This window comes from Suncus etruscus, chromosome 9 (genome assembly GCF_024139225.1).
Source record: "Suncus etruscus isolate mSunEtr1 chromosome 9, mSunEtr1.pri.cur, whole genome shotgun sequence".
Lineage (NCBI taxonomy): Eukaryota > Metazoa > Chordata > Mammalia > Eulipotyphla > Soricidae > Suncus > Suncus etruscus.
Genome location: NC_064856.1, coordinates 82850611 through 82922699, shown reverse-complemented (window position 1 = coordinate 82922699; position 72089 = coordinate 82850611). Strand labels below are relative to the sequence as shown.

At 40.3% G+C, this 72089-nt stretch overlaps 1 protein-coding gene across 2 annotated transcripts; it reads right to left on the bottom strand.

Moving 5' to 3' along the window:
- Positions 1–12884: 12884 nt before the first annotated feature.
- On the bottom strand, positions 12885–59360 carry QSER1 (glutamine and serine rich 1). 2 transcript variants are annotated; one of them, XM_049780111.1, is made up of 11 exons: positions 59241–59360; positions 48843–52520; positions 32007–32323; positions 30249–30365; positions 29150–29283; positions 28841–29058; positions 24359–24496; positions 20535–20632; positions 17984–18136; positions 15814–15909; positions 12885–13752 (listed from the first exon to the last, which is right to left on the bottom strand). In XM_049780111.1, exons 1-11 carry the CDS (start codon positions 59335–59337, stop codon positions 13612–13614), a joined length of 5187 nt encoding a protein of 1728 aa, XP_049636068.1. In that variant the 5' UTR covers positions 59338–59360; the 3' UTR covers positions 12885–13611. The 2 variants fall into 2 exon arrangements, with proteins under 2 accessions (XP_049636068.1, XP_049636069.1); XM_049780112.1 differs by having other exon boundaries at positions 32007–32317.
- Between the last annotated feature and the right edge of the window lie 12729 nt (positions 59361–72089).

Here is a 72089-nt window from a genome sequence, read left to right as displayed (position 1 = left end):
AACTAAGCTAGTTTAATAAAAAGTAACCATTTAAAACTAATTTAAACATAAATTAGGACTCAGACAACTCTGGATTGAAAATTTAATTTTACTTCTTTGATTAATCTTGTTTTCTGGCATCAGAGAAGTGAAGCTTCCATATAATGTGATTCTTCATAATTCAATGAACCATTACTGGAAGTGCTTCCAGAATGATAGAGCAAAGACATTTTAAAAGCCTTTTACTCCATAAAATAATATTACTGTGCAGTAATTGTGTAGCTCGTTGTTTTTGTTTTGTTTTGTTTTTGAGAATTCTGGAAAAGTAATTAAAGTCTTTTAATGAAGTAAGGTTTTGTTTGTTTTTTCAGCCATACCCGGTGATGCTCAGGGGTTACTCCTGGCTATGTGCTCAGAAATTGCTCCTGGCTTGGGGGACCATATGGGACACTGGGGGAATCGAACTATGGTCTGTCCTAGGCTAGTGCTGGCAAGACAGATGCCTTAAGGTGTGTCTATTTTTTAATCTAATTTTTTGGTTTTTGGGTCACACCTGATTTTCAGGGGTTACTCCTGTTTCTACACTCAGGAATCATTCCTGGCAGGTTCAGGGGACCATATAGGATGCCAGAGACTGAACCTGGTTTGGCCACTTGCAAGGCATTCCTGGTATCGCTCCAACCCCAAGGGTTATTTTTTTAACCCTCCTCCCTACTACCCATTTCATTGTTGCTGTTGCTTTTGTTGTGATGACAGGAAAGTTTATACACACAGCTGTTGATGCTCACACATTTTTAGTTGTGATACTCTCCAGAAGTCACACCTTTGGTTATGATATTCACACTTTTAGCAGTGGTGCTTGTTGAGGCATCTGTTCCTTTTCCTGTGGTGCTTGCCCCGGAGAGTACTTTTACTTGAAAGTCTCAGATTATAGTTATGGGGCTTGATGTGGTACGCACACATGTGCTTGCTAGAGGTTGCAATTCCTGGTTGAGGTGCAGATTATCTTTTCAGTTGTGGTACTAATTGGAGTTCTTTTTTTGTGCAGCTAGACTGCTGGGCACAGTCAGAAATTAGGAGGGCTGCTATGGGGTCACAAAAAACTCAAACAGCAAAGTTGCCAGGATTGCACTTCCTGGTTGAGGTGCAGATTATCTTTTCAGTTGTGGGGAGTATTGCCATTTTAATGATGTTAATCCTGCCAATCCATGAGCAGGGTATGTGCTTCCATTTCCGCGTGTCCTCTCTTATTTCTTGCAGCAGAGTTTTATAGTTTTCTTTGTATAGGTCCTTCACATTTTTAGTCAAGTTGATTCCAAGATATTTGAGTTTGTGTGGCACTATTGTGAATGGGGTTGTTTTCTTTTTTTTTTTTTTTTTTTTTTTTTTTTTTGTGGTTTTTGGGTCACACCCGGCAGTGCTCAGAGGTTATTCCTGGCTCCAGGCTCAGAAATTGCTCCTGGCAGGCACGGGGGACCATATGGGGCGCCGGGATTCAAACCGATGACCTCCTGCATGAAAGGCAAACGCCTTACCTCCATGCTATCTCTCCGGCCCCTTTTTTTTTTGGGGGGGGGGTTGTTTTCTTAATGTCCATTTCTTCCTTATTTCTATTGGTGTATAGGAAGGCCATTGATTTTTGTGTGTTAATTTTGTAGCCTGCCACCTTGCTATATGAGTCTATTGTTTCTAGAAGCTTTTTCGCAGATTGTATTCTTAGCATTCAATATAGTCCCCAAAGCACCTTCAGGAGTGATCCTTGAATGAAGAGCCAAAAATAACCTGAGTATTGCTGCATGTGACCCAAAGACAAACAAAAACTGTGTGTGTGTGTGTGTGTGTGTGTGTGTGTGTGTGTGTGTGTGTGTGACTCAGTCTTAGAGCTAACTCTAGATTCTGGAATTTTTAGATATCTCTCCCTCCTGCCTCTTCCCCTCATTGCTTGCACGATAGAGTCGTGCACATGCCTAGTTATAGTACTTATTTTTAGCTATGGTGCTTATTAGAGGTCACATAATAGGCTGTGAAACTTGCACACTTCAGGATGGTGCTCAACAAAGTTGGCTTTTCCTACACACATGCTCCCTGAGAATTGCACTCCTCATGAAGAAATACAAGTTATGGTGATGGTGCTTCTCAGGGGTCACACCTCAGGGGTCACACTTCCTAGCTATGGATCTCAAACATCTTTTGCATTTGTGGTGTATTCTGAGGGTCTGATTCCTTTACCCACCCCAATTTTTTTTTTTTGGAATGCTGGGTACTGAAGCCAGATTTTACATATGCAAGGCAATTCATGCTCTGCAACTGAGGGATATCTCAATTTTTGCACACCTTTTTGTAGTGCTGGGAATGTCAGAGAGCAGAGTTGCTAGAATTATGCTAGACAGGCTAAGGGGGAACCAATTAAAGGGCAAAAGGGATAGCAACCTACAAAAGTATTTGAGGAGGTCTTTGAGGCACTGGGCTTTCCCAAGAAGTGACCCTTTTGCTGTGACCTAACAGAAAAGATAAAAAGGGAAGAGAAATCACAGCTCAGAGGTTACCTCAGCAATTGTGGTAGCTGATGGTACTATTGGCCACTAAAATGACAGTGGGAGACAAAAAGGAGTAAAGTTTAGATTTTTCTTTTGTCTTTTTTTTTTTTTTTTTAATTGGGCCACACCAAGCAACCCCTCAGAGGTTACTCCTGTCTTTGCATTCAGAAATCACTTCTGGCAGGGTTGGGGGGACCATATGGGAAGCATGGGGATCGAACCTGGGTCAGCTATGTGCAAGTCAAATGCCCTACCTGCTGTGTTATCGCTTCAGCCTAAGTTAAGGCTTTCTTAGGAAATTACAAGACATTTGCAGTTTGTTGGTGCTGGAGAAATAGAGTAGGTAGGATTCTTGACTTGCATGCAGCCAACCTGGGCTTAACTTCTGGCACTCCATATGGTACCCCAAGCCTAGCCAGCACTAATCCCTAAACAAAAAGACAAGAGTGAGCCTTGAGTGCCACCAAGTGTAGCCCTCAAACAAAAAAAATTATTCTTTTGTAAAATTTAAAGACTAACAAAACTCTGACCCATAAGAATAAACCTCTAAAAATCCAATAGCAGAAAAGAAGGGTGTATATAAACTGTGGTCTTGCTTTTAAATATTGTGTGTGTGTGTGTGTGTGTGTGTGTGTGTGTGTGTGTGTGTGTTTAGGAAATAAACCCCTGGGCTTTCCACAGTCAAGATAACTGTTTTAGGGCCCGGAGAGATAGCACAGCGGCGTTTGCCTTGCAAGCAGCAGATCCAGGACCAAAGGTGGTTGGTTTGAATCCCGGTGTCCCATATGGTCCCCCGTGCCTGCCAGAAGCTATTTCTGAGCAGACAGCCAGGAGTAACGCCTGAGCACCGCCGGGTGTGGCCCAAAAACAAAAACAAAAAAAAGAAAGATAACTGTTTTACCATTGAACTCTATTCCCATTCCAAAATCAAGGAAGAATTTTGCAGAGGTAATTTTTAGGCAAATATCTAAGACATATTTGCAAGACTGGCTTGTAATTTGTTGTTGTTTGTTTGATTTTTGAGCCACACCTTGCGATGCTCAGAGGTTACTTCTTTTTTTTTTTTTTTTTTTTTTTTGGTTTTTGGGTCACAACCGGCTGTGCTCAGGAGTTACTTCTGGCTGTCTGCTCAGAAATAGCTCCTGGCAGGCACGGGGGACCATATGGGACACCGGGATTCGAACCAACTACCTTTGGTCCTGGATCGGCTGCTTGCAAGGCAAACACCGCTGTGCTATCTCTCCAGGCCCAGAGGTTACTTCTGACTCTGTACTCAGATATCACTCCTGGCTGGCTCGGGGGACCATATGGAATACTGGGACTTGAACCCAGGTTCGTCCTGCATCAGCCATGTGAAAGGCAAATGCCCTACTGCTGTGCTATCTCTATGCCCCGGAATTATTTTTTTCTAAAGTCAAGTTCTGGATTGAAGATATAGCACAGTGGGCAGCGGGCTTTGCTTGCAGGTTCAATCCCTGGCACCTCATATAAGTGCAGAACCAGGAGCAAGTCTTGAGGTCCACCAAGGTGACTCAAAATAAAAAACCAAACAAAAACAAAAACAAAATGCCCACCAAGTTTTCCTTTTTAGAGTGGTGCTTTACTATATCTTTTTGATAGTGAATTGTTTGCAAGCTCCAGTGTTAATGTGTTTGTATTGGCCTCAGCTGTGGAAAAATTCCAGTTTCTGAATTCTACTTAAGTCAACTAATATTAGTTGGAAAGCCCTATTAATTGACCATTTAATAATTTGAAGTCACTGATGATATTTTAAGCCTTTTTAACATTGATAACAAGGTTTTCTAAACTTTATTTACTTATTTATTTATTTTGGCTTTTGATGCTCAGGGGTTACTCCTGGTTATGCACTCAGAAATCTCTCCCGGTTTGGGGGACCATATGGGATGCTAGGGGATCAAACCGCAGTCTGTCCTAGGTTAGTGCATGCACAAACTGCAGTCTGTCCTAAGTTAATGCATGCAAGGCAAACACCCTACCGCTTGCACCACCACTCCAGCCCCTTCTTTGCTTATTTATTGGTTGGTTGCTGGGCCACACTCAACGGTGCTCAGAAGTTACTCCTGGCTCTGCACTCAGAAATCGCCCCTGGCAGGCTGGGAGACCATCTGGGATATCGGGAATTGAACCGGATCCCTCCGGGTCAGCAGCATGCAAGGCAAACGCCCTACTGCTGTATTATCTCTCCAGACCCTGATAACAACAGTTTTAAGTCATTGATTTATGTCTATATAGACAAAGCCAATTAAAAAAAATCATTCAAGGGGCTGGAGAGATAATACAATAGGGGAGGCTTTTGTCTTGCATGTAGCCAGCCCATGTTTGATTCCTTCAATTCCCATATGGTCCACCAAGCACTTTCAGGAGTAATCTTTGAGTGAAGAGTTGGGAATAAAGCCCCTGGGGCTAGAGAGATGACACAATGGTAGGGCAAATGCCTTGCACGCAGCAAATCCAGGACAGATGGTGGTTTGAATCCTTGTATCCCAAATGGCCCCACTAGCTTGTCAGGAGCGATTTCTGAGTGCAGAGACAGGAGTGATCTTAGGGTATGAACCAAAACCCCCCCAAAGAAAGAAATAAGCACCTGAGAAAAACAAAGGCCAGAGTGATAGCACAAAGGTAGGGTGTTTGCCTCGCACGCTGCTGACCCAGACCGACCTGGGTTCCATCCCAAGCATTCCATGTTTTTCTCTGAGCCTGCCAATATCAATTTCTGAGTGCAGAGCCAGGAGTATCACCTGAGCACCACCAGAAGTGGCTCCAAAAAACAAACAACAAAAAGCAAATGAAAAAAAAAATTCATACTAAAGCAGGTTCTTTTTTTTTGGGGGGGGGTCCACACCCGGCAGCACTCAGGGGTTTCTCCTGGCTCTATGCTCAGATATCGCTCCTGGCAACCAAACTTCCTCTGGGACATTCTCAATACTGCTCTGACACCAACATGCGCCGATTTTGATGACATCCTCATAATAAGGAAATGGCAACAACTTGGTCTAAGCTTTGATTGGTACAAAAGCCAACTTCAATATCTATAGAAGACTGACTGTGATAACCATGACTGGGCAGAACTTACCCTGGGATTAAAAAAAAAAAAAAAAGACCCTAGTTTAGGCCTTGGTCTATGATCTATACAACAACCAAGATCTCTAACTCCAGAGGTCTGACTGAGACAACTGCAACTGAGCAGATCCTCTGGAACCATAAGGAAAGACTCTATCCTATGCTTCATCCTAGGATCAAGGCAAAAACTAAGACCATCAACTACAGAAGACTGATTAAAAGAACATTGATGGGGCCCAAAGAGATAACACAGTGGCGTTTGCCTTGCAAGCAGCCGATCCAGGATCAAAGGTAGTTGGTTCGAATCCCAGTGTCCCATATGGTCCCCCGTGCCTGCCAGGAGCTATTTCTGAGCAGACAGCCAGGAGTAACCCCTGAGCAATGCTGGGTGTGGCCCAAAAACCAAAAAAAAAAAAAAAAAAAGAAAAGAAAAAAGAAAAAAGAAATCGCTCCTGGCAGACTCAGAGGACCATATAGGATGCCGGGATTCAAACCACCATCCTTCTGCATGCAAGGCAAACACCCTACCTTCATGCTATCTCTCCAGTCCCCTAAAGTAGGTTCTTTGTGTTAGGCTGAGTTACAATGAGGAAAAAGACCATTGACCATTCCATGAGGAGCTCAGGGATCATTCTTGGGGATTCGGACCATAAGAGATGCTGGGTAGGAAATCTCGGATGGCTGCAAGCTAAGCAAGCACCCTACCTGCTGTACTAGTGCTTCATTCCTCTTTTGGTCTCCTGGACTGAACAAGTATTGCCTGGAATGTTCTCAGAGCACTGCTTGAAAGCAACTTCTTCAAAAATCTCTATTTGCCTTAAGTGAAAATTTACCATAGGCAAATTACATGGAAAATGTTGTTTTGCAATCAATTTATTGATTCCTGATTAGCATCACAATATAGATAAGGCTTAACAAGACTAATAGGTAATTGTATCTTCCTTTTACTTGAAACCAGTTAGCTATAAATTATGAATGCCAACCTAAGAACAGATATACCTAACCCATGAGCAGATATATACATAGCCTAAGATGATCAATAATTCAGATTATTCCTTCCACTTTGCAATATGATTTTTAGTTTTCATTTGAACTTGAGTACTTCTGAAATCTAGATATTTAGTCACACCAAAGACCAATCAGTAGTATTTAATGTTCTGATCCTTCCCATGTTGGAAACCGAAATTGTTTGAAGCTGATGTCAAATGTAGAGTATGGACTGGAGAAACAGTGCAGTGGCTGAGACTCCACTTTGCAAATATATGGTTGAATTCAAACCTCCCACATATATATGCTATGCATAGTCCCAGCAGCTTTTATTTTTTTTATTTTTGTACCACACCTGGTGACCCTCAGGGGTTACTCCAGGCTCAGGGACCATATGGAATGCCAGAAATTGAACACCAGGAATTGAACCCAGGTCTGTCCCAAGTCAGCAGTGTGCAAGGCAAATGCCCTACCACAGTGCTATTACTCTGGTCCCCAGCAGCAATTCTATGACAGTTCTACTGACTGTGGTCCTGGCACTACAAGCAGGTTCTAGGTGTATCACAGAGAGGAATATATAAACACCATAAAAGGGTACAATTCTGGCCAAACATCATAACCATTATTTGTGAGCCTCAATTACCAGGGTGTCCCAGAGAATCATGTAGAAGCATAAGGGGTGCAAACCTCATTGAGTACCAAGGCCAGGTATGTAAGAACTTGAAAACTGATAGGCAGTCCCCATGAGTACCACAGCTAAAAATTTCTGTGAGGACCACAGTCAGAAAACGGAGTTAATTCAGTTATCACACCAATGGCAATAACGCAAAACTCAGGGAAGAATACAAATCCAATTTAGTGGGGGCCGGGCGGTGGTGCTGGAGGTAAGGTGCCTGCCTTGCCTGCGCTAGCCTAGGACGGACCGCGGTTCGATCCCCCGGCGTCCCATATGGTCCCCCAAGAAGCCAGGAGCAACTTCTGAGCGCATAGCCAGGAGTAACCCCTGAGTGTCACAGGGTGTGGCCCAAAAACCAAAAAAAAAAAAAAAAAAAAAAAAAAAAAAAAAACCACACACACAAAAAAACAAACAAATGCAGTTTAGTTGAGGGGTGAGGGCAACAGCTCAAATGGTAAAGCAGATGCTCAGTCAGTTTGAGGTTCTAAGTTCAATTCCCTAGTTCTACATGAGCTGCACTTCCACTTCAAGTATTACTGGGATGGCCCTAAGAAACCCAGAGCACCAAAACAAAATGACAAAATAGCATCACACAACAGAGAATGGCATATATCAAAATGACTGGGAACAAACAATATTGGCAGGGAGCCCCTCTTTTGCGGGGGGTTGGGTCACACCTGGCAGCGCTTAGGGGTTACTCCTGGCTCTATGCTCAGAAATCACTCCTGGCAGGCTCGGGGGACTATATGGGATGCCGGGATTCAAATCACTGTCCTTCTGCATGCAAGGCAAACACCCTACCTACCTCCATGCTATCTCTCTGGCCCCTAAAAGAGCCCCTCTTTCATTGTTTGTTGGAATACTGTGTGGCTCAGCCTCTATGAAACAGTATGGAGACTTCTTTAAGAATTCAAAATTAGGGGCCGAGAGATAGCATGGAGGTAAGGTGTATGCCTTTCATGCAGAAGGTCGGTGGTTCAAATCCCTGCATCCCATATGGTCCCCTGAGCCTGCCAGGAGGAACCCCTGAGCGCTGCTGGGTGTGACCCAAAAACCAAAAAAAAAAAAAAAAAAAAAAAATCAAAATTAAGGCCAGAATAGTACAGTATCATTATACAATAGTACAATGAGCAGGGCATTTATGTTGAGTGTGGCCAACCTGGGGTTTAATTCTCAGAACGTTTGATTCTCCCAGAGTCCTGCCAAAAGTGATCCCTGAGTGAGGAGTCAAGAACAAGACCTGAGCACCATTGGGTGTCAACCAAAACCAAATAGCACCAAACAAAACCCTTCCAGAAAAAAACTAAGAACAGAGCTTTCATAGAGCCCAGCAATTCCACTTCTCTGAATCTATCTAAAGAATACAAAATCAGGGCCCAGAGAGATAGCACAGCGGCATTTGCCTTGCAAGCAGCCGATCCAGGACCAAAGGTGGTTGGTTCGAATCCCGGTGTCCCATATGGTGCCCCGTGCCTGTCAGGAGCTATTTCTGAGCAGACAGCCAGGAGTAACCCCTGAGCAACATCGGGTGTGGCCCAAAAACAAAAACAAACAAAAAAAACAAGAATACAAAACAATTAATTCGAAGAGATGTAGGCACAGCTCTGTTCATTGCAACGTTAAATATAATAGAATACTGAAAAAAAAAAAAAAAAGAATATTGAAACAACCCAAGCGTCCAATGACAGGTCAATAAAGACATGATGTACGTGTAAGTACATACACAGGAAATACTAAGTAGAAGTAAAAGAAAATAAATTCTGCACTTAAATGAAACTAGGATGGAATTGGTGGAACTTGGAGGAACTATCATTTTAAGTAAAACAAACCAGGAGAAAGATACTAGATAACCTCATTCATCTGTGGCATAATAGGAAACAAGAGAAAGGAACAGACAATATCAAATGGAGACAAATCCCAGATTTCTGATTGCAGAACTTAGGCCACTAAGCAGTGGGGGAGGTGTAGGGGAAGTGGGAAGGGATGGGGTGTGCCAGAGTTGACTTGGGGCAAGTGAGGGGGAAGGGAACTCATGCACTTCAGTGGTGAGGGCACTTTGTAAGTTCATGAAAAGTTAACAGTACTTCAATTATGTTACCTAAACTTCAAAACGGAAAAAAAAGAAACCAACAATCCTACAAAGACACAAACATGAATTGCTATAGAATTTAAAATATTTTGATACTGTTGATAAATTCTCAAACCATGTAAAATGACAAAACCGTACCAATATCATATATTGTTATTAAATGTTTTCTGATATCATCAGTAAGGCTGACTTAGTCATTTGACAAAATGATGGATGGAACCTACACCGTTTGTAACTAATAATTTTGTTTAGGATAATGTGAACATGATGTATATTGTGTTAGAAGTCTACATCATGATGGTTTTGGATACGCATTTTTCCATTTTTAAAAAGAAAACAAACCCTCAAACATTTTGATATTGTTGTTTAAAAATTGTTTTCATTTAATGATCTGAGTTAGTAACAAACAAATATACAAAATTGTCTTTCACATTTCCATACATCGGATTATGGACCACTTAAAAAATCTGGACTACAAATGCAAGTTTTTTTTTGTATCCTTAATTTCAATTATTTTCACTTATAAAGGTGATTTGTGAAAACATGCATTTGTGAACGAAGATGCCAAAGTTGCACCTGCAAGTTTATGCACAACCAATTGTACGTCGTTCATTTGTGCAGTTACATGCAGCAACTGACAAAACAGCAGCTGTCCGTGGGCATTTCAAACACTTGAAAAGCATTTCTTGAGAAACAGTATGGTTTAAAAAAAAAGGATATATTTTAAATATAATAAAAATCCACAGTGTGCACATCTGAAGCAACTTTTGGGACCCGAAGAAACTCAATAACCTTACTATATTGGTTTATGAGCATATCTTCAAAGACAAAGGTTGAATAATAGTTGATTCAATGAAAATAAATGTTATTAAAAGTGACACTTTTGTATTTTCATCTCTTTTGTTTGTTTTGATGTGACATTCCAGTGGTGCTCAGGGCTTACTTATAGCTTTGTGCTAGGGGGCTACACTTGGGCAATCATATGGTGCACCAGCGATTGAACTTGGGCAGCTATGTGCAAGGCAAGTACCTTTCCCAATCTACTATCTTGCCAGCTCCAGACTTTAAAAACATGAGCAAAGATTCTAACATAAGAATGGATGAGTCATCTGAAAATTTCTTTCCTGTTAGCCTCTGGGACACACCCTTTAGTGCTCAGGATTCACTTCTAGTGCTCCTTCCTACATGAAGAGCATATGCTTGAGTCCTTCAGGGTATCTCTGTGGCCTGTATATATTTCCATTTTAAGAAAAAAAAAACTGGAAAATTTTAAAGACTTTTGTTTTATTTAATTCTGGTTTATGGGTAGCACCCAGAGATGTTCAGAAATTGTTACTCCTGGCTCTGAGCACAAGAATCACTCTTGGGAGGACATGGTGGAACATATGGAATGTCAAAGATTGAACCCAGATTGGCCACATGAAAGGCAAGCAGCCTATGGCCATTTTATTTTTTGATTTTCCATTTTCTTAATGTTATTTGACACTGTAATTTAAAAAATGGAGCAATTTCTATTGTTGACTTCTTACTCAAGTATTCGTGATGTAAACACGAGAAGAAATAGGGAGGCAAGTTCTTCCAATAGTAAACTGAACAGTAAATAAACACCAACAAAAAAAATTTTTTTTCTCCTATTAGTTCCAGATATTTGCAGATAGGCATACCAATCTGTCTTAAAAATGTCTTCCTAGGTTGTGGCAATGCGCTTTACCTTTTTAACTCTAGCTACACTTTAAATATTTACTATAGTATAAAATGACCTGACAAGGAATGTGAATGCTAGCCAGCTAGGTATTTACTCAACTTTATACAAAAAAGGGATTCATATACAGCTGTTAAAACAAGAGTCTCACTTTTCTCTAAGGTCCACGTTTGATGGTGCCCTATTGGATGAGTCCAGTGAGGACAGTACAAAACAGTATTTCTCCTCCATAAATATCTATCACAGACTTGGCTTCTAATATTATAAAAAACACTATTTTGGCCAAAACAATAGTCGAAAAAAACTGATTATTTTGAACAGATTAACTTTAGGGAAATGTTTGCTTTCTGTGGGCCTTTTCATGAAGAAAATAGAGATAGTGAGTTCGAAATATACTTCAGAAGCTACCTAAAGGATGACTTTTAGAGATATTTAAACCATCATATTCAGGAAAGTAAGCTGAGAAGTAAAACCTCATTTGGAGATAACAGTTTTCTACTCAACTTTGGAAAGGAAAGAAACCAATTTTTATCCAAAATCAGATTTCTGAAAGAAATATAACTGCTTCCTTCTAGAATCTAATTCGGTTACTTTTTTTTTTTGTTTTTGTTTTGGTTTTTGGGTCACACCCGGCAGCTCTCAGGGTTTACTCCTAGCTCTACGCTCAAAAATCACCCCTGGCAGGCTCGGGGGACCATATGGGATGCCAGGATTCGAACCACCGTCCTTCTACATACAAGGCAAATGCCCTATCTTCATGCTATCTCTCCGGTCCCTAATTTGGTTACTTTTATCTATAAAATAAGCTGCCTAAACACTTTTTTAAAAAAGTAACTTTTTAAAAGAACTGAAACATTTAATACTTGAGAGGAAGCTATTATTGCGTATCTTGCCTGATCTAAGAAATTCTGAATTACTATTGTTGCTTTTAGTAAAATAACCAGAAATAGGCAAACTTAACTCAAATACTAATTTTTACCCAAGGTTTTTTATTCTCAAATCAAATCTAAAGTTACCTTCAATGTTTTTTTTTTTTTTTCTTTTCCTCTTCCAGTTTAAGTATCAGAAGTTGGTCTTTTAACTCAAAGTCAAGATAACAGTAAAATCTACACAAGCACATCTTATTTGGGCAATGAGCAGTACCACTGCTTGCTTGATAGGATTTAAGGCACTGAGTGGTTTTAAAATAAGCAAACATACGATGATCAATAACTTCTTTAGAATCCTAAAAAAGGAAGATCTTTTAAAAGTAAATCTTTTTCTCAAACAAATAAGGCATCCTGTTGGCAAACACAAATAAAATACCAGGTCAATTGAATACATTCACTGTCTCAGCTAATCTACTTGGAATAGCTATTAACTAAAGAAAGCTACAATAGTATGCAAGGTCTGAAAGGCACCAAAAGGGGCAGTCTACCACTTTCTGTTCTAAGATTCATGTAAGTTGTGTTTTACACTGCATGTACTTGGAATAGGAATTTCATGATTTCTTCAATATGTAAGTATAGCTAGACTTTTATTTCAACAGACTAATCCATCAAGTGCTAGCTTAATAAGATACTTACTTCCATGAATTGAAAAAGCCATGCAGTGTCTAACACAACCCCCATTTAGCAACACTAATTCTGGTAGAGAATGCATATGCTGGATAACACTGAAGCAAGTCTATATAAACAAAAATGGTTACTTCAGGATAGAATTCACAATAGAAATTCAATATATAACTAAATAAGATTTACTGGAAATAAGGAAAATATAGTAGAAATACATCAAACATAATTGTAACCACAATGTATCTTGTGTGAAAAATACAGCTAGCAGTGAAATAAAAAGTACAAGTGGAAAACTTTCCAAAGGAAAAACAGTATAAAGGAAAATACTTTTCTTTGAAATAGGTAAAATAGTATGTCATTGTTTTTTTATCACAATATAATTTGACACAAAAAAGCACTCACATAATTGCACCAAATCCATATTCAGTTTCCTGAACATGTTAAGAGTCAAAGGAGTTCATAAAGCAGAATGTTTCTGAATTTTATATTTTAAATTGATGCTATTCTCATACAGAATGCCACATAACACCAGATCCCTTTATCGAATGTACACCACGTTCATTTTTGTGGCCAGACACGACACCAACATGTGCTTTTTGCCACCTTTCTTTCATCCTGGTGTTTCGTCAGAGACAGGAAAAACCAAAAACCATGTTACTTAAGTGTTATCTCTCTAGCAATAAAAAAAAATTATATTTAGTGCATGCTTCATCATTTGTCAAAAAACATTTCTGAAAATAAAACTCACTTCCCCCATTGATTTACAAAGTAGAAAAATCATTCATTCGGATAAAAATGTGGTGGGATTTAGGTCCACTTCCGAAGGAGTGACTTCCTTGGCAGCAGCACTGTCCTTTAGCAGAGATCACAATGCAAGTTCCATGTTCGCAGCAGGTGTGCCTGCGGACTAGGCTGACCATTGATTATCTGTGGCCCCAGATCCTCTTGGACCACCCGCGCCGCCATTTTATTAGTGCTATCAAATAGGTGGGAGATTTGTGGAAATATTAGGAACATTTCTGCTGTACATGATTTAAAAGTTCCCCAAATTTTTCAAATAGGTCTTCCACCCATTTTACATTTTTCATACAAAGCTGAACAATTTCTTCCTGTCCTAAATCTTCATTTTTTTTCTGCACAGAAGAAATCTGAAAGCAAGAAAATGGCCACATTAGCTTATATTTATTACATTATCAACCCCTTGCAATGGCTGAATTACTATTTCTAAATCCTCATGGAAAGATTAATTCACCTATACAACCATAATGATCATTTATAAACAATTTTATTCAGGGAATAACCACATCCATCAGTGATATAAAGAGAAATAAAACGAGCAACAATGTCCAGCAAAGATAAAATATCTGGGTACAGAAATTGGTTATCTGGGGGCCAGTAAGGTGGCGCTAGAGGTAAGGTGTCTGCCTTGCAAATGCTAGGCAAGGATCAGGACCGCAGTTCGATCCCCCGGCGTCCCATATGGTCCCCTCAAGCCAGGGGCAATTTCTGAGCGCTTAGCCAGGAGTAAACCCTGAGCATCAAATGGGTGTGGCCCCCCAAAAACAAACAAACAAACAAACAAAAATAACAAAAAAAAGAAAGAAATTGGTTATTTGAGTTAAGAGAGTTTAAGCTCAAAGACTAATGATCGATGGTGAGGTTCTGGGACTCTGGTGGTGAGTGTGTTAATATTGACCCACCCTAAAATATATAAACATAAGCATTCATGTAAATTAATGCTACCTTAACAAAATTAATTTAAAATTTCACCCACAGAAAATGACTATCGTAAAATGATTATAGTCTAATCCTATGGTTTCTTTTCCCCCATGGGGACAAGAAGGAAAGTTTTAAAAGAAATGGCTCAAACTTTCCCTGTTCATTTTAATTTATTATAAAACTTAAATGACAAATTTTGGGGGTCAGTTATACATTTCATAGTGCTATACAGTGCACATATTTTATATAGCTATCTGTTCTTTTGCTATTACTAGAGGTAAATTTCATAAACATCTTTCTGTATCACATATCTTAGTTAAAGCTTTAAGCCAATTCATCTTTTTTAATTAAAAAGCTGACAGCACTGGTCCAACAAAGATAGTACTATCAATAATATTTGACATCCGAGGAAAAAAAATTGGGGGGGGGGGTCACACCTGGCGGTGCTCAGGGGTTACTCTTGGCTCTGTGCTCAGAAATCGCTCCTGGTAGGCTCAGGGGACCATATGGGATGGTCTGTCTGTGTAAAGCAAATGCCCTACTGCTGTGTTAGCTCTCTGGCTCCCACATCTGAAGAGATTAATACTTACTCTTTTTTTTGGGCCACACCCGTTTGATGCTCAGGGGTTACTCCTGGCTAAGTGCTCAGAAATTGCCCCTGGCTTGGGGGGACCATATGGGATGCTGGGGGATCGAACCGTGGTCCTTCCTTGGCTAGCGCTTACAAGGCAGACAACTTACCTCTAGCACCACTTTGCCCAATACTTATTCTTAAACCACAAAATGGAACTGCTGTTCTATGACTTGTGAGCAACTTAAAATGTGATACTTTAAAGTTAAAATTTTAACTATCATTTCTTCATGCCAGGGTGCAAACCTCCCATTTCTCTACAATTAAGTGGTAAAAACGTCATGGTGATATGGAAGACAGGGGATTATCAAATGCTATGACTAAAGTGAATTAAGGCAGGATTATTATACTTTATGGGAGGAAAACATTCAGTTAAGTAACATTATGATAATGTAAAGTAAATACCAACATATTAAAAACATTACCATACAGTTTCCCCATAGGTGTAAGCTATAGCTCAATCTGAGTATATCACATAAGAGCCCCAACAATTTATCTAATAGCTACTTACAGATTATAGACACACTGAAAAATTAATCTTTTTATTTATTTTTTATTTTTTTATTTTTTTGGCCCACACTTGGTGGTGCTCAGGGGTTACTCCTGGCTGTCTGCTCAGACATAGCTCCTGGCAGGCATGGAGGACCATATGGGACACTGGGATTCGAACCCACCACCTTTGGTCCTGGATCGGCTGCTTGCAAGGCAAACGCCGCTGTGCTATCTCTCCGGGCCCGAAAAATTAATCTTTTTAAACAGTAAAATAATCAATCTAGTTAGTGCCTGAATGTCTGAAAAAAACAAAACAAAACATACAAACATATATTATTATTATTTGAAATAATTAAAAAGGTATTACCTCATCTTTACATATAAGATAAACATGGTATTTATAATGATGGAGTGAATGATACAAAGAATACAACTGTATTTTCTCTGGATCAACAGCAAATTCCTATAAAAAGAAAAAAAAGACCACAGATATATGACCATAGATATGTATTTTTCTTAGAATATCTGACCTAAGAATACTTTTTTCTGGGGGGAAGATGGCTTCCCAACCGGTACTTAGAAGGTTTGGAGGTGCTGGTGAGATGTTTCTCAGCCAAGCAGGCCTGTGGCTCAATGCTCTATGCAGACCCTGTAGTGCCAGGAACTAGACTAGTGCTAGGAACGAGTTCTCCCAAGCAAAGCAGTGCTTTGGGTGAGGAGGCCATCTGGTGGTGCTGGAGATCAAGCTCAGGTCATACAGACCCAGAGTTTTTGTTGTTGCTGATGGGCTGGTGAGTAGTATGACTTGTAGGTCACTTCCAGGCCCTTTTTAAAATTCTGGGAATGCACTTTCAGCACTAGAGAACTTGTCACATATGTATGAGACTCAGTTCTAGTCCTGGGATTACATGCATTTTTTTTAAATGAAGAAACCAGTCTCAATATGAATACTTCAAATAACTTTTAAGAAAAAGAGAAATAGTGCAATGAACTAAAGCACATACTTTGCACATTGCAGACAGGGGTTGGGTCCCAGGGCACAGTATCAGTACCAATTCCTAAGTACTGAGTATAGCCCTCAAACAAAAAAATACAAAGAACACAGTTTTTTGTGATCAGAGTGATAGCTGCCTTGCATGCAGCTGACCAGGTTTGATCCCATATGGTCTCCTGAGACTTCCAGGAGTAATTTTTAACACAGAGCCAGGAGTAACCCTTGAGCACTTCCAGGGTTGTCTCAAAAACAAAAATACCATTTTTCCATTTAAAAAATTTTTTTGATTTTTGGGTCATACCCAATAATGCTTATTCCTTGCTTTTGTTTGTTTGTTTTTGTTTTTTGGATGACATCCAGCAATACTCAGGATTACTCCTGGCAGGCTCCGGGGACCATATGGGATGCTGGGAATCCAACCTGGGTCTGTCCCAGGTTGGCCAAGTGCAAGGCAAATGCCTACAGCTCTGCTATCATTTGGGCCCCCACCCTGGCTCTGTTCTAAGGATCACTCGAGGTGTGACTTGAGGGAATATATGCTAGGGATTGAATCTTAATTGGCATGTGCAAGGAAAGTGACCTACAAGTCATACTACTCACCAGCCCATCAGCAACAACAAAAACACTTTATATGGATTAGTAGACAATACTTTATATTAATATGAATAAGGCTTATTCAAAATACAAATTTAGGGAACAAGGAGCATTACAGCAGATAGATAGAATAGTGGCCTCTCAATAGAGGTCAACAGGCTCAGTTTAATGGCCAACACAACACATTCCTCCCCTGAACAGGTCAGGGGACCATATAGCATGCCAGGTACCTTACCTACTGGCCCCTGAATTTTTTTCCCATACATGCCAGTCTTCAGAGGATTTTTCCCAGGTGTTCAGGGGAACATATGATGGCTGGGATCAAATCCAGGCATCTGGCATATAAAGCATATACCCAGTCCTTTGAGCTGTCTTCTTAGCCATTAATGTTAAATGTTTCAAAGCTATGGAATCCTTATGGAATCTTCTAATGGGATGTGGGCAAGCTAACTATCTGTTATGCATCTGTAGCCAATGACAAAATTAACTATATGAGTATATTAGGTACGGGATGTAGCTCACTATAGAGTTCTATGTATTTAGGCTCTGGAACGATCCCTGGCAAACCCACCCACTTCCCAGTCCATAGCATGAACTAACTCTTAATAAGATTATAGAGAAAATTAAAAAACACCTATGTGGTGCTAAGAGACAGTACAGCTGCTAAGGCTCCTGTCTTGCACAAAGCCAATATGAGTTCTATTTCTGGTCCCCTAAGCACTGCCAAGGGTGATTCCAAAGTGCACGGCCAGGAGTAACCCCTGAGCATTGCCAACTCACTAAACAAAACAAGACAAACAAATAAACCCACACGTGAAGTAGTGTGGTAGACACTTGTAAAAATAAGACTGAGGTCATAGTTCTTGGGTCAGAGCTGTTCATTATGAAAAGATTTTCCATTTAACAACAATGGTAAAAGACATAATCCCATTAATTAATATATACATACCTGTGTAGATTTAGTGGTTGTTTTAGAAGTTCTCAGAGTTTTCTTATTATAAGTTTTACCATTCATTTTGATTTTAGAAACAGTTGATCCCCCACTTTTTGCCTTAGATTCTCGCGTAATTATTGTTAACTCAGGAAAGCTTTCCAAAGCATTCTTTAAAAAAAAAAATTACATCAAGAAAAAACGTCAATCTAAAATTTTCAGCTATTCTTCAAACATAAAAAGTATTTTTGAAAAATATACATATATATATACAAGTACTTATAAGGGAGTGCATACATGTGATAAATATAAGATTACAAAGTCATAATAATTAGAACAATATTGTTGTTGGAACAAAAATAGGCACCCTATGTAATAGAGCCTAAAAATAAACTAAAATGTATATACGGACATCTAATCTATGATAAAGAAGCTAAAATTAAATAATGGAGTTATATGACTCTTCAACAAATGGAACTGGGAAAATTGTCATTTACAAGTTTGAAGCTAAAACCCTCAAATTTCTAATATTTGTAAACCAATGCTAAATCAATAATAAACAACAGCAGCTCTATATCTAGAAACAATGGTCAATGACAATGAAAGGAGACCACCTTTTTTTTTTTTTTTTTTTTTTTGCCATACCCTGCGCTGCCCAGGTCTTACTCCTGGCTCTGTACTTAGGGATCACTTCTGGGTATGCTCAGAAAACCATATGGGGTGCTGAGGATTGAAACAAGTTGGCTAAGTAAGGCAAGTGCCTTATCACTGAACTATCTTATCTGGTCCCCCAAAGGAGAAAGCTTAAACCTTTCTAAAAGGACGCTATAGAGGACCAGAATTGCAGTAAGAAAAATAATATCATCAATTTCCTAAAGTTTGATGAGGAGGGCCATAGAAATAGTATAGGGGTAGGGTACTTGCCTTAAACACAGCTAACCTGGGCTTGAATTCCAGCATCCCATAGGTCCCCAAGTGCCACCAGGAGTGATCCCTGAGCATAGAGCCAGGAATTAATCATGAGCACTGAGAGTTAAGGCCCAAAACAAAACAAAGCAAAGATTTAAGCGAGGGCAGGGCTGGCGGAGGGGCGTAATATGCTTTTCTAGGAAGTGTAAGCTTTTTTGTTCAATGCATTCAAATACAGTGTTATGCTACAGGTCAAGAGCATCCTGACATTCCCACTGTCCCACTGGACCCATAACAGATAAAATGAAATAAAACACAGTGCACATGGGTTTGATCCCTGGCACCCTATGTGGTTCGATGTGTTCGCAAGGTTGTCTGAAATGATCTCTGAGTGCGGAGCTATACCTCTGGGTCCAAAACTGGAAAAACATTTTTTTTAGAGATCTGGAATGTAGTCTAATGGTAAAATACAAGTTTTGTGTTTGAGGCCCTGGATTTGATCCCTTAACAGACAGAAAAAGGGTTTTAGAGTCTTAAAATTACCAAGATAATTATGAAATGGTGCCAATCACTGCTAAAGTCAACAAAAATATTTTAGTATCAATTTGTAATGTGTTACACCAAATTAATCCTTTGTTTTAATTTAATTGCTGGCAACAACCTGGTGGTGTCAAGATAAATTAATAGATATGTCTTACCTGCTGTCCTGACACTTTGGCCCAGCAAAGGAAATTTTAATCACTATACTATAAGAAAACTAACTCTTTAAAAAACTTTCCCTTCTTTGCGGGCTGGAGAGATAGCACGGAGGTAAGGCATTTGCCTTGCGTGCAGAAGGAAGGTGGTTCGAATCCCAGCATCCCATATGGGTCCCCCGAGCCTGCCTGGAGTGATTTCTGAGCATAGAGCCAGGAGTAAACCCTGAGCGCCACTGGGTGTGACTCAAAACTAAAAACCAAAACCAAAACAAAACAAAAACAAACACCCCCCCCCAAAAAAAAAAAAAAAACCTTTTTCCTTGTACTGACCTATTTATTAACTTATAATAGTATTTTAGGAATACAGGAAAACCTCTCTATGTGTACTAGATGCAGTGCACCCACCAAGTTTCCAGTGCCATCCTACCATCCTTTCCTCTCAACCCCCTTTCTTTTAGAAACTGAAGTGGAAGCCTCATGTTCCAATCCTGAGGGATTGGAAAGTGTGGGTCTGGAAGCAAACACTGACACAGGAAATAATTCACACAAGTTGAAGAAATAAAACAGGTTTCAGGAAAATTCTACCGCAAGCTTTCCTTCCACTCACTAGCAAGAGATACCACCAGAAAATTAATTCTAACTAAACTAATAATAAATTTCTATTGGGTAAAAATTCTACACAATAACAATTACTTTCATAGATTTTTCCTTCATATTATACTTAAGAAAGACTAAGACTGTCATTAATTTTTGCTATTAAATCTAGGGGCCGGCGAGGTGGCGCTAGAGGTAAGGTGCCTGCCTTGCAAGCGCTAGCCAAAGAAGGACGGCGGTTTGATCCCCCCACGTGCCATATGGTCCCCCCAAACCAGGGGCAATTTCTGAGCGCTTAGCCAGGAGTAACCCCTGAGCATCAAATGGGTGTGGCCCCCCCAAAAAATTAAGAAATCTAAAGGAAATACCTTGAATGACTGATCCAAATGAAGATTCAAAAGAAGTCTTTTCCTGTTATCATTCAGCATACTATCTATTTTTTTCATATGAGGCAAAAGTAGCTCATCTAAAAGAAGATAAAAATGTATTATAATAGGATAATATGTCAACACATAAATTTGTTAAAAATTTATCTTTTTTCTCAAAACATTAACACAATAAACAAAACATAAAATCCATTAACTTATAAAACTTCTATACTATTTCTACAGATCAAACATAAAAATTATGATTTTTTTTGTCCTGTCTCACAGTGCTCGAGTTACTCAGTAATTTCTGCGCTTACAAATTACTCCTGGTATATGGGATGCTGGGGATTGAACTCAGGTCAGCCACATCCCTGCCCACTACGCTATCTCTCTGGTCCAAATTTTTGTGGTATTTTTAATTTGCAGTAGTGTAAGAATGAGAAAAGTGGGTGAAGAATCATAATCCACTGTCAAAAACAGAAGGGAAAAGTCAAAATAATTATTTTTAGAAAAAGGAAGAAGAGTAAAAAGTATGACAAAGATTCCTACTTCTGCTTCCTCTTTAATCCTTAAGCGTTAAGATTGTTTTTATTTTATTTTTTTGGTTTCTGGGCCATACCCAGTGATGCTCAGGAGTTACTTCTGGCTATGCACTCAGAAATTGCTCCTGGCTCAGGGGACCATATGGGATGCCGAGGATCAAACCCAGGTCCATCCTGGGTTAGCTGCGTGCAAGGCAAACACCCTACCACTGTGCTATCACTCTGGCCCAAGCTTGTTTTTATTTTAAAAAGTTTTCTGTGTTTGCTGCTGAAGTCTCTCTTGGCAATGCTCAGGAAGGTGGTCAGTGGGGGCAATACACCATTAGATAAGGAAAGTAAGACTTATCTTGTACATATAATGAATCTACATTAAGCTCTTTTTTGTTCGTTTTTGGGTCATACCTGACAGTGCTCAGGGGTTACTTCTAGCTCTGCAATCAGAAATCACTCTAGGCGGAGCCAGGGAGATAGTATGAAGGTAGAGTGTTTGCTTTGCATGCAGAAGGACAGTGGTTCGAATCCCGGTATCCCATATGGTCCCCTGAGCCTGCCAGGAGCGATTTCTGAGCAGAGAACCAAGAGTAACCCTTGAACGCTGCTGAGTGTGACCCAACCTCCACCCCCTCAAAATATGGGATCCAACCTGGGTTGGCCACATGCATGGCAAATGCCATCCCTGCCTATGTTAATCACTCCAGCCCTTTAATTACTCTTAGTGCTGTATTAAGTATTTTAGATTAGACTCTTAATTAAGCCAGTAACATTTTATTTATTTTGAATTGCTGGGGATACAAGGGCCTTATAGATTCAAAGCATACATTCTACCACTGATTTACACATGTCACCTTTATATGATACTAATTACCTTTCTGAAAATGTATGTATTGGGGCCGGGCGGTGGCGCTAAAGGTAAGGTTCCTGCCTTACCAGCGCTAGCCTAGGATGGACCGCGGTTCGATCCCCCGGCGTCCCATATGGTCCCCCAAGCCAGGAGCGACTTCTGAGCGCCTAGCCAGGAGTAACCCCTGAGCATCACCGGGTGTGGCCCAAAAACCAAAAAAAAAAAAAAAGAAAATGTATGTATTACACCAGAATCTGGTTAGTTATTTCAGGGTTGAAAAAAGTTATTATATATTGGGAGAAGAGCATAAAGACTGTGATTTGTGAAAGATCACACTTCTACCTAGAAAAATAAAGTCTTAGTGAGGCATATATTCTAAAGAGACTATAACATAACTGCAAATCTTGTGAGGTTTTGTTATTGGGGCTAAGAGGTACTAGATCCTAAGGTACTCTGGGTCCAGGCCACTACTCCTGGCCACTGTTGGGCAGTTATGTGGCACTTGTGATAGAACCTAGAGTTCTGCATACTCAAGACATGTGCTTTACCACTTGAGCCGCACACTTGCCTTTGTATTGTTTTTAGATAATCTGGTGCTACTGGGTTAGGGAGTGGTTGGTGGCTCCTGGCTCTGTGCTAATGGTAGCTTCAGCAGTGCTTGGGGGAAATCATGCTATGCCAAGGATTGAACTAGAACTTCTCACATGTATGTAAATCATATGCTCAGTCCAATAAACTATCTGATCACAGGCAATTAAAAATTTCTAGGGCCCGGAGAGATAGCACAGCGGTGTTTGCCTTGCAATCAGCCGATCCAGGACCTAAGGTGGTTGGTTCGAATCCCGGTGTCCTATATGGTCCTCCATGCCTGCCAGGAGCTATTTCTAAGCAGACAGGCAGGAGTAACCCCTGAGCACTGCTGGGTGTGGCCCAAACCACCCCCCCAAATTTCTAGTATATATTAAACTTTTTCAAATACTATAAAAATTTACATTCAACAAGAACATTCAAATATTTGTAAATTATTTTACTCACAAAGTATATCTTAATTCTAAATAAAAACCAGAAATCAGGGAGCCAGAGTGATAGCATAGCAGGTTAGGCATTTGCCTTGTCCATGGCTGACCCAAGGTTGATCCCTGGCATCCCATATAGTCCCTGAGCCTGCCAGGAGTAGCTCCCAAATAAAACAAAACAGTCAGATATTATAAGCAGATCCTGAAGACCATGGACCAACTGACTGACCGACCCGACCATCTATCCATCCATCCACCCCCACACACATCAGAAATGACCACTACTAAAAATTTGAGAGAAAATATTTAATTGAAAAAAAAAAGGGCCAATTTCCTATAGGCAATTAAAAAAAGAAACACCAAAACACCAAAATAAATAAATAAATAAATAAATAAATAAATAAATAAATAAATAAATAAAGTAATCCAACGTGGGAAACTAACTATTGAGTTTTGTTTGTTTTTTTTTTAGGACATACTCAGATATACTCAGGGGTTGGTTACTCCTGGTTCTGCACTCAGAAATCATTCCTGTCAGGTTTAAGGGTCCATATGGGATGCTGCAGATACAATATGGGTCCACTGTGTCCAAGGCAAATGCCCTACTCTCTGTGCTACTGCTCTGGCTATAACTACTGACTTTTTTAAATTTTACTCAACATTTTATAGGTTCTCCAATAATGGTGCTGGAGTGGGAAAAACAGGGACAATGCCCAGGGTGCTGACATGACACTGTGGACCTACAGATTTTGAACTGGAGCCCAGCTAATGTAGTGCTCTGTAACTTCAAGCTACTGCCCCACTTTAAATAACTGTGCTCAAATTGGGATTCTTTAAACATTAATTTGCTATACAACTTTAGGAAGCACATCAATTTCTTGGAATCTGTTATAAAATACTTTAGAAAAGCTTTATGACTACGATGAGTAATGTACATTCTTAGTTGCTTCTGGTGAATGCTATAATATTTAAAAAACATTGTATTAAAAATGATTGATTTCATCTTTTGAAGAAAAAAATTTAAAAAGAAAATAGACTATCAATGAGTATAATCCATAGATAGGCAATAGTCCATATATTGCTTTACCATTAATTAATTAGAGATTACTCATGATACATCTTTTACTAGACACAAATACATGATTTTAATCTTTACACTATTATCTCATTTAATCTTTCCAATAATTAAAAAACAACATATGAAGAACAGCAGAGGTTTTCATGTAATAACAGACTTTTTAAAGTATAATGAGGATGATAGAGATTCTAGGGTAGAGGAAACGAGTAGCTAGTGAACTAATTCATCATAATTAATAAAATTACATGTTTTCTCAATAAGGTGTACAGCAAATATGACACAAATCACAAATTAAACATGCAATAATAGACAGGAATTTTAAAATCCAGGAAATACTAAGTATGTACCATTGCTCTTCTCCAAAGCTTGCATTGTGTCAGGATCCAAAGCAATGCTAACAAGCAATTCCATGTAGCTCTTAAAGGTTTCCTTCATTGCTCTTGTATTCAAAAAACGAGTAACAAAGGGAGCTGGAGGATCAAATTCTGGGAGAAAGAAAAAAATGAAATAAGAAAATTTCCTTTACTGACAACTTTAAAAGCAGAAGACTATCAGTAAATACATGGTATATAGTTCTTCAAATTTAAGACTATCTTTCTCCTGGTTTGTATACTACAACCATTAGAGAATTAAATTAAATGTTATTTATATATTAAAAAAATGTGGGGGGGGGCACAACCAGTGGTGCTCAGGTTACTCTAGGCTAGTTTTTCACTCGAGAATCACTCCTGGCATTGATAACTGAGTTATCAAATACTTTCTCCTTTTCTAAATTATGTACACTATCTTCATGGACTTCAGCCAAAACGGTATGTTAACAATGAACTGGATGTAGAAGCAAATATGAAAATGCCAGTCTTCCTCTATGACCCTCTAAAGCGCTGCCAGGGTGTGAATCCCACTGCAAAGTGACCAAAAGTGTTTCAGAATTGCAGCAAATTTAATTATTATAAATTAGTCTTGAAACAAACAAAAACACCCACAAGTTTATAAATCTGCTTACAGGCAACTCTGTCTTTTTAAAAAATTCCCCTCACATCCAAAGTTATTTTCTTTTTTTTTTTTTTTTTTTTTTTGGTTTTTGGGTCACACCCAGTGGTGCTCAGGGGTTACTCCCGGCTGTCTGCTCAGAAATAGCTCCTGGCAGGCACGGGGGACCATGTGGGACACTGGGATTCAAACCAACCACCTTTGGTCCTGGATCGGCTGTTTGCAAGGCAAACGCCGCTGTGCTATCTCTCCGGGCCCAAGTTATTTTCTTTTTAAGCACAAACAATACTTATTAAACTATTAGTGACATCTAGTAGTAATTTAAGTTAGGAATAAAAAAATAATTCCTCTTGACTTGTCATTTGGAGAAACTGAATTGTAAATTCAGAACTCAAGTTTTTCTAAAGAGTAAATAGAAATTTCAGCTAAAACGTGTTTCATAAATATTTTATATATTATATCCAGGATATAATATATAATATATATTAAATCATATTATATCATGATATAATAATATATTATATATCTAAATATGTCTCCCTCCACCAGGGATCCTCAAACTATTTAAACAGAAGGCGAGTTCATTGTTCCTTAGACTGCCGGAGGGCCAGACTACAATGAAAAACCAGAAAACAAAAAACTATGAAGAACAGTAGCTTGGGGCCGTAGTTTAAGGACTCCTGACTAAAACAGAGAAGTAAGGGAGTCTAGTATGGAGCACATTCCATTCATTTACACCCTCCAAAGTAGTGTCTCTCCCCCCCACCCTCTTTCTAAACAGAACCACAAAGACTTTCATAACAAGACCAGATGAAGGGCCCGGAGAGATAGCACAGCTGCATTTGCCTTGCAAGCAGCCAATCCAGGACCAAAGGTGGTTGGTTTGAATCCCGGTGTCCCATATGGTCCATCATGCTGCCAGGAGCTATTTCTGAGCAGACAGCCAGGAGTGACCCCTGAGCACCGCCGGGTGTGGCCCCCCCCAAAAAAACAAAAACAAAAGACCAGATGAAGATTTATTTGCCTTTCCAGGACCTAATGGAACTGCTGCTCCTCCAGAAGACTGATGGTTTGAGCTGTCTTTTTCCTTTCCTCACATTTTCTGTGAATTTCTCTTATCACATTTTTTTTGGGTCAGGGTTGTTTTGTTTTTGGGCCACACTCAATGACACTCAGGGGTTATTCCTGGCTATGTTCTCAGAAATCTTTCCTGGCTTGGGGGACCATGAGATGCTGGGGGATAGAACCACAGTCCGTCCTAGGTCAGCTGCGTGCAAGGCAAACGCCCTACCACTGTATCACTGCTCTGGCCCCTCTATTATCAATTTTGTTGAAAATCTCTTCCTCAAGGCTGGATAATTGTACAGTGAGAACTTGTCCCACTGTGAGTACCGTATGCTGTCAGTAAGCACATGTAGTTCTTCACCAGGCTCTTTGTTGGATTGTAAACAACAGCAATGACCCTTGTTTCATTAAGTACAATGCCAGAGACCAGACCCTAATATGGAATCCAGTAGGACAAACCGGTCTTGTGTGGCCTGAGTACGTAACCTAAGGCATTGGCTAGCCCCAGAGCCCAAAGAAGTACCACAGTGTCCTATCAATCAAACATTCCAGGAAGCTTGTGACATCTTTGAGGCTTCACTAGTGAAACTTCACTAATGAAACTTCACTAGTGAAACTGTTCCTGTGTTTCTGATGTAAAGTGAAACTTCACTAGTGAAACTGTTCCTGTGTTTCTGATGTAAAGAGAGCATGTAAAGATTACCCACAGGATGATCTCTGTAAAAAGTTGTCTGTAATGCAGGCTGTTCCATCCTGCTTTCTCTCCACCCCCTGTAAAATCATGCTTAAAAGGAACCTGTGCAGATCAATAAAAGGAACCTTGACAAGCCTCCATTTCCTTGGTTCCCTTCTTTCCCCCATTCTCTTTTTCAGGCTGGATCCCCTCTGCACCCACGAATAACTGAGTCCTGCAGGCCAGGACAGTACAATACTCTGAGTCCCAAGATAAGCTTCCAATGTCTAACCTCAAGGTACAGTACCTTTTTGTTGCCTCCCCAAACTTGAACTGTGTGTATGTGGTGTGTGCCACTCTTGGTGTATGAGTCCTAGCTCATACTTCTGCTTCTTGCTTTTCCTTTTTTTTGTTTTTGTTTTTGGTTTTTGGGTCACACCCGGCGGTGCTCAGGGGTTATTCCTGGCTTTCTGCTCAGAAATAGCTCCTGGCAGGTACGGGGGACCATATGGGACACCGGGATTTGAACCAACCACCTTAGGTCCTGGATCGGCTGCTTGCAAGGCAAATGCTGCTGTGCTATCTCTCTGGGCCCGCTTCTTGCTTTTCTTGCCTCTTGTCTTGAGGCATCTGTTGTCTCAAGAGATTTTTATCGTTAGACATTGGCTGGAAAAGGCTTTTTCTTATGGTACAAACATGACTTAGAAGTTTAGAACTAGAGAACTCTCAGTAAGTAAATACTCTTATCTAATCCCCATCTTCCCCAGTTAGGCTGGGTTATTGGCATCGCTAAGACAAATGCATGGGGTCGGTGAGGTGGTGCTAGAGGTAAGATGTCTGTCTTGCAAGCGCTAGCGAAGGAAGGACCACGGTTTGATCCCCCAGGGTCCCATATGGTCCCCCCAAGCCAGAGACAATTTCTGAGTGCTTAGCCTGGAGTAACCCCTGAGCATCAAACGGGTGTGGTCCCCCCCCCAAAAAAAAGACAAATGGGGGCCGGAGAGATAGCATGGAGGTAAGGCATTTGCCTCTCATGCAGAAGGTCATCGGTTTAAATCCCGGCGTCCCATATGGTCCCCCGTGCTTGCTAAGAGCAACTTCTGAGCATGGAGCCAGGAGTAACTCCTGAGCAACTGCCGGGTGAGACCCAAAACCAAAAAAAAAAAAAAAAAAAAAAAGACAAATGCATACATCTTCCTTTATAGCCCTTTCTTCTTTACAAAGCTGCCTACTGTATATTCTGGCGTATAAGACGACTTTTGAAACGAAAAAAAGTCAACCAAAAATTGGGGGTCGTCTTATACGCTGAGTATATAAAACCATTTCGATATGCTGCTAAATGAAAATCGTCTGGCTATTGCCATGAAACGAATTTCCCAATTCGTTTCCTGCACCAATCACTGCAAGGCTGCTCGGACCACCTCTCTAACTCAGCCAATCCAAGCAGGCTTTATTTTGGTTTTTGGGCCACACCCGGCGGTGCTCAGGGGTTACTCCTGGCTGTCTGCTCAGAAATAGCTCCTGGCAGGCACGGGGGACCATATGGGACACCGGGATTTGAACTAACCACCTTTGGTCCTGGATCAGCTGCTTGCCGCTGAGCTATCCTCTGGGCCCCCAAGCAGGCTTTTTATGCATGCAAATTATACAGTGTTCTGTACCTGAATCTACACTGTAAAAAGCCTGCTCAGATTGGCCAGAGTCAGAGAGAAAGTCTAAAATTAGGGGGTCGTCTTATACGCCAGAAAATACGGTACTTACTATGTACAAAGGCCAAGTGAGCTTTCACTTTTAGTGTAAATGTGAGTTTATTTTTATGAAACTATAAGCAGGGCTTAATTAGGAAGCTAAAAACTACTGCAAAATCTTTTTGAAAACCCAAGAGACAGTGCAGGGATTAAGGTGCTGGCACTGATCCTGCTAACCCTGGTTCAAATCCCCAGCACTACATATAGTCCTGAGCACTGCTAAGAATCATCCCTGAGCACAGGGTCAGGAATAGCTCCTGAGTCCTTCAGGGTATGACAATCATAAAACCAAGTTCTGGAGGGTCAGCAACATAGCTCTTCCTTCACGCAGATAACCTTATTAAGAGACTCACCCTCATTATCACTACTATTAGAATGAATCTCAGGAGATGAATCCGATTGGGATGATGAAAATTCTTCTTTCCATTTCTTCCGTTTCTTTGGTGGTGGTTCAGCCTTTACTTTTAGCTGCTTAACTTTGGGTTTCACAGAAGGGGCTTTTGTAGTCACAGTTTTCAGTGTTGGAGGATCAGAAGTTTTACTGCTACTGCTTGGCTTTGACTGAACAGTTCTGTAATGTTACAAATGTCATTTAAGTATGACAATCTTGTCAAATTAAGTCCTCCCACAGCCATTATATAATTACATATGAAAAGAAATACCTGATATTTTGTGAAGGCTTGTTTCTTGGTTTCTTGGAACAGATTCTAACATATTCTTTTTTGTTTGAACTTTCAATAAACTTCACATATATCCTTTTGTATTTAGTCTTTGCATCTCCAAAATATCCAAGGTACTAAAGAAGAAAACAATTTTAATGATATATTCTATGTGTAAAGTATTGCTTTTTCAGATTATCTTTAAGGCCAACACTTGGGGATTTTGTTTGTTTATTTGATTTTGAACCATATGCAGCAGCTCAGGGGACCACATAGGATGCTGGGAATTGAACTTGGGTCAGTGGCATGGAAGGCAAATGTCCTACCCACTGTACTATAACTCTGGCCCCAGCATTTGGGTTTTTAAAATGCAGCTCGGGCTACTAGGCTAATTAAATAAAAATGATTACAGAGGGCCCGGAGAGATAGCACAGTGGCGTTTGCCTTGCAAGCAGCCGATCCAGGACCAAAGGTGGTTGGTTCGAATTCCGATGTCCCACATGGTCCCCCGTGCCTGCCAGGAGCTATTTCTGAGCAGACAGCCAGGAATAACCCCTGAGCAACACTGGGTATGGCCCAAAAACCAAAAAAAAAAAAAAAAAAAAAAAAAAAAAAAAGAAAAAAAGAAAAAATGATTACAGAAGCAATCTCATTTACTTAATACATAGGTGTTTACTTAATTCAATAGTGCTAAACAACTACATTAGCACAAAAAGTTATTCCTTTCTATACCAACAATAGCAATTGTGTGAAAAAATTTTACTGGGACCACAGAGAATGACAAGGGGTGGTAGGACGATCTAGTATGCCTGGAGCCTAGCGTTGCTCTTATGCCAGAATACTTTAGGGGTAAGGCCTACTTGTATTTAAGCCAAGGTTTTTCCTTTCTATTTCCCCCTATGCAAACAACAATTGCCACTCTCATACCGCTTTTATTATATTTATGTAACTCATCCTTAAAAAAAAAGTTATGTATGAGGATGTAGCTTAGAAAGAGAACATAAGAACACGAATCTATGTTGTGCAAGCCTGCGTTTTTTTCCCCAATACTGAGAAGAAAAAGAAAAAGAGGCCAATCAATGCAAATAAGTATTTTACTTACACTGTTTGTAGCAGCAAATTCTCTTTGTCCATCTCGAATTTCAGGAACAAACTTTTGTAATAAAGCTTTTTGTACTTTCCAAATAGCTGGAGGTTCTTTCCCTATTAGTAAAGCCTCCTATAATAAACAGAATTATATTTATAAAATCTAGCAATATATTTAAATTATAGACAAACCTATCACAATATATCTACTATGGAACTATAATTTTGCAATATAGTTCTTAGAAATTTAGTCTCCACTTAAATTCTCCTTGAAATACGGAGTTCACTGATGCATAGCAATTAGAAAGATTTCCTTAAATCCTTTCATGAATTATTTATAAAATCTGTAAACATGTGCATATTCAAGTAGACCATCTTGGGATTTGGAGTGATAAAAGCATTTGCTTTGTATGCAGCCAAGCCAGGGTTGATACCATATGGCTCCTTCAAGTGCTAGAAGTGATTTCTGAGTGCAGAGCCAGGAGTAACCCCTGAACAACACTGCGTATGGCCCAAAAACAAAAGACAAAAACAAATAGACCAACTACATTAAAATATTAATAGTAATTATGGATGCAAGATAGAGATTTTGAATGTTAAATTCTTCATCATGTTTTCTAAAGCCATTTCTCTTTCCCTCAATTAAAAGAAATACAAAAGAAAACCAAAACCTTGGGAAGGGGGCAATCAGTTTTTCTTTAACTAAATTAAAGAGTTATTTGTTTGATTTGGAGGGGGGGCGCCACACCTATTTGATGCTCAGGGATTACTCCTGGCTGAAGGCTCAGAAATTGCCCCTGGCTTGGGGGGACCATATGGGATGTCGGGAGATCGAACCGTGGTCCTTCCTTGGCTAGCGCTTGCAAGGCAGACATCTTTTCTTTAGCGCAACCTCACTGGCCCCTGACTTACTTGTTAGAAACTGTAACATTCTACTCATGGTTCCACAATTCAAAATCATAAAAAAATGTCTAATTTTATTCTACTTCCTACTGCTTTTTTCTGGGTTCAAACTTTTAAATTAAGGGCTGTAGAGATAGCTCCAAGGATTAGGACACAAGCCTTGCATTCAGGAGTCCTGGATTTGGTCATTGGTACCCCAGGATCCCCTTAGCACCACTAGGAGTGATTCCTGAGCACTGTCAGGGATGGCCTCCAAACTGAAACAAAGAACCTCTTAGATAGTGAATTGGGAACCTTGAAAATAACTAGCACCTGGGCCCAGAGAGATAGCACAGCGGCGTTTGCCTTGCAAGCAGCCGATCCAGGACCTAAGGTGGTTGGTTCAAATCCCGGTGTCCCATATGGTCCCCCGTGCCTGCCAGGAGCTATTTCTGAGCAGACAGCCAGGAGTAACCCCTGAGCACCTCCCGGTTGGCCCAAAACCAAAAAACAAAAACAAAACAAACAAATAACTAGCACCTAAAACTACTCTAATTTCTAATACCTAAATGCAACATACTGACTAATCATAACATATTAAGCTAAGGTATAGTTAAAAATTACTTAAAACATCATTTTCTTTTTGTCTGGAGAGCTTCTCCAGTGGTGCTGGTGCATGAGGGTCACTCCCAAATTTCCTTTTGCAAAATATCTCACATCACTAGCTTAATTTTATTAACACTCATGAAGACTAAGGGTAGTTATAAAACTATAACATTTTGCACCTCCAGCTAGATGCATATGGTTAAATGATCATGAAATCTATCACAGGGGCAGGACTATTATCATAGGTCTAAACGATGACAAATACACCTGTGAACATTGACATCACCTTAAAAGTCTCTATGTCTTCTATCTTTACAACAAATTCATCACGTTCTCTGTATTGGCCTTCTCCTCCGCTTTCTGTATCCTCCTCATCTGTAAAACCTTCTATGGCTATAGTGTCTTGTCCTTTTGCAAACTGGTCTGCAGGAAGACTATCAACGGGTTTTTGAGATTCTGTAGAATTGGTATTTTCCAATCTATTTACTGCAGATGAAGTTGAATAGAAAGGTTTCTGCTTAACTGCATCCGCAGCAGTGGTAGAAGATGTGGTAGCACTGTTGGTCGTTGGACTAGTGGATGCTACCTGGCGGGCTTCTGAAACTAGAACAAGTAAATGAAAATCAGTGATACATGTAAAATGACACTCAATTGTTCTGCATAAAACTTGCAGTTTATTCTGCAGAAACCACAGGGTATTTTAGTTGAGCTGAAGAGATAGTACAGCAGGAAGGGTGCTTGCCTTGTATGTGGTTGACAGATTCAATTCCTTGCACACCACATGGTCCCTGAGCACTGCCACGGTTGATCCCTGAAAGCACAACTAGGAATAGCTATGCCCCCCTCCCCAAACCAAAACAATAAGTACAAAAAAAATAAAGACTTTTGATTTGAATCAAGAAAAACCATAGTATGAAATGAAAGAATGGAGGGCCTGAATGATAGCACAGTGCGTAGGGCATTGGCTTTGCACACAGCTGATTGGGTTTGATCTCCAGCATCCCCTATGGTCTCCTGAGCCCGCCAGGAGTGATCTGTGTAGAGCCAGGAGTAACCCCTGAGTGCCACCAAATGTGGTCTACCCCACCCAATTAGGGAAAAAAAAAAAAAAAAAAAAGAAGTAAAGAGAATGAAAGGCAATCAAAACAGAGCCTGAGGCAAATTCAGACCTCCATCTAGAATGGAAAAGCAAACTGGCAAGGAAAACAAGCTAAACTCTTGTTTGATAACAGAGAAAAGATCTTATTCAAATTAACTGGGGAGAAAAGAGGTCAGTTAAATGTAGGGTGTTACCAGTCAAACAGGCCTACAGTTCTGTGCTCCACATTGAAACTGTCTTTACTCAGAGATGATTCTTTCCAAGCAAGAGGACTGACGAGAAATTACATGTGTCATGTAATCATCAAGTCATGCTATACGTTTTGGAGAAAAAATAATAATGTTAGAGGAGTCTGTACTAAAAAATTCTATCTGTTTAGGGAAGGGGATCAAGTCCTGGATCTCATAAGTGAGAAGCATGTGTTCTATCACTGAATTAGATCTCTGACCCCCTGATGTCACCGGGTGTGGCCCAAGAAAAAACAAAAATAGTAATTTTTGTCATCAACAACTGTGTATAAACAAAAATTGACTCTGGGTGTTAGTGGACTGGGTACACAAGTAGTGCTGGGCTGTTCCCAGCAAGGTGCTCAGGGTCACTCATGGTGGTGCTGATGGTAGCATCTGAGCTTTCAGGATGCAAAGTTGGGACCCTAGAGTTATCACCCTACCCCAGATAGTCACATTTTTTTTTTATATCCGGTCAGAACAGTAGACAAAAATTAATATTTTAAATAGAAAAAATATAAATGTAAAAATAATTAAATATAAAAAATGCTTTTGCTGAGGTCAGAGATAGCACAGCGGTAGGGCATTTGCCTTGTGTACAGCCAACCCAGAATGAATGGTGGTTCGAATCCCGGCTTCCCATATGGTCCCCGAGCTGCCAGGAGCGATTTCTGAGTGCAGAGACAGGAATAACCCCTGAGCACTGCCAGGTGTGACCCAAAAACAAAAACAAACAAAAAAAAAGCTTTTGCTGGAAGAGTACCATTTAAATTCATGGTGGTGGGACTAGACAGGTTAAGCAAGGTGCTTGTCTTTCATGTAGTCAATCCAGTTTTAATCTGTAGCATCCCTTAGGATTCCCAAGCACTTCAGGAATAATCCTTGAGCACTGCTAAATGTGGCTGTAAGCCCTCTCCCCCTTAAAAAAATTTTACTGATGGGCAGCCAAAGAGAGTACAAAGGATAAATCATTTCCAGTTTGATCTGTGGTACCACAAGTGGTACCCAGAATACTACCAGAAATGCTTAGCATAGAATCCAGAGTAGCTCCTAACACTGCTAGTGTGGCCCAAAACTATCCTCCCCACCAAAAAAAAAAAATTACTCTTGGGATAGCAGTATGATTCAATGGCAAAGTGCAGGGCTCACATGTTTGAGCCCTGGTTTCAACCCCAAACACTACTGCAAATCATTATTTCTCTTATTATATGTAGACACAAATAGTTTTTTTCTTCTTTCTTTCTTTCTTTCTTTCTTTCTTTCTTTCTTTCTTTCTTTCTTTCTTTCTTTCTTTCTTTCTTTCTTTCTTTCTTTCTTTCTTTCTTTCTCTCTCTCTCTCTCTCTCTCTCTCTCTCTCTCTCTCTCTCTCTCTCTCTCTCTCTCTTTCTTTTTTACCAATTGTAAACTTTGGTTTATTTTAAAGGAAGGGAATAAATGGGATGAGAGAAATCTTTATACTATACTTACATATTCACAAAGCAGAACATTTTACATTTAAAATACTTTTGTTTATAGTATCTTTGTGCAGCTAATTTCTATTTTTGGACCCCACCAGAATAACATTTTATTCATTTGTCTAGATTATAGTGGTCGGCAACCAAATTGGCCAAATCTCGCCAAAACCACGATTGAAATTTATTTTGAGAGCCACACAGGGCGCACACTGACAGAGGCTAGGAGCAGAGTCCTGACTCCTGGAGCGGCTGCCGGGCACACAGAAGAGCCAAATTAAAAGTGTAAAGAGCCGCCTGTGGCTCGCGAGCCGCAGGTTGCCGACCACTGGCTCTAGAACATTCAGAATAAGATGTGTTTTTCAGTCTTTTTTTTTTTTTTTTTTGGTTTTTGGGCCACACCCGGTGGTGCTCAGGGGTTACTCCTGGCTATCTGCTCAGAAATAGCTCCTGGCAGGCATGGGGGACTATATAGGTCGCCGGAATTTGAACCAACCACCTTGGGTCTTGGGTCGGCTACTTGCAAGGTAAACACCGCTGTGCTATCTCTCCGGCCCCTGCTCTTCAGTCTTTTTTTTTTTTTTTTTTTTGGTTTTTGGGCCACACCCGGCGATGCTCAGGGGTTACTCCTGGCTGTCTGCTCAGAAATAGCTCCTGGCAGGCACGGGGGACCATATGGGACACCGGGATTCGAACCAACCACCTTTGGTCCTGGATCGGCTGCTTGCAAGGCAAACGCCGCTGTGCTATCTCTCCGGGCCCCAGTCTTTAGAAACAAACCAACTAAAAGAAACAATCCAATAATCAACCTAAAACTTCATGTCTGCTTTACAGTTTTGTAGAAACTTTAGGTGACAAAAGATAGGCTAACCATGTAATTGTAATTTATACTTGATTTATCCAAAGCAGAAACATTGTCTAACATTTAACCATTTCTGGGGCTGGTGAGGTGGCACTAGAGGTAAGGTGTCTGCCTTGTAAGCACTAGCTGAGGAAGGACAGGGGTTCGATCCTCCGGCGTCCCATATGGTCCCCCCAAGCCAGGGGCGATTTTTGAGCGCTTAGCCAGGAGTAAGCCCTGAGCATCAAATAGGTGTGGCCCAAAAACCCAAAACAAACAAACAAAAAAAATTTAACCATTTGTCCATGGAGAAAGCTCCTCTCTTAAAAAAAAAAATCTTTCGGGGCCGGGCGGTGGCGCTAAAGGTAAGGTGCCTGCCTTGCCTGTGCTAGCCTTGGACGGATCGCGGTTCGATCCCCCGGTGTCCCATATGGTCCCCCAAGCCAGGAGCAACTTCTGAGCACATAGCCAGGAGTAACCCCTGAGCATTACCGGGTGTGGCCCAAAAAAATCAAAAAAAAAAAAAATCTTTCAAATGTCAAATCTGATCAGATGGAGCACCGAGAGGACAAGGCTCAGAATACTTTGCAATGACTAGCAGAATTTAGTTATTTGATATACAGTAGGAAAATACTCAATTTTATTTAAAAAAATGAAAATGTCTTCAATCATATGTAATACACAACATATTCCTCATAAATGTTGTGCACGTTAATATTAAATGTGTTTGACAATCAGCTACTCATGTCTTCAAGTTACAGAAATTTGACAGTAAACTTGATATATCAACTATTTTTAAGTCCTGAATGATAAATTATAAAGCTTCTCAGCATTTTAAGATTTTTACAGATTGTTTTATCATGACTAGCAGGGTGAATACCTATCTATCATGGTGCAGCAACTTTAAGGAATTGAAACATAACTGATCATAATTCCAAAACACTCAATATCCCATTAAGTATGAAACAAAAGAGAATGTTATTTTTTGTGTTAATTTTAATGATATAAAGGGCACAGGAATAAAAACCTGATATTTCATTTATATTGCATAATCAAGTTAATCAAAGACATGGAGGATAAATTATAAAACAATTTTTTACTATGGTTTCTATTGACTATTTACAATTATATTCCTGCTTTTTCAAATAGAACTGAGATATAGTACACTGGCAAAAATAAAGAGGCAACAATAGTGCCAAAGTAACAGATTCCCAAAACTGAATATCATGTCAGAAAAGGTCATACTGTAACCATTTTCCAGAGCAGAGCAGCAGGAGAAAGTTACTTCTAAATCATAATTATTTTAGTGGTATTTGTCACCATGGTAACTTTGCAACATCATTCTTCATTTGTGAAGTAGTAAAATTCATGTCAAAAAAGGAAAGGGGTGCCGGTCGGTGGCGCTAGAGGTAAGGTGCCTGCCTTGCCTGTGCTAGCCTTGGATGGACCGCGGTTCGATCCCCCGGTGTCCCATATGGTCCCCCAAGCCAGGAGCGACTTCTGAGCGCATAGCCAGGAGTAACCCCTGAGCGTCACGGGTGTGGCCAAAAACAAAAACAAAAACAAAAAAGGAAAGGGGGGGGGTCGGAGAGATAGCATGGAGGTAAGGTGTTTGCCTTGCATGCAAAAGGTCGGTGGTTCAAATCCCGGCATCCCATATGGTCCCCCGAGCCTGCCAGAAGCAATTTCTGAGTGTAGAGCCAGGAGTAAACCCTGAGCACTGCCAGGTGTGACCCAAAAACTAAAAACCAAAAATAAACAAAAAAAAAAAAAAAAAAGGAAAGGGGGAATGGAGGAAGTCAGTTCATTCCAATAAATTACCTCTCCAGATATTATTAACATGGCCACCAGTACAAAACTGAGAAATAGTACCGAAGACTAGAAGGAGACTTGGTTTTAAGTTATATAGTAAATTAAAATGGAAAATCCAGAAAATTGAACCAAAACAGTTGAAAAAGGCCCCTCACTGAAAATCTGTATTAAAAAAAATAAAATTAATAAAAATAGAATCAAAACTCTACCAGTACAAACTAGCCTGAGTTGTTTAGTGATTAGGTCACTATACTCCATAAATGGATTTTTCTTCTTTCATGTTAAAAGTGGCACGAGGGCCCGGAGAGATAGCACAGCGGCATTTGCCTTGCAAGCAGCCGATCCAGGACCAAAGGTGGTTGGTTCGAATCCCGGTGTCCCATATGGTCCCCCGTGCCTGCCAGGAGCTATTTCTGAGCAGACAGCCAGGAGTAACCCCTGAGCAACGCTGGGTGTGGCCCAAAAACCAAAAAAAAGAAAAAAAAAGTGGCACATGAGGGGCAGGAGAGATAGCATGGAGGTAAGGCGACCTTCTTGCAAGGAGAAGGTCGGCAGTTCGAATCCCAGCACCCCATATGGTCCCCCGAGCCTTCCAGGAGCAATTTCTGAGCATCGAGCCAGAAGCCGGGTGTGACTCAAAAACAAAAACAAACAAAGAAACAAAAAAGTGGCACATGAATTTAAGTTCTTTAAGATTGGGTACTGCTTTATAAGACTCAAACAGTTACTGTCTAACCTATAAAAAATACATTTACTTCGATAACTGACTGAAGATGTGGGATTCCATGTAATCCAACCACGAGGTTGTTTGCTCTACAGTCTGTGCATATATAAAAAAATTTTTTTTGCTATAAGGTTTTGACCCTACAGTTTTCACAGCAACATCACTACCATTCAGCATGTACCATATTTTGCAAGCCTTCAAGTTCAACAATTCAAATTGTTGATTTATATTAAGCCCAAATGCAGCATCCTTGAGGGATAATAGTATAGTAGGTCAGTTAGTTAATCATCTAGAGACATACAAACATCTCCTGATTCATCCCATTGAGATGGATCATTCTGCTCTTCTCCATCATCAACCAGCTCTTCATCAGCTTCTCCTACTTCATTCTCCTTATATTCTTCATCCCGAAGGAAATCTGTATCCTGTCCCTGATCTACACCTTCTTGCCCTCCTGGTTGTGGTTTATCTGCGCAGTCAACACAAACACCATGACGTCGAGATCCATGTCTTATCCCAACACTGGCTGCTAACGTGAAGATCTTCTTACACACCATACATTTGTACTTTTTATCCTTCTTATGCACCAAGGAATGTCTTTTCACATGTTCTCTGCGAGTAAACAGCTTTCCACAAATATCACAGCTAAATGATCTAACTCCCGTATGAATGAGCAAATGCCTTTTTAGTGTTCGTCTGTATTTGGCTACATAGCTACAATGCGGGCATTTTAACTTGTTCACGATTAGAGATGATTCACCATTTGTCCAAGTTTCTTGTTTTGGCCAAGATTCAGGCAATAATCCATACTTCAAATCGTTGGAAGCACCTGCCATCAATCCAAACTTGAAATCACTTGAAGTACATCCTAGTAATCCAAATTTAAAATCACTTGAAGGGCCAAATAGTTTCTTTTAAAGACTTTATTGAAGGGGCTACAGTACAGCAGATAAAGTATTTGCCTTGCAGGCAACTTGATCCAATTCAATCTCTGGCACCCCATATGATTCCTTGAGCACCATTAGGATTCCTGACCACAGAGCCAGGAGTAAACCCTAAGCACAGTTGGATGTGACCCAAAAACTTAAAAGGAAAAAAATCTTTGGGGAGGAGTTATGGCCCACTAGGTGGTGCTCAAGGGTTTCTCATAGTAGGCTTGGGGATGGGGAATGTCCAGGGATTGAACCTAGGTCAGCCAGGTGCAAGGCAAATGCTCTATCTGTTGTGCTATATTTACCATATAAATATCACTTAATACTAGATTTACTAGCAATTTTATATTATTCAATTCTACTAATATAACAATTGAGAATCCTTGTTTATGTTAATAATAAAAAATAAGTTTAATAGCAGTATCATTAAAATGTGGCATAACCACAACTGTTTATGGACAAACATAAGACATTATCATTAGTTATCTCCCAGAAAAGGAAAATATAAGTTTTGATTGTAAACAATGTATTCCCTAGAGTAAGAGGTGCAAGGAAGAATGTGGGAAATATGTAAACATCTAAACAAACACCAAGATAAAACATACTTTATTGAGTGTTAAGAAACAAGACAGAAGATCTGAAAACAGTAATAAGATAGGGGCTTCAGGCATAAAAACCAAGAGCACAACCTCCAGTCATCACTGCAGTAACAAAGGGAAAGAGCAAAACAAGTAATAGTACCTTACACATTTCTTTTAATCAAACAAATACTAATTTTTGAAAGCCATTTTTTGTTTTGTTTTTATTTTTTGGGCCACACCCATTTGATGCTCAGGGGTTACTCCTGGCTAAGCGCTCAGAAATTGCCCTTGGCTTGGGGAAACCATATGGGACGATGGGGGATCGAACTGCGGTCCTTCCTTGGCTAGTGCTTGCAAGGCAGACACCTTACCTCTAGAGCCACCTCACCGGCCCTGCAAATACTAGTTTTTGAAAGGCATTTAGCTTGCCAATTAAAGAGGGAAAATGTGTTATTACTCTGTAATGTCCTTTATATTGTTTTTCTATTTATTATTATTATTATTATTATTTTGGTTTTTGGGCTACACCTGGTGGCGTTCAGGGGTTACTCCTGGCTCTGTGCTCAAAAATCACTCCAGGCAGGCTCAATGGACTATATAGGATGCCAGGGATCAAACCCAGGTTGGCCATGTGCAAGGCAAATGCCCTATCTGCTGTGCTATCACTCTGGCCCCTATATTTAGTTTTAAAACAAGTTAAACAAAAACATTGTTTTGGGATAAAAGAAATATAAAAAGCAAAAAAGTCATAACTAGATAGCTCTTAAAGTGTTTCTTTTTAAAGGTCATAAGCTGAATTTATTTTTTTGTTTCTTTTTTCTTTCTGCTCTTCATCTATAAAATTACTACACTGTGGTCAGGGAATATGGCTTAAATAATGTCTGCATTTATGGAAATTGTTACATGTGCTATCCTTGTGTGTATTTCCCATACGTGAATTATATTTTGCAAGAAACATTCTAAAAAAAAGATATAAAAGGGGCCAGAGTGAGAGCACAGAGGATATGGTATTTGCCTTCCTTTGGCTGACTGGGGTTTGATACTCGGCATCCCATATGGTCCCAAGTCCACCAGGAGCAATTTCTGAGAACAATACAAAGCCCGGAGTAATTCTCTGAGCAGAGCCGAGTGAGGTCTAAAAAAATAATAAACAACAACAAAAAAAAAGAAAAAGAAAGAAAATACACCAAAGATGGTTAACAATAAAATTAGAAGATCAATATTTAAAAGAAATAATAAGCTAAATGAGGAAGAAACATTTTATTATGATTTTTTTTTCTGGGAGAGTAACTCAGTTTATTTTAAGTAGGAAATGAATATTTATATTAGGGGAGAGTAAGGTAGAGAATAATGTATGGACTGTGTGCCAGCCAAGCAGGTAGAAAGTGAGAGGGGGTTACAACAGGGTGTGTGCTTCTGTGTTTAGGGAAGACAGGGTAAGGGGATTATAGAAAACAGGATGTATGCTTTGGATGTTAAGACAGGGTGTGTACTTAAGATGATTAACTACATCTCCTTCTTAGCTTTATAGAAAAATGCAGAAATATGAGGTAAAACAAAGTACTTTGTGCCCCAAGGTTCTAAGAAAAAGGCAGACGTCTCGATCTAAAAGGTAAAAGGGGTGGGAGTTATGATAAAAATTTTTAGGGGGGTCACATCCGGTGGTGCTCAGGGGTTACTCCTGGCTCTGCATTCAGAAAGCATTCCTGGCAGGCACAGGGGACCATATTGGATGCTGGGATTTGAACCACATCTGTCCTGGATTGGCTGCTTGCAAGGCAAACGCCCTACTGCTGTGTTATCTCTCTGGCCCATAAGATAAATATTTAATGCAAACAATAGACAGAATTAAAACATATCAAGTAATCAGTTTTTAAAATTATACAGCTGTAAATTTTTAAACACATAGTTTCTAGGAATCAACAGATCAAGCAATCTACAAACAAATAAGGATAGTGGAATTTACTAAAACTTTAAAATCTCAAGCATGTACCAAAATAGAAAATACAAACAACCATATATACCACATATCATAACCAAACTGTAATAATTCTGAACATTTTGGTATACTTAAACTATTCAAATCTCCTTTTATATTTGCTAAGATATTTGGTTTTGGTTTTTGGATCACATCTGGAAAAGTTCAAGAATTACTCCTGGGCATATCATATGGAAGCTGTGGATCAAACCCAAGTCAGCCTCAAGCACGGTAAGCTCTCTACCCTCCGTTACTATTGCTCCAGCTCCTGCTACGATATTTTAAGGGAAATTATAGATCAGTTATTCACTTCCAATATATAACATATCCATTTTCTTATATTACTAATCATTTACTAAATAAAAATAAAAATGACATAAAGCAATAAATTATTAAACAAAAAATTTGGGGTGGGGGCCAGGCCACACCCGGTGACACTCAGGGGTTACTCCTGGCTATGCACTCATAAATCGCTCCTGGCTTGGGGGACCATATGGGGCGCTAAGGGATCGAACCACTATCCATCCTAGGCTAGCCTGGGAAAGGCAGATGCCTTACCCCTTGTGCCACCGCTCCAGATCCTCAAACAAAATTTCTTAGCTATTGATACTCATGAGATATTTATAAAAGCTAGCCATTTACCAAATTACTGATTCATAAATTTCAAAACACAGGCATTATTTAGGACATAGATTTTAAAAATTCAAATTTTTGTGGAGGGCACACTCAGTAATGCTCAGTTATTTCTGGCTCTGACTCAGGAATTACTCCTGGTAGTGCTTGGGGGAATCATATTGGATGCTGGGGATCAAATATAGGCTGATCACATACATGGCAAATCTGTACTATCTCTCCAACACAAGGCACATTTTCTTGACCATAATGTAGCAGGCCCATAAATTAGTAATAAAAAAAAAAGACAAAGAAATGGGAAAAGATTATATAAAAGCAAAGAAAAAAGTGCCACTCATTAGAAAGCAAACAACTGAATAATAACTTGAGTATTAAATTCAAGACATCAAAAAGTATATATTAAATTAAATGACCATAGTTAAAAATACTTGATAGCAAGAAAGAAAAGTATGAAGCCAGAGAAATAACTCAATGGTCTAGCAGTCTAGGCTTGATTTCTGATATACTGCAGGAGTGACCTCTCACCCACAAGCACAGGGCTGGGAGTAAACCCTGAACACAGTCAGGTGTGCCCCAAAGAAACAATTGACCAAGTAATATGATTAAACATAAATATAAGAAACAAGAAACTGAAAAAAAACTGAAACTGTTTCTTAGGGAGAGAGGAGAGGTCATACCTAGTGGTGGTTCACAGCTTACTCCTGGTTCTGTGATTAGGGATCAGCCCAGCAAGGGCTAACCATATGTTGTGCCAGGATTGAACCCAGGTCAGTAGCATGGAAGATGTAAGCAAAGTGCCTTCCCTGTTGTACTATTGCTCTGCTCCCTAAGGGACTACTACACACTAATTTATAATCAACGTCAAAATGAAAGGGAAAATTTTACTTTTTTAAAAAATATCTTTCCATCTACTTTTGGAATTGACCTAGACAGATCTAACAACCTCAAAGGGAAAAAAATATGCAAGTTCTAGATATATTTATCTTAGAAAGTTCTGCCAAATTTATTATGTATTCAAAAATTTTCAAAGTTAGGACAAAATTGTCCTCATTTATTAAAAAAAAAAAATGTGGCCCTGGAGAGATAGCACAGCGGTGTTTGCCTTGCAAGCAGCTGATCCAAAACCAAAGGTGGTTGGTTTGAATCCCGGTGTCCCATATGGTCCCCCATGCCTGCCAGGAGCTATTTCTGAGCAGACAGCCAGGAGTAACCCCGGAGCACAGCCGGGTGTAGCCCCCCCCCAAAAAAAAACAAAACTATTCCTGAACAAAGAAGTACTAGAATACAATCTCACATTTGAAAGAAATCTCATTCATAAATCCAGGAATGAAATGTCCCAAATAAAACTCGTAATTTAAATTTTACAGTTGGCTGACTGTGGCTGTCAACATTTCATACCTCTGGATCGACACTGGTCACTGAACTGGCATTTGAAAATCAATAGACTGAACTAAATCATGGATCTCATGATTTAGATTGATCAAGTGGCAGAGTACATACTTAGCATGACTGAAGCCTGAGATCCTTGGCCCCCCAAAACAAACATTCCTGGTAAGTACTATTAGGTGTTATCTAGTGGACCCAGAGTAACTCTTTTTTTTGGGGGGAGGGGCCACACCCAGCGGTGCTCAGGGGTTAGTCCTGGCTGTCTGCTCAGAAATAGCTCCTGGCAGGCACGGGGGACCATATAGGACACTGGGATTCAAACCAACCACCTTTGGTCCTGGATCGGCTGCTTGCAAGGCAAACACCGCTGTGCTATCTCTCCGGGCCCCCAGAGTAACTCTTGAAATGGTCCCAGCAATAAAACAAACAAATGAAAAAACAAAACAAACAAACAACATTTTACAAACATTCTAAAACCAAGTAATAGATGAATGAGACAAATGATTTTTCAGAAGCTCATGAAAGCATATGAAAATAATCCAGAACCCATGATTAACTTTGAAAATTCCAAAAATCGGGGCCGGAGAGATAGCATGGAGGTAAGGCGTTTGCCTTTCATGCAGGAGGTCATCGGTTCGAATCCCGGCGCCCCATATGGTCCCCTGTGCCTGCCAGGAGCAATTTCTGAGCCTGGAGCCAGGAATAACCCCTGAGCACTGCCACGTGTGACCCAAAAACCAAAAAAAAAAAAAAAAAAAAAAAAGAAAATTCCAAAAATCAAAAAAAAAAAAAAAAGAAAGAAAATTCCAAAAATCCCTAAAACAAAATGGAAACTTTGAAATTTAGTAGCATATCAGAAATTGACAACAAATATTTCACAAACACCATGTGTTTATCAAGGAGAGCAGGACGTTTGCTATCATTGCTACTATTAAATAAGAGCAGAGACAATAAAAAAATGTTATATTAGGGATTGGAGAGATAAGACTATAATGCACACTAGGCATGTGCAAGTCCTGGTTAGATCCTGACTGGGTATGGCCTAAAAGCAAACCATAAAAAGGGCCAGGAGGGGCTGGAGTGATAGCACAGCAGTAGAGCCTTGCCTTGCCTGTGATCGGCCTGGGCCTATTCCAGGGCATCCCATATGGTTCCCCCAGCCCTGTGCCAGAATGACATCTGAGCACAGAGCCAGGAGTAACCTCTGAACACCACCAAAATAAAACAAAAAAAGCTTAAACTGGAGTTTCATTCTGGAGACCCACCTACATATCCTCACTTGTAGTGCATTATGATATATTTAACTGATTGAAGCTCGTACCTATTAATGATGATTTCTCAAGTACATAACTCCAAAACTCCACCCATCACCAGTGTATCCACATCTCTCCCCATGGGCTCTAATGCTCCTCTTTCCTTTCAGCTCTCCCATCCACCAAGGCAACTGTATGGATAAGTTCGGCTGTGTTACTTTTGTTTCTCTTTTTTTGGAATCTTCCTATGTATCTTTTAGAGATCACATATGAGATCATTCTGTATCTATTACTATTCTGTTTCATTCTGTTGCTATTACAAGCACTGTAGACTGGTGAGCAACCCCTGGGGAAACCACTGGGGAAACAAAAGTTAGACCGTACCTGGTAAGCAATACAACCAGATTGTGAAGGAGCACCAGAAATGAATAGAACTGGAAACTAAGTGCATCAGAAACATCATTGGACATGTGCCACTGTCTCTCATCAAAACAACAAAAACTAGAGGAAGGGGGAAAGGAAATAAAACAAAATACAAAGATACAAACTGCCAAAACAGTGAAGAAGAAAGAGATAAGTTGAATTTTTTATTTTTTTTGGGGGGGGGAGGGTTTTGGGCCACACCTGGTGGTGCTCAGGGGTTACTACTGGCTCTGTGCTCATGAATCACTCCAGGCAGGCTCAGGGGACCATATGGATGCTGGGATCAAACCCAGGTCGGCCACGTGCAAGGCAAACACCCTACCTGCTGTGCTATAGCTCTGGTCCCGCACTAGTAGCCCTCTGACAAAGAAAATCGCAGGTCCAGATGAGTTTAAGGCAAATTAAACAAATCATTTGTGAAAAAATTTCAACTCTCCAATTTGCTTCAGAAAGCTGAAAAGGGGAGCAGGAAGGTGACTCATAGGGCTCGTTTTGATCAGGTGTTTTTCAAGTGGAAACCCTGGCTTCAACCTTAGTCATTACATGCTTCCTTAAGCACAGCTGGAAGTGACTTCAAAGTATTGAGGGTGTGCCCCTCCTGGCCAACATAAACAAATAAAAAATTTTTTACAAAGGTGAAAACTGAAAAGGGAATCCATTTTTCTCATTCAGTCATGAAACCAAAACCAGACAAAAACATAACAAAAAAAGCAAAGGACAAAACAATATCCACTATTAGTTAATCAGAGATACAAAATACACAGAAAACTTCATACATAATGATTTCTATTAGTGAAGTTTACCAAAATTTTATTTGAAAATTAATTTAATTTATGTTGATTAACTAGTTAATTTCTTATTTGAGAAAAGCACAAGATTATTCTCAACAAATGAAGGAAAACACAGGAAAAAAAATTAAGAATATATAGGGTTGAGGAGACATCTCAGAAGGTGTGGAGGAAAACTCAAAACAACTATCCGCAAACTAAGAAATGCAAGGAAACAATTTTTGGGGGACGGTGAGCCCTCCCTAGGACTGCCCCAGGGCTAGTCCTGGTGATAAGCACTCAACTAATGAGATGGTTTAATGCTTAGGCTTAGCAATATTGGAGGCCATTAGAAATACACAGCCATATTCAGGAGGGTCATGGAGTGACAGGCCTAGAGCTTGGTAAAGTGCCACTGTCCACTGGAATCTCTGAACCATTCAAGGAAATTTTTCAATAGAGCAAAGGTATCTAGGATCAGAGATAATATTTACATGTGGTCAATCCTGGGGTTTTTATTTTGGGGGGGCACACCCTGTGACACTCAGGAGTTACTCCCGGCTATGCACTCAGAAATCGCTCCTGGCATGGGAGACCATATGGGATGCTGGGGATCGAACCAAGGTCCATCCTGGATCAGCTGCGTATAAGGCAAATGCTCTACCGCTGCACTATTGCTCCGACCCGGTTTGATTTCAACACTACATGGTGCTCCAAATTTTGCCAGGTACAGCTATGACAATCCATGAGCACTGCAGACATGAATGGATAAACCCCAGTACTGCAAGGCCTAAAGTATTGCACAGCTCCTTGGGAGGCCTTATAAAAAAGAAAGAATCTATAATAAATGCAAAACAGAGCGAGAGCACAGCAAGTAGGGCATTTGCCTTGCAAGCAGCCAACCTGGGTTTGATCCCTGGCATCCCAGATGGTCTTCCTAGTCTGCCAGGAGTAATCCCTGAGTGTGACCCAGAAACAAATGAATAACAACAACAACAAAGAAATGAATGACACCTGAGGGGTGAGAGAGGAGAAGAGAGAGAAGAGAGAGGAGAGAGAGGAGAGAGGAGAGAGGAGACAGGAGAGAGAAGAGAGAAGGGAGAGAGGAGAGAGGAGAGAGGGGAGAGGGGAGAGAGGAGAGAGAAGAGAGAAGAGAGAGAGGAGAGAGGAAAGCAGGGCTCAGGTCTTCCCCTTAACTAGTTGTATGGACCTGGAAATTTCATTTACTTTACTTCTATCAGCTGTACACTGCTGCTGCCAATGCATATCTCCAGGCCAGAGTAACAGTAGAGCAAGTGAGGTGCTTACCTAGTAATCAGCCAATCCAGATTCAGTCCCTGATGCCACATAGTGTCCCCAGGACTAAGAGTGACCCATGAGCACAGACTCAGGAGTAAGCCCTAAGAATAGCCAAGTGTGCCCCACCCCAAAAGAGAAATAAAGAAAAGAAACTAGTGTATTTTTCACAACATTCTACTAGGTTTAAGTACAGAGGTGGTAGCTATGAATTTTAATTTGTTTTATGTTTTGGGGTCACTCCTGACAATGTTCAGTGTCAGTGTTCAATGTCACTCCTGGATCTGTACTCAGGAATCACTCCTGGCACTGTCAGGAAACCATCTGGGATACTAGGAATTGAACCTGAATTGGCTACAAGCAAGGTAAAAGCATCCTATCAGCTGTGCTATTGCTCTGGCCCTGCTAAGAAAAATTTTTAGTAATAAACTTTTTCCTTAGCATACTCCATATAAAAGTAATTTACGATTTTACATTTAAGGTAGTAATTTAGGAGCTAAAATAATAGTCCTATGGGTAAAGGTACTTTCCTTGCATGCAGCCAACCTGGGTTCAAACCCTTGCACCCCATATGGTAACCCGACCCCTGCCAGTAGTGACCACTGAGGAAAGAGCCAGGAGTGTTTAGGTGTGGCCTAAACACCTCCCACCCCCATAGTAGATTATAACTTCTTTTTCTGAGGGAAAAAAAAACAAAAAAACAAAAAAACATTGGGGCCGGAGAGATAGCACAGCGGCGTTTGCCTTGCAAGCAGCTGACTCAGGACCAAAGGTGGCTGGTTCGAATCCCGGTGTCCCATATGGTCCCCCGTGCCTGCCAGGAGCTATTTCTGAGCAGACAGCCAGGAGTAACCCCTGAGCACTGCCGGGTGTGTCCCAAAAAAAAAAAAAACTTAAAAAAACAAAAACAAACCAACACAACTACTCAGCACCTTAAGATCTATCCTACTTCATGCAAACAAACATCATTCTTAATTGCAACCAAGGCTATTAACATCTGCTGAAATGTTCAATATTGGGGAATGGAGGTGGTTGGAGATGGCAGCACTGGGAAACACTGCTACATTTCCCCTTAATTACAGAGGAAAATGAAACACACACCCAATAATTGGGGTATATAGTCTACCACAGAAGTTTTCCATTTTATCTTAATTAATGTACGTGGTGCATATAACCATTCTTAATAGTAAAATATTCTTCAGTTAAATCATCATGCCTAGAAACCATACTAGTTTATAGTCAGAGCCCCTCACACAACACTTCATATCCGTAAGCCATCTCAAGATGTCTCTAGAAGTTTGGAGAGCATACTATATAAGAAACGCATGAAAAAGAGCCCCAACACATGAAGATAATTGACCTAAAACCCAGAGCTTCTTTTCACAGACAAAGAACATTTTTTTAAGTGTCCCTAAGATATGTACCTATGCATATTTGTCCTAAAAACATGCAGGCATGAGGGCTGAAGAATAAGGCATTTGTTTTACAAACTGAGTTTGATTCTCAATATCACATATGGTCCCCTGACTGAGGAATAACTCCAGAATGCAGAACCAGAGGTAACAACCCCTGACCACAACTAGATATGCCTCTCCCCAAACAAACATAAAACACAAAAATTTGCAGATTTGCTTTAAGCTGAAGAAGCTGGAAATTGTTTATACCCAGAAAAATCACAGTGGAAAACTGTATCTATATATCTAAAATTTAAAACTTTACCTGTTTTCTTCTTTTTATCAGAAGGAGCCTCCAAAGAAGTTAAACTGGCAGAGGAGCTTTTACAAATATCCCGACCGCATGCTCCAGGATCTTCTTCATCGGAAGAAAATGAAGATCCAGATTCCAAATTTCTAAGTTCATTATCAGCTTTTTCTAATGAGCTACTACTTCCAGTTTCAGACACAAGAGGTGTGAGTGCTGTGGAGGAAGTCTTTGGAAGTGATGGGGGACAAAATGTACGAACCGTCTGGGTCCCTGGCCGTCTAGTCCTGTTTGGCATTCGCACAGCCAGAGTGGAAAACTGCTGCTTGGGCCCAGATTTCAGAAAATCTAAAAAAGAGGCGATAAATCCTGTTTTGACCTCTGGCTGCTTTTCCTCTACTTCTCTGATTTTCTGTCTCATTTTTTCTTGATGCTGATAACCGTCATGGCAGTTTTCCAAGGAAGGAGGAGTACAGGGCAAATATAAATCTGTTCCCCTTGGATTCTGGCGTTTGTGATGGGTTGGTCTTTTCAGCTGCTTCTGGTTACTGCAGTCTTCCTCTTTAGTTTGCCCCTTTCCTTGCGTGTTTTTATTCTGAAGGTTGAAATGCATTAAATCTTGGTTTTCTTCTTCCATCCTCACACTGATTGCATCCCCAGGTTGAGCCAAGGTCAGCAGTGCAAGTGCGCTCTGAGCCGGGTTCACAGAAACACCATTGTCATCACCTCCTAAGGTGAAGTCACTCTCTGATGTACCGCTCTCGCCACTTATACTTCTACTACTAGAAACAAATTCCTGGTTACGGTTATTATTTAACGTACTATCAACAGGAACATTGTTGTCCTCTTCAGAGTCATGATTGGCAGCAGACTGTTTTTTGAATGAGCCAGAAATTTGCTCCTGAACGTCATGACTTGGTCCAATCGCTGGCGAAATTATTTTAGCTGCTTTACTTTGACCAGATGTTTCCATGTGTTGTTGATCGAGAGACATTTTTGACTGAAGGCTTGATACTGCTGAAAGGTTTAGAGTAACTTGATTTCCATTTAAAGAAATAGCGTTTATAGTCTGTGGCTTTCCGACTGTCGCTGTGATGGAGTTAAAATCTGAAGTCTCAGGTCCTACCTCTAATGACTGCTGAAAATGAGATTTAGAATCGCCATCTTCAAGAGCCGGAATGGTTGCATTTGAAGTTGCCTTGGTAAAATCAGAAGGTGTGACCCCACAAGCTACTGCTGTAGCAGCTAAAATATCATCTACATTAGATAGAATATTTCTTTCCTCACCAAGAAGCATCGCCTCTGGGAAACATATTGATCCAAGGGAAACAAACTGATTCTTTGAATCATGCTGACCTGTTTCACTGAAGTGACCCTTTGTTGTTAGATGCTGTAATGGTTTTGAAGAGTCTGAGAGGTCCATTTTCATCATTTCAGAATTTTGAGAGTGGAGCTGCTGTTGTTGAGAATGATCACCATTACTCTGAATCTGACTATCCATTTGAAGGAAAGGATGGACCATTTGTTGAGGACTTTGAACACGCTGTACTTGTAAAGGTACCTTTACTTGTCCTAAGCCTGCTTGCAGTATTGATTGCTGAAGAATCTGTAAATCGCAGGCAGGATCTAAAAGAACCTGTGTATTAGGAAGGGTTGTCTGGTGGCCATGCCCTAAAGTATGATTTGGAATTTGAATCTGAGATGAGGGATTAATTATTTGATCATGCTCTTCCTGGACCTTAGTTTCAATTACTTTATGCATCAGTGAATGCTGCTGGTTCATTTCTTTCGTATCCAATCTTATTTCTGGAGTCTGCATTAAATTAGTTGCCTTCTTCATATCAAGGGTTGCTGCACTACTGACTTGTCCAATTTGTTGATTAAGTTGTGTCACTGAATCAACCATGCTTTCTTCTTTTTTTGACCCTTGCAAAGCAATCCCAACAACTTGTTCTTCAAGACCAGAATTGCTTCTTATTACACTCTGAGAGTATCGTTCCTCTGCCTTTGACACTTTATAAGCCGATTCTTGAACGTTAATTTCCCCATCTGATAGCCGTTGGGTTGATGACTCTAGAGATACTTGTGGCTGTAGTACTGGTAACTCTTGCATTGGAAAATCACTGTCTTGCTTTGAAGGCGTATACACAGTAGAGTCAAGTTTTCTTTCAGCATAGGCCTTTGGATCAGGGGATGGTATATTATCCTGTAATGTTTGACAGTGAGTAGCAGGTACAAAAGATGATGACTGGACAACAGGCAAAAACTTTTGGGAATGAGGAGACGATGATCCTTGGGTCTGAACATTTTGGGAAGAATGCATAGAAATATAATTCTGGGTAGGGCTAGAATCTGACAAATTCTGAGCCCTAGAAGCAGAAGAATATGAAAGAGATGGGGCTGTTAATGTGAGGGACTGCCCTGAAGCATAGCTTTCTGAAGGACTAACAACTGATAACACTTGTGATTGAGGTGAATAACTAGCCTGTGTCTGGCTACCTGGTGATAAACCCTGAGAATGGTTAGTTGAAAAACTCTGAGACTGGCTAACTGAAGACAGACCTCTTGTTTGAGCAGGGTAATTCTCAGTTGGAACTGATGATAGTACCTCTTGTTGATTAGACGAGTAATTTAGTGTCTGATTTTCAGAAGTCTGTGGTGATCCAGAAAAAGTCAGTGTTTTATATAAGGATGGCAACTTCTCTACTTTGCTGGGCCTATAAACCTGTGAATGAACAATTGATGGCACGTTATGTGGCTGTACTACACCATAATTTTGAGACTGACTAACAGATAAAAGGCTTGGTAGCTGTGCTGTAGAATAAATTTGTGCTTGGCCCGATATTACAGAACTCTGGTTATGCAAAGTTTTTGAGTAGCTTAGTGTTTGCACACTTTGAGGTTTAGGGTTTTTAGTTGATATTAGTGGTTGTTTGGTAGGACAGCTCTTTACTTCTGTAGTAGTAGGAGGAGGATATCCTGATGATGGAATTGCAGATGTATAGGATTGAGCAAGTTCCACAGAGACTTGGGAGGTCTTCTGTTGTAATCCTCCATTGCTCACCTGAGTAGAATCTCCAATTGGGCTACAGGATAAAGACTGCCTGGTTGTTTCCTGAAAATTAGCTATGCTTGCATTTGATAGATAACTATGTAAGGAATGCTGTGAACCAGTCAGTTGTGCCTGAATAGACTGGGTACCTGAAGGCCGCTGATGGTGTTTAATAACACTACATTCTCGAAGAAGAGCTCTTTCAATGGAAGCAGTAGAATTTGGAAAGAGAGTTGAATTGTAGGCTTGAGGAGTTTGCTGGACTCCTCCTAGTGCTGAAGGCAACAAACTAAATTGAGGTTGTAAAAGATGGGGTGCAGATTCTTGAGCTGAACGATATGTTGAAGACTGAGGTGGTATGCTGTTACTTAACGCAGAATTTCCCAGTCGCTCAAATGCCAAAGCAGTTGGAATAGTTCCCTGGGAAGTCTTAATTTGTAGCAAAGGATCATGAGGACTTAAAATTCCATTTGATGTAGTGTTAAAGGTTGTATCTGGAAGCACCAATGGTGAGGTGGTAACGAAGTTTCTATTGCTAAAGGTAGTAGGATGCTGATAAGCAGGGAGAGCAGCAGATGAAAGTGTTCCAGTGGTTGGCAAAGGTCCAGTAACAAACAGCTCAGCTGCTGATGAAGAATGCATACCTATGAAAGCAATAACATGTATGCAGTTATAGCACAAATAATTAATGTGTTCATATTAGAAACAATTAAAGTTTTGTCAGGCTTGTACAGATTTTAATGTGTTGAGGACTATATAGATTTAAAAAATTCTGCATGTGAGCCTTGAATTTTACATTTCAAAATACCTCACTTTTTCCCTTTTTTTGAATACATACATTATTTTGGTTCTGACTCTCATCCAGCAGTGTTCAGAGCTTATTCCTGGCAGGGCTTATGGAACCTCTGCACTCAGAAATTACTCCCAGCTGGCTTGGGATGCCAGGGATCAAACCCAGGTCAACAATGTACAAGGCAAATACCCTACTTGCTGCACTATTGTTCCGGCTCAACACCTCACTTTCTTTCTTTCTTTCTTTTTTTTTTTTTTTTTGGGGGGGGGGGGTTTTGGGTCACACCCGGCGTTGCTCAGGGGTGACTCCTGGCTGTCTGCTCAGAAATAGCTCCTGGCAGGCACGGGGGACCATATGGGACACCGGGATTCGAACCAACCACCTTTGGTCCTGGGTCGGCTGTTTGCAAGGCAAACACCGCTGTGCTATCTCTCCGGGCCCCTTTCTTTCTTTTTTTTTTTTGGCTTTTGGGCCACACCTGGTGACGCTTCAGGGGTTACTCCTGGCTATGCGCTCAGAAGTCGCTCCTGGCTTGGGGGACCATATGGGACTCTGGGGGATCCAACCGCAGTCCATTCTAGGCTAGCGCTGGCAAGGCAGACACCTTACCTCTAGCACCACCACATTGGCCCCACACCTCACTTTCTTTTTTTTTTTTTTTTTTTTTTTTGGTTTTTGGGCCACACCCGGCGGTGCTCAGGGGTTACTCCTGGCTGTCTGCTCAGAAATAGCTCCTGGCAGGCACGGGGGACCATATGGGACACCAGGATTCGAACCAACCACCTTTGGTCCTGGATCGGCTGCTTTCGAGGCAAACACCGCTGTGCTATCTCTCCGGGCCCACACCTCACTTTCTTAAAGCAAAAAGTCACAAAGCTATGTATCTGTAATTCATGTCTACAATTATACACAAATGAGTTAGAAAAAGAGATCTGAAAACTAAGAAACCACCAAAGCATTCCTTGACTCTAATAATTAATTTACCCTGAAACCCCAAGTTAAAATACTAATAGAAAATGTTGGAGCTGGAGCAGTGGCATGGAGCGATAAGGTGTCTACCTTGCCAGCTCTAGCCTAGGATGGACTGCGATTCGATGCCCCGGTGTCCCATATGGTCCCCCAAGCCAAGAGTGATTTCTGAGCGCATAGCCAGGATTAACCCCTGAGCATCACTGGATGTGGCCCAAAAAACCAAAAAAAAAAAAATAAAAAAAATAATTAAAATGTCAAGATTAAAACAGAAAGTAAATGCCTACATTTAATGCGATGCATACAAAACAATGAAGCTAACAGTGGAGTTCTTGTAGCCAAAGATAACCATTTGAAAAGTATGCTGCATTTCAAGCTTTGACTTCACATGAACAACTCTGAGTAACAGCAGATGCATACTTAATACTATGAAGATATTAACATTTCATAAAATCATTCTATCACATATAGCAAAGTAAAACTACTTATCTTTATGACCCAGTAGACCTAATTCTAGAAGCTTATTCTGTTACCCCCCACATAGGAGGGCATGCACCAGATGTGGCTTTTGCCTTCCTGGTGCAGTGCCTAATTTTTCTCTCAAGAAATATCTGCCAGAAGGCCCGTTTAGAGGTCTATCACTGACCCTTTGCGTGGATCACTGGCGATACTTCTGTCATACTTCCTACATAGTAGTGACTCAACATTTTTCCCTTTAATTCGTTTCTGTTTACTACAGATATTCCGCTTTAGCTATACTGCACTCACAAAAGAATTTCAGTACCAAAGCAATACTGCCAGAAGTTCCCTGCTGGTTTGGTATATTTGCAACTCAAAGCTCACCAGCTACTTTTGAGCTTCAAAGTATAATGATTTCTGTCTTAAGAAACTCTCTCTGTCACTTTGAATACCTGCTTGCAAACAGGTTTGGTCAGTGTAGAACTAGATTATTTCACTAGGTATAATTATTGTATCCCTTTCTTTAGTATTATTCTCTTTCTATTATCAGATCATAGGAAGTGGGTCTTAGCCCCTAGCTAGAATACTATTTCCCTCAGGTCAAGAATATTTGTTATCAGGAGTAAACCAGGATTTCTGCTATCCCTTAATTTACATAAAAAATAACACCTAATAACACGTAGGGCCAGGAAACTTCTTTTATATGTAAGAATTTAGTCTTCCTTTTATCCTCTAACTGAAACCTATTCTATTCTAAGATTACAGACCACCTAAAGTTATGTATATTTGTTCTGAAATCAATGTACATTACATTCCTTTCATGTTACGATTGCCTCTCTTTTCCCTTTAAATACTCCTTTGCCTAAGACTAAATTTGTCACACTCTTGCCAGAGATGTGTTGACCCCACACTTACTGTGTGTGGTATCATTATTTCATATTTCATATTCGTCCGCTTCGTGTTTCCCGCTTATTCCTAGTGGAAATTTATCTGACCCACTAAGTTTTTGCTTAGGGACACAAACACATCTGCAGCATTATTCCATGAAAATAATTATAGGAGCAGGGAGCTATTTCTAAGGGTTGGAGTGTTTGGGTTAGATTCCAACATCACAAAGTCCCCTGCATGAAGCACTAGAGACACTTGATCACAAGGTTTGACCCAACCCTTCCTCCAACAACAACAAATTTTTTGGTATTTCTATTTGTCCAAAATTATTGTATGTTACTTGTAGAATGTTTAAGGAAAAATTATCTAAGAGGGGCTGAAGCAAATAGCACTTGTAAGCAGACAATTCCAATTTGATCCTCAGAATCCTAAACGACCCTCTAAGCACTGCCAGGACTAATCCCTGAGCATAGAACAAGGAGTAAGCCCCGAGTACAACTGAGTGTGGCTCCCACCCCACCAAAAATACAATTACCTAAATGTCCACCTATAGAAGAATGAGCAAGTAATTGCAGCAGAGTCTAATAATTTATTAAAAACACTGATATCTTTGTATCACAAAATATATATAGCCACAGACATCAAAGAGGAATAAATATCAAACAACTCTTCTCTAAAATGAGTACTATAATCAGAAACCCTTACTTCCATTTTTAAGAACTTTAGTATTGTTTAGTGAGCTATAATCAAAAATGTTTTAATATCAAGAATGAGACTAGTGTCGTTGAACATGTTATCTTGCATGTCAGAGATTCAATCTCTGGCAAACCCTTCCCCCCAATATAGCTATCTTTGTAAAATAGGTGGAAATTATTTTTTGAACCTCTGGAAACATTTTTGTCTCATTTATTTCTATTTAATGTTGTCAAAATATTACTATTACAAAGTTAAAGAGATAGTTAAACAGTAAGATGCCTATGGCAACAGTGGTTTGATTCCCAGTACCCTATATGGTACCTCTAGCACCATCAGGAGTGATCCCTTGAGTAGAGAGCCAGGAGTAAGTCCTGAGCATCACTGGGCATAGTCCAAAACAAAACTAAAAAGAAGCATTACTATTACAAAGACAAAATATTTATTTATATTTACACTTGAAAGAATAACATTGTATAGGAATTAGAACAGAAAACCAATTAAATAAAAGTAATAAATATGGGCCCGGAGAGATAGCACAGCGGCATTTGCCTTGCAAGCAGACAATCCAGGACCTAAGGTGGTTGGTTCGAATTCCGGTGTCCCATATGGTCCCCCGTGCCTGCCAGGAGCTATTTCTGAGCAGACAGCCAGGCACTGCTGGGTGTGACCCGAAAAACAAAAACAAACAAACAAACAAAAAAAGATAAAAGTACTAAATATTCAGGAAGCAAAAACTCAAACTCTGTTCTATTTCAAAAACATTCATTCTTTGTCAGAAGCAGGAAAATCAAACAATGCTAAGAAATACTTAGAAGCTCTGCTAATTGGCTTAATTAAAAATATAATATCCTGGGACCTGAGCAATAGCACAGTAGGGTAGGGCGTTTGCCTCACACACGTCCAACCCTGGATGAGCCCGGGTTCGATCCTTGGCATCATATATGGTCACCCCATGCCTGCCAGGATCGATTTCTGAATGCAGAGCCAGGAGTAACCCCTGAGCACTACCAGGTGTGGCCCAAAAACCAAAAAAAAAAAAATATTTTCCCTAAGCCTTTTGGGGTTGGTTTGTTTGGAGAGATAGCAGAGCAGAAAGGCAATTGTCTTGCATGCGGCCTACCTAGGATGGACCTGGATTCAGTTCCAAGCATCCCATATGGTCCCCTGAGCCTGCCAGAAGTGATTTCTGAGTGCAGAACCGGGAGTAACCTCTGAGCACCAAAACAAACAAAAATGTATATAGATGAATATAATATGTTAGTATCAACTTACATGGCCATTTTTGTTTGTGGCATTTCCAGAGCCATACCTGGCAATGCTTGGGTATCATATGAGATGATTGGGAAAAGCCTTACCCACTATATATAGCTAGATTCTCTGGGCCCTTACGGGTCATTACTGATTAGTGATAAAATCTGTTCAATTAAGAATAATTTTATACTAATGATAAAAATCAGTTCCAAGACCTTTTTTGTTGTTGTTTTGGGTCACACCCAGCAGCGCTCAGGACTACTCCTGGCTTTGTGCTCAGAAGTTGTTCCTGGCAGGCTCAGGGGACCATATGGAATACCAGGAATCAAACCCAGGTCTGTCCCAGTTCAGTTGCGTGCAAGGCAAATGCCCTACCATTGTGCTATTGCTACAGGCCCCAGTCCCAAGACTTTTAGTTTTGTTTTGTTTGGGGGTCACGTCCAGCAGCAGTCAAGGGTTATTCCAGGCTCTGAGCTCAAAAAATCACTCCTGGCAGGTTCGGGGAACCATATTGGATGCTGGAGATCGAACCCAGGTCAGCTGCTTGCACGGCAAATGCCCTACCTGCTATGCTATTGTTCTGAGCCCCAAAGACTGTTTTTTGTCTGTCTTTTAGGCCAACCTGATGAGGTTCAAGGACCTTTCCTGGCTCAGGGGATCACCATATGTGGTGCTAGGGATCCAAACCAAGGCAGATATGCAAGACAATCACTTTACCTCTTGTACTACTTCTTTTTTTTTTTTTTTTTTTTTTTTTGGTTTTTGGGCCACACCCTGTGCCGCTCAGAAGTTGCTCCTGGCTTCTTGGGGGACCATATGGGACGCCGGGGGATCGAACGAGGGTCCGTCCTAGGCTAGCGCAGGCAAGGCAGGCACCTTACCTCCAGCGCCACCGCCCGGCCCCTTGTACTACTTCTTTGCTTCCAAGTCTTTGTAAGTGGTAACTTACCCAGGTGAAGTCACTAAAATATATGAAATTTAATTTCTCACAAAATGACAAATACAGTAATATGTATTAATTAACCAACTATCTCAAATTATTATGATATAAATGTTACAATTAAACTTTAATAAAGTTGAAATAAAAAGTAACCTTTGCTATGTCAAGTATATACATAACCACTTAAACTGCCAGTTAATAACTTAACATCGAGAGTTTTGTCTCCCAAGCAATGGTCAAAAAGCCAGGGGCCATTCTTGACAATAATCAGCCAACCAGTCCAGACAGATCAAAGTTCAGGACCAACAATATAATGATTCTTAGGCCTTGTAGCGTTTAAAGCTATGTCATCTCAGGCAAGAACTGAACTTGGGGCTCCATACATGCAAGGTATGAGCTGCAGATATATATTTGTTTTTGGTTTTTGGTCACACCCAGCAGTGCTCAAAGGTTACTCCTGGCTCTACTCTCAGAAATCACTCCTGGCCATCCTTCTGCATGCCAGACAATTGCCCTACCTCCATGCTATCTTTGGCCCCAAGCTGCAGTTTTATTTTATTTTATATTTTGGTTTTTTGGGTCACCTGGCAATGCTCAGGGGTTAGTCCTGGCTCTATGCTCAGAAATTGCTCCTGGCAGGCTTTGGGGACCATATGGGATACCAGGATTCAAACCACCATCCCTCTGCATGCAAGGCAAACACCCTACCTCCATGCTATCTCTCTGGTCCCAAGCTGTAGATTTTTTTTAATTATCTTTATTTAAACACCGTGATTACAAATATAATTGTAGTTGTATGATTACAATCATGTAAAGAACATCCCCCTTCACCAGTGCAGGATTCCCACCACCAATTTCCCAGATCTACCTACTCCCCACCCCACCCACATCTGTACTCGAGACAGGCTTTCTTTTTCCCTCATTCATTCACATTGTTATGATAGTTTTCAGTGTAGTTATTTCTCTAACTGCACTTATCACTCTATGTGGTGAGCTTCATGTCATTAGCTGCACCTACATGGGAGGATGGGGGGAAGTAATGGTTGGGACTGAGGCAGTAAAATATTAGAAATGAGCCAAGCTGTAGATTTTAAACGATATCCCCAACCCCCTACAACTTTACTTTAGAATTACATATTTTCTTCAACTTGTTTGTTTTCACAAGAGTGCTAAAACTAAATTTCTGCCAGTAATAATTTCTTAAATTTGTTCACATAGGAATTGGGGGGGAGGGGGAATTCCAGAATTTAAAATTCATTGGAAAATAATTGCCACCACATTGACACTACCATAGTAACAAGATGATAAAATCTAAAATTTTCTTACTATTTTTACAGGACTTAAAATTCTAAAAAAATCAAGCATCACCTGTCTGCCAGGACGGAGCCCTGAATTGTGGTAAAAGAGTAGTTCCTGAAGAGGCAGCCTGAGCAGTTCGAGATTCAACAGCAGAGAGAAAATTCATTACTGAAGACTCTTTAGTGTTAGTGCTGGCACCATTCACACTATTATCATAGATTCCAGAAAGACCTACATTTGAAAATAAAATATATCCCAAAGTAAAATATATGCATATAAATATTTTATTCTGCTTTGTTTTTTAAGTCTCCAAAAATTGTGACTATTCAGTGAACAATTTTTATTTAATACTTGTATAATTTTAATAAAATTATAATAGTAAAATTATAAAAATTATATAGCATTAATTTAATGAAGTATATTTATAATTTAGAGTCTACGAAGACGCAAGATAAATCTCTCTATATAGATATTCTCCTTCAGTAAAAGACAAAACTTTTCACTTCATTTTAACTTTCCCACATACAATTATATTTTGTACACGTTCAAAACTCAACCCAATAAAACTGACTGTCCTTTAGAGTCACTAAATGTGCCCAGATTAGTGGAATAGTGCACATGATCATTTTTACCAGTTGGCTGAGGTGTGGAAGTATATCCAGGAAGCTGGTGAGAGGCTGCAAAAGTCTGTCTCTGCAGGAGATCTGTTTCAGAGTGTGAGGGATGTCCTTCTTCATAGCTTAAACTAGAGGACAATAAAAACCAGTAACCAAAACCACAGTCCAAAACATATGATCAAAAATTTCTAGTAAAGCAACTATCAAAAGGGTCAATTGTCTTTTAACAAAACAGCTGACCACAGATCAGTATATTAAAGAAGATAGTCTGATAATACTGTCAAAATTGGGGAAATACACTCTTGGCATACTAGAAAGAAAAATAATAATAGTATTCTCTAAAACACAGCTTTACCTTCGACTGAGTCCTATTACTGGGAGACATAACATGGTACACTGAGAAGAATGATATGCTGGAAAATGGGAGAACTGAATTCACTGTCTAAGTTCTACCCGGGCTGATAGTGTGACTTCCAAAAATGACTCAGATTTTCAACTGCTGTTGGACTAATTTTCATCAGTATAATAAAGGAACTTAAAAAAAGATCATCTTTCCTTCTTCATCCTTTTATTTTTTATTTTATTTTATTATTTTTGGAGGGATACACCTGGCAAAACTCATGGTTCCGTCCTGGCTCTGCACTCAGGGATCACTCCTGACAGTGTTCAGGGGAACATATGGGATGTCAAGGATTGAACCTAGGTCTGATTCATGTAAGGCAAGCATCATACCCATTATACTACCAGCTGATCCCTAAAGATTTCTTTTTTTTTCTTTCAAGGTTGCTTTAATTTCATCAGATAGAATGCCAGATAATTTAAATACTAAATTATTTGTTCCGTCTTTGGTTTTTTTGTGTCACACCCAGCAGTGCTCAGGGATCACTCCTGGCAGGGCTGGGGGAACCATACGGTGCTGGGAATCAAACTCAGGTTGGCTACATGCAAGGCAAGCACTCTACCCACCTCTGTACATCTCTCCTGTCCCAAATAAAAATAAATTAACAACTAGTATTTCCTAATAACTCACCAAAATTTTTTTGATCTCATATAATTTTGGAAGTGATTAATAGCAAATTTTTTGTCTTCCCTTGATTCCTTCTTACTTTAGACACATTTATTTACTTGTGGGGGTGGGAACTGAGGGGCCACCTATATGTGGTGCCACGGATTTATATCAGGATTAACTGCATGAAAGACAAATTCCTCACCTCTTATATTATCTTTTCTCTCTGGCTCCCTATCTTGGATATTTAAAACTCACAGAAAGGGGCCCGGAGAGATAGCACAGCGGTGTTTGCCTTGCAAGCAGCTGATCCAGGACCAAAGATGGTTGGTTCGAATCCCGGTGTCCCATATGGTCCCCCGTGCCTGCCAGGAGCTATTTCTGAGCAGACAGCCAGGAGTAACCCCTGAGCACTGCCAGGTGTGGCCCAAAAACCAAAAAAAAAAAAAAAAACCTCACAGAAAAACTGAAATAGTACAATAAATACCCACATATTGGTCACTGAAAGTTCAACAACTTAATGTCTTGTACTTTATCTTTCTCTGTACATGTGTATATATATCTTTATATTTATGCACACACAAACACTTATTTACCAAGTCACCTGAAAATAACTTTCAGGATCTATTTCCTTGAAAGGTCATAAAACAATTGAAAATTCTAACCAAATGTGATTAGACTTGAAGCAACTTAACAATAAGTCAGTAATAGCAAGTATTAGAGATGATACATTCCAATTTCTCCAATTTCTGCCAAAACATTTGGGATTTTCTTTTTCGTGTGTGTTGTTGTTTTGACATCACCCCAAGTTAAGCTCAGGGGAACATCTGGGGTGCGGTGGATCAAACCTGTCTCTAGTGAGTGAAAAGCAAGTGCCCTACTTGCTATCCTATCACTCCAGTCATAATAATGGATCTTTTACTACTACTCTTTGACCTTCTTTTGTTCAGTTTGTTCAAAAAATGTATTTCCTTCTAAAAATGTTGACTGGAACAATGGTAGGGTGCTTGCCTTGCATAGAGTAGACCAGGTCTACCCTGTACCAAATATGGTCTTCCAAGCCTTGTCAGGAGTGATCCTACAACAAAACAAAACATGTCTGTTCTCTTATTATGGTCTAAGACATTTTTAAAAATTGGGGCCAGAGATAGTACAGTGGATAAGGCACTTGCCTTGCACACAGCCAACACAGGTTCTATCCCTAGTATCCCATGTGGTCACCTGAGTACAAGGATTGGTTCCTGTGTGTGTGACCCAAATGCATATACACACACAAAACATTCACATGTTGGCCAATATTTGTGTTATGAATGCTTTTTTTTTTCTCAAACTTTGTTTATTTATTTATTGGTTGGTTAGTTATGCCAAACAGTCTCCAACAGTTGTTGAGCACCAGGGGTGCTCAGGGACTACTCCTAACTCTGCACTCAGAAATCGCCACTGGCAAGCTGGGGTATCTTATGGGATGCCAGGAATTGAACCAGGTCCCGAGTCAGCTGCATGCAAGGCAAATGCCCTGTCGCTGTGCTATCTCTCCGACCCTGCCTTTTTTTAAATATCCTGTGGCTTGTCATTTCAATGTTTTCTTTTCCTAATGCCTTTATAATACTAAAGTTTTGATTAGTTTGTTCCTGAAAGAACATTTTAAACCACTAAGAAATTTTTTTTTTTTTTTTGGTTTTTGGGCCACACCCGGCGGTGCTCAGGGGTTAACTCCTGGTTGTCTGCTCAGAAATAGCTCCTGGCAGGCACGGGGGACCATATGGGACACCGGGATTCGAACCACCCACCTTTGGTTCTGGATCGGCTGCTTGCAAGGCAAACGCCGCTGTGCTCTCTCTGGGCCCACCACTAAGAAATTTTAAAGTATACAAAACATTGTTGACAACTATGGCCATTTTATGTTAAAAATCACTCCTGGGGCTGGAGAGATAGCACAGAGGTAGGGCATTTGCTTTGCATGCGGCTGACCAGTCGAACCTGAGTTCATTTCCTGGCATCCCATATGGTCCCCCGAGCCTGCCAGGAGCAATTTCTGAGCACAGAGCCAGGAGTAACCAACCCCTGAGCACCACTGGATGTAGCCCCCAAAACACAAACAAACAAACAAATCACTCCTAAATTCATTCACTTTTCATAAGTAAAACTTTGTTCCTTTTTGTTTTGAGGCCAGATCTGACAGTGTTCCAGGGACTATGTGGTGCTAGGAATCGGACCCAGGCAAAGCATGTGCTTCAACCTTTTGAGCTTTCTCAGAGCCATCTGATAACTAGAACTTTTCTTTAAATCTATTGAACAACTACTTATTTCTCTCTACCTCCATCTCCTAGCAATCACCATTGTATTCTTTGCTTTTGAGTTTATTAACAATGTTTTCATTTTTGATAACTATTGATTAGTAGCTAACCAAGACTTCTGTCAACTACTATAGTCTCCTAGTTTTTCTTTTTCTTTTCTGGGAGGTTCTTCCCCCAGTGGTACACAGGAGGCCCAAGGACCTCTCTGAGTAAATCTTGGCCCAACAAAACACTTCAGTGCAGGGGCACCAGTTTGCAGTCCTGATCAGGAGACCTCCAAGGGCTGCTCCCATCAAAGCCTGGGAAATCACATGGTGCCAGGAATTGAATCATGGTCGGGCGCATATTAGGCAAATGCTTAACTCCAACATTATATCTTTGACAGCCAAGATTTTCTTCAGTTCAGCCTTAATGTATAAAGTATTTTGAAATAACTTTTGTGTATGGTATGTGATCCCTACTTCACAAGGTTAATTTTTTTGTGTGTGTGGTTTTTTTTGGATCGCACCCGGCAGTGCTCAGGGGTTACTCCTGGCTCCATGCTCAGAAATTGCACCTGGCAGGCACGGGGACCATATGGGACGCCAGGATTCGAACCGATGACCTTCTGCATGAAAGGCAAATGCCTTACCTCCATGCTATCTCTCCGGCCCCTAAGGTTCATATTTTTAACATCTTTAAAAAGTAAAGAATAATGTACATGCAATAAAATTCACTCTTTCTAGAGTTACATACAGGTCAGTGAATTTAAACAAATAAGTAATTACTACAGAAACAAGGGGAAAACATGGCTCTACTTTATGATTCCCTCAGGCCCTTTTACAGTAATCCCAGCCCACCACACTTCTAGTCCATATGTAGTTCCAATAATTGAACTGGGGCTGTCGATATGGGGCCAGAACCTAACTTCTATGTTATTTCTCTAGCCCCTGAACTTTACTCTTTTGCTACTCACTTTTTAAAGTACTATTTGAAATTGTTTAACACAAAAATACCCACTAATTGTTTTAAAATATTCATATCAGGGCCAGAGCAGTGGTGCAAGCAGTAAGGTGACTGCCTTGCGCACACTAGCCTAGGACAGACTGCGGTTCAATTCCCCGCCATCCCATATGGTCCCCAAAGCCAGGAGCAATTTCTGAGCACATAGACAGGAATAACCCCTGTTCATCATTGGGTGTGCCCCCCCCCCAAAAAAAATCCTATCGTTTGACCCGCTTTTCAAATTATCAAAGCAACCATGCTTTGTATTACAACAATTTATGTACACAAGTTCCCTTACTCTAGACAACCTAGAACAATAGCACTTCGTCAACAATAAGCACACCTAAATTATAAATCTTAGTTCCCAAGATCACTATTCAAAAACAGTAACTGGGCTTCCTAGAATACAGGCGGGAGGGTGGGTAGAGAGGTGGGAGATTTGGGGCATTGGTGATGGGAATATCGCACTGGTGAAGGGGGTGTTCTTTATATGACTGAAACCCAACTACAATCATGTTTGTAATCAAATTGTGTAAATAAAAGACATTAATAAAGGAAAAATTTTAAAGAAAGAAAAAAGAAAAACAACTGACTTTAGCACTGGGACAGGAATTAAGATGAACTAAAGTATTTGCAGTGCAGTAAAATTAAACTGCTTCAGAAAAAGACAAAAAATGAGACAAACAAAAAGATGACAAAATGCTACATTTATGAGAACATGTAAAAGGGACAGAGAAATCAATTTTAAGATACCAAAGCCAGAATTTTGGGGGGCTAAGGGGCTTGGGGTTGGCTCATATCCAGCAGTAAGTACTCTATCTGCTAAATTATCTATCTCTTTGGCCTTCAACGCCGGGATATTTTGCCAGTGAATTAAGTACTATTGGATTTTAACCAAAGTATACAATATCCACAAATACATATTAACATAATAAGCCAGTGAATTAAAAAAAATACACAAATCTATCTTAAAAAATTTGAATAATTTATGAAGAAACTATCCTTGGCAGGGCATCTGCCTTGCATGTGAACAGCCCTGGTTTATTCCCGAGAAACCCATATGTTCCCCTGAGCATTGCCAGGAGTGATTTCTGAGTGTAGAGCCAGCAGTAACCTCTAAGCATCACCAGGTGTGGTCCAAAAACAAAAAACAAATGAAACCAAAACCAAACTAAACCAAACCAAACAAAATTCTACCCTTAAGAAGGTAGTTCATACTTCTCACTTTTGTTTGTTTGGTTGGTTGGTTTTTGGGTCACACCCGGAAGCACTCAGGAGTTACTCCTAGCTCTATGCTCAGAAATCGCTCCTGGCAGGCTCAGAGGACCATATGGGGTACCGGGATTCGAACCACTGACCTTCTGCACGCAAGGCAAACACCTTACCTTACCTCCATGCTATCTCTCTGGCCCCTATACTTCCCACTTTTTAAGGGTATACTCTATTTAGTGACTTCATTTCAAAGAGGTCTGTAAGAAATATGTTTAAAAAGGAGTAAATTAACTCAATCTCCAGCATATACACATGCACCAAAAAAATGTAACTTAATGAAGAACTCTAATAAAAGCTACCACAACTGTTCCAAAGACTGACAACTTAAAACCACTATTTACACAAAATAAGAAACTATAAATATATTTATTTTAAGTTAAAACTTAACTAAAACTTCCTAAAAGTCAGAGTAATAGAGCTTAGGTGTGACCCCAAAACAAAACAAAAAAAAGAAACAAAACACATTCCAATTTTAAAATTCAATTAGTAAAGTTCAATGAAATATGTTAAACCTCAGGTAAACAAGCCAGTTCTTGTTCACATTAAGTTGCATAAGCACAGGGTGAATAAATTATGTAAACATTTCATGAATGATTTTGTCTTGAGTAATCATATCACTTCCTTGATATAAAAAGAGGCCTTTTCCTTGAAAAAATGGGGGCTGGAGAGATAGCAGAGAGGTAGGGCATTTGCCATGCTTGCAGAGCTCGAATCCCCGCATCCCATATGGTCCCCCAAGCCTGCCAGAAGTGATTTCTGAGCGTAGAGCCAGGAGTAACTCTGAGCGCTGCCGGTGTGAAACCCCCCCCCCAAAAAAAAAAGGTTGAAAAAATAAATATTCTAAAAAGCTTAAAAATTACTTTTAATAGTTAAGGAAGGTAAGAGGAAAGACTGGAAGTTAGGCCTCTCAAAATCCAGTCCCTCAGTCTCTCAGAATCCAGCACTATGTCTATAAACATGTTTCAAGATTTTCAGCAAAACATATAATTTTACATAAAAATCAAATTTTCTTTTTTTTTTTGGGGGGGGGGGAATCACACTCAGCAGCGCTCAAGGGTTACTTCTGGATCTACGCTCAGAAATCGCCCCTGGCAGGCTCGAGGGACCTTATGGGATGCTGGGATTCGAACCACTGTCCAGCTGCATGCAAGGCCAACGCCCTACCACCATGCTATCTCTCCGGGCCCTCAAAATTAACTTTTAATAGCAAGTTTGGAACTATCATCCCCTATGCCATAACAAAACACAACTTGGTATCTCTATTCATACGTATGTTAAAAATCACATTCAAGGCAAAATTTGTTATTGCATGGAAAAAGTAAAGATTCTAACAGCAAAAGATCATTCTGGTCTGGGAGACAACTCAAAGAACTAGTGAACCTGACCAGGTTTGATCCTTGGCACCCTTCGGTATCCCAAGAACTGCTGGGAACAATCCTTAAGCTATAAGCTAGGAATGGCCTCCAGCAACCACTAAGAATGTGATCCATTCCCCAAGACCACTTTTAGTTTTATAACTAAATATAAAATTACTTAAATTTAAAAATAAATTTTCTAATAGTTTTACTAAATCTCATCGTTCCAAATGGTTCAGACTGTTATATTGGCATTGATCCATTAGATCTTGTGTGGCTCCAGCCAAATTAAACTGAATTAAATAGCTTAGTGTCTTGTCTGTTAAGTGAGGACAGTACCAGCTGCTTTACCAGAGCAATTTTCATCTTGCGTTTTGCTCAAAGAAACTGCTTAAAATGTTAAGCCATTTAATTTAAGCAGATCCAAGCAAAGTATTTTAGTTTATCCACATTTTTGTGTCTGCCATACTTTATTGGATCACACAAATCTGGCCTCGAGTTATTTAAATAGGATTAGTGTTCACCTAGTAATGGAATGAAGAAAATAAATAAAACTTTTCATTATACTTATATGCTTATTTCTAGTCCATAATGTCTACTATACTACCAACATAGAATAAGGTACATGATAAAGTCCCTATTAAAAACTAAACAGAGGGGACTGGAGCGATAATGCAGCAGGTAAGGCATTTGTCTTGCTTAGCCTGTATTTGATCCCCAGCATCCTATATGGTCTCCCAAGCACTGCCAGGAGGGACTCATGAGGGCAGAGCCAGGTGTAACCCCTAAGCACTGCTGGGTGTGGCCCCAAAACAAAAAACAACCAAAAAAAAAATCAAGCAAAATTACATACTCTAAAGTATTAGATACCAAGTCAAAGGAGAATATACTTCAGCACTGAATATATTATTCATTAAATTACTTTTTTAACATTTTTATATTTAGATGAAAATAAATTATTTTGACGATAAGTTCTGCAGTCAAAAACCACCCAATTTGGGCTGCAGCAATGGTACAACTGGTAGAGTGCTTGTCTTGCATGTGACCATTCTGGGTTTGATTCCCCAGTGCCACATGGTCCTCCAAGCATCAGTAGGAATGACTCAACCACAGAGCCAGAAGTAAGCCTGGAACAAAGCTGGGTGTGGTCCCACCCACAACAAAACCAAAGGAAAAGAGGTCTTTTTTTTTTTTGGTTTTTGGGCCACACCCTGTGACGCTCAGGGGTTACTCCTGGCTATGTGCTCAGAAGTTGCTCCTGGCTTGGGGGACCATATGGGACACTGGGGGATCGAACCGCGGTCCGTCCAAGGTTAGCGCAGGCAAGGCAGGCACCTTACCTTTAGCGCCACCGCCCGGCCCCGGAAAAGAGGTCTTTTATTTGAAGATAGATTTGAAGCGGTCTTTTTATTGAAGATAATGAAGGTCATTCTCTTCACATTTCTATTCAAGAATCATGATCTCCAGGAACCTATGAGTTTACCATACTGAAATATGCGATGTCTCTCCCAGTCACATGCCATTACGTATTTCTCATTGCCCCTTCAATTTATCAGATAACATAGTTTTATTGTTTATCATGTCTTCCTCTACCAGCAATTTTGTTCTTTCTTGGTCTTCCTCACATTATATTCCCAAGCACCACAAGAGTATCTGATATATGACAGGTGCTGAGTGAATATGAAATTCCTACATTTTATGGCAGTTATTCAATCTGGTATTAGTGCACAAAACCAGATTTTCTCCTGAAAACTTTTAGCAGAAGTATGCTCTGGAAAAATAATTACAAAATTTAAAATAACTGAAGAAATAACTTCCCAGCATAAATGTTAAGTCCCCAGAGACCCTACATCCTTTCCTGGAATCTCCTACCGCTCGTGCCTCTGACTTCATTTGCACATCCTACTTCATCCTCAAAAAAAACAAATATCCACCATTTGAGTCATTTGAGAATCCTGGGTAACTAAACAGGCAGCTGTTTAATGAGAATCAGGATCCAGGAATGTTTAGGAATGCCCAGACACAGCTGAACCAAACTGGCCAATCGGAACCCCATGACTAAAATTTAAGCAATAACTACATGACAAACTTTCTACCAGTTAAAACTGCACTGACTTAAGAACTTATCTGCATAAAGCAGACCTGCCTGTGAACTAGCCTATCAATCTGGGCCTGTAAGTATTTCCATTCTAGGCCCTTTGGCACACAATCTAGTGCTTCTTCGGTCTATGTTCCCAGGGCTGTCATCCTTGGCCTCCTTTTTCCTTTTGCTGTAATTTGACTAAGCTTTGGTTTCTTTGGTTTCTTGTTTTCCATCTTCTCCACTTCCACCCCCACAAAAGTTTTCATGAGAGCCGGAGCAGCTTATGATTAAGCACACTTCCGGAGTTCAAATCCAGCCTCTGCCAGTGATTAGCAGTATGACCTTACAAGCAGATCAATGATTCTCTGCTTAAATTTTCTTTTACAAGTGTGTTAGAAAAAATCGCTCATTTTCAAAGTTGAGTGTTAAGTGAGATGATGCAAAGACTATTGTTTCCAGCACATGGCTATAATACATGCTAGCTATCCTCAATAGATAAAAGTTTAGTTTTGAGCTCCCTATTTGTTCTCAGAAAGTTCATCTCAAAAAAAAAGGAAGGAAGGAAGGAAGGAAGGAAGGAAGGAAGGAAGGAAGGAAGGAAGGAAGGAAGGAAGGAAGGAAGGAAGGAAGGAAGGAAGGAAGGAAGGAAGGAAGGAAGGAAGGAAGGAAGGAAGGAAGTTCATCTCATGGGGCCTAAGAGACAGCACAGCAGTGTTACATGCAACCAATCCAGGATGGATGGTGGCTTGAATCCCGACAATCCCATATGGTCCCCTGAGCCTGCCAGGAGCGATTTCTGAGCATAGAGCCAGGAGTAATCCATGAGCACCACCAGGAGTGGCCCAAAAACCAACAACAACAACAAGGTATACATAAAGTATTTTCTTTGGCACTCATCTGTCATTGAGCATTCAGTTGTTTCCAGAATTTGGCCATATTAATAGCACTGCAATGAACATAGATGTGCCACTATCTATTTGAATTATTGTTTTTTGTATTCTTAGAACAGATGCTTAAGAGTGGTATTGCTTGGGTTGGGCAATTTTGTTACTACATCTGAGCAAAAGTACAGTAGATAGAGAACATTTGCGTTGCATATGACCAACCCAGGTTTGATCCCCTGAGCACTACCAGAAGTGACTCCTGGGTAAAAAGTCAGGAGTAAGCCCTGAGCATCACTGGCTGTGGTCCTCAAACAAAAACAAGTGGAATTTCTGGTTCAATTTAATTTTTTGAGAAATCTCCATGTTGTTTTCCACAGAGGAAATTTTCTTATTTATTAGCTGTCTGACTCCCCTCCAAAGAATGTAAGTTTCATAAGAACTTAATTTGTCTTAATTGACATTGAATCCTCAATGTCTAATGTAATTGTATTTCCAATTTTTTTCTTTAAAGCTTTATTGTTTTGGTAACCAGAAAATGTCTGTATTTCCTCTTTACTTGCCTTTTTTTTTTTTGGTTTTTGGGCCACACCCTGTGACGCTCAGGGGTTACTCCTGGCTATGCGCTCAGAAGTTGCTCCTGGCTTCTTGGGGGACCATATGGGGCACCGGGGGATCGAACCGCGGTCCGTCCTAGGCTAGCACAGGCAAGGCAGGCACCTTACCTCCAGCGCCACCGCCCGGCCCCCTTTACTTGCCTTTTTAAGGGTAATTTGATCATTAATGTCTCCTATATCAATCCTTTTGTTACTACAACAGGATTCTCCTAATTTATCTCCTCCAAGATGCAAAGATCTAAATAAATCTATATTATATAATATTACATATTATATTGGGGCCGAAGCGGTGGTGCAAGCTATAAGGCATCTGCCTTGCGCACACTAGCCTAGGAAGGGCCGCAGATGGATCCCTTGGCGTCCCATATGGTCCCCCAAGCCAGGAGTGATTTCTGAGCGAATAGCCAGGAGTAACCTCTAAATGTCATTGGGTGTGGCAGGAAAAAAAAAGGGGGGGGGGGCTGGAGAGATAGCATGGAGGTAGAGCGTTGCCTTACATGCAGAAGTATGGTGGTTCGAATCCGGGCATCCCATATGGTTCTTGAGCCTGACAGGAGCAATGTCTGAGCATAGAGCCAGGAGTAGCTTGAGCGCTGCCGGGTGTGACCCAAAAAACCAAATTATATATTATTTTATATTATACTTTTGAATATTAAAAGAAAACCAATGAATTCTGTTGGTTGATCCAAATGTCACTGACAAAGGGTAAATGGAAGAATAAACTCAGGAATTTAAATTCTCTGTCCAATCAAGCACTGTATAAACACCATAAGAACTTGGAGGTATTCCTGAGGAAGAGCCTTGACCTCCTTTCTCCTAGTAACATTGAAATCACTAAAAATTGGATGTACAGATAATCCTTTAACTGACTAAACTATATTTCAAAGCCATAATTCCAACCAAGAGCAGTTTGCTTTTACCGGGCAAGGCCAACAATAACACCTTCACTCCTACTATATATGTAGAAGGGAACTCATTCTCTACTGATACCAAATTTAGTTCAGAAAATCCAATTACCTTTTCCTTCCACTAGATATCAAACTAGTCTATTACACCAAAAACATTAAGCTGACTGGACATAGTAAGCAAGAAGTAACTAAGTAACTCCTCTAGTTCTAGTTGCAGAACAGTTAAATGTATAGGGTAGGATATAAATCAGACTAAAATTCATGGATATTCTATTTTTTTTTTTTTTTGGTTTTTGGGCCACACCCGGTGACACTCAGGGGTTGCTCCTGGCTTGGGGGACCATATGGGACGCCGGGGGATTGAACCGCGGTCTGTCCAAGGATAGTGCAGGCAAGGCAGGCACCTTACCTCTAGCGCCACCACCCAGCCCCAAATTCATGGATATTTTACCTTAGTGAAATTTCTCAGTCCAGAGGAATGAGACATTTTGAAATATCCTTAGTAATGTGAAACAAACTATTCTTTCTTTCTTTTTTTTTTTTGGGGGGGGGTTTGGGTCACACCTGGCAGCACTCAGGGGTTACTCCTGGCTCTACGCTCAGAAATCGCCCCTGGCAGGCTCAGGGGACCATATGGGATGCTGGGATTTGGACAACTGTCCTTCTGCAAGCAAGGCAAATGCCTTACCTCCAAGCTATCTCTCCAGCCCCTTTTTTGTATTTTGGGGCCATAGCTGTTGAATTAAATAATAAAAAGGCCCTTTGGATGGAGCTGGATGATGATGGGATGAATGGAGGGGCCTTTCTGTGCCGTCCCAGGCCACCTGGCTCCAATCTCCTCCAGCTGGCGGGTCTACCAGTTCAGGGTGGCGGCGAGGAGAAAATCCATTCACAAGCA

What these genes read in the sequence shown, in the direction of transcription:
- QSER1 (XM_049780111.1), bottom strand. Translation starts at nt 59,337, where the DNA reads ATGAATTTTCTCTCTGCTGTTGAATCTCGAACTGCTCAGGCTGCCTCT. An exon ending in CAACCACTAAATCTACACAG is followed by an intron (nt 15,910 to 17,983) that starts GTATGTATATAT and finishes TTCTTTTTATAG; the next exon opens with GAATTTGCTGTTGATCCAGA. An exon ending in ATCTTATATGTAAAGATGAG is followed by an intron (nt 13,753 to 15,813) that starts GTAATACCTTTT and finishes TCTTGCTTTCAG; the next exon opens with ATTTCTTCTGTGCAGAAAAA.